The sequence below is a fragment of the Thamnophis sirtalis genome, unplaced genomic scaffold (genome assembly GCF_051295495.1).
Source record: "Thamnophis sirtalis isolate CommonGarterSnake01/CBP01778 unplaced genomic scaffold, rThaSir2_p1.2 scaffold_1, whole genome shotgun sequence".
In the NCBI taxonomy this organism is placed as follows: domain Eukaryota; kingdom Metazoa; phylum Chordata; class Lepidosauria; order Squamata; family Natricidae; genus Thamnophis; species Thamnophis sirtalis.
This window is the reverse complement of record NW_028261381.1, coordinates 176802282-176874370: the sequence shown is the minus strand read 5'-3', so window position 1 is coordinate 176874370 and position 72089 is coordinate 176802282. Positions and strand designations below refer to the sequence as shown.

The window sequence follows — 72089 nt, the reverse complement described above, 5'->3', positions numbered from 1 at the left end:
GAATCCCACCCAGTTAAAAGTTCATGATCTTATCCCCACACCCAAAATCCATCACATGGTCCAATCTTCTTCTTCCACCCTGGCGTCTACACCCAGCTCCTTCCGGTCAGGTGTAACAGTGCGGACACAAAATATGACCTTGGCTTCTAGAAAAGAATGACAATAAGACATTCCACAATCCTACTCCTTTCTATTCCCCCCCCCATCAACTATACTAAAGAAACAGCATAATGAAATAAGAGAAAGTGTGGCAGGCCAAAATTCTAAAAGGAATTTTTTTGCAGGCCTGACAATAGGCATATAGGTAAATCTGTAATTCCATTAAAATTGGAGTTGGAATGCCAAAGTACAAATCTTCAGTGATAAAGAAAATCTTTTGTATGTTCAAGAAGGAGTCAAATAATTGGTGTTGTCAGAGTTCCAAGTAATAGACCCATACCAAGCAAAGCTCCCAGGCATATGAATTCCTCAAAGAATAGCTTTATTGGATATATCATATTGGCACAAATCTGGTGAAAACCGACTCTGAAGGTTTTCGCAGTTCTTCACCGAATTAAAAATAAAAGTTTTCCTTCAACCCGAAACAATCAGTAATATGGTCCAATCAAAGTGCTGCCTGGTTGCCTGGTGACATCACTCCTCCTTCCTCTGGCCAGATGTGAGAATGTCCTTGGTTCCCAAGAGAAAGTATTTTATTTTGGCTGCAAAACCCCAGCTATCTTGAATCCCCCTCCCTATCCCTCAGCTCCAATGTGGCAACACTGAAGCTCCAAGATGGCTTTGGTCAGGTCAGCTTCAGGGTTGACAGATGTTACTTCTGATTGCTCAGATCTCCACTGAGGGAGCACCCTTGATGTCCATCTCAGAATGATAGAAGCCATGATGTCACATTTGTGGGTCTCAGTGAACGTCTCCCATTCCTGGAGGTCTCTTTTCTTTCAGATTCTTCCTTATTTGGAGAAGGTCCAGTTCAACAATAGTGCTGGAAGTGAAATCTCCTTCTCAGGAAATGGACTGGGATCTCCTCATTATGATCTCCTCAACTGGATTTTCTTTCCCAATCAGTCTTTCGTCCACGTGAAAGTTGGACAAATAGATCCCAGAGCTTCCCTAGGCCAGGATTTTACCTTTAACTCTGATGCAATCATCTGGGCCTCAAAGGTGAGCTGGAAGGAACTCTTGAAGATTCAGGGAAGGTTTCATTCTCTCCTGGGAACACCAAACATCCTTCTAACTGGAAAATGGGTCTATTGAATCAAAAAAGAGGGTAGCCATTTGGTGAAAAGGCTGATTTTCATATAACACATTGGAGGTCTGAGTTGTGGCAGGTCCACCAATGTTTGTGAAGAACTCCTGCTTGAAATCCAGGATACCATTGGAGCAGGCAACAATGGTTTCAAGGAACCGTTCCCATTTAGTCAGATCCTGATGGCTTTTTGTTATAAAAAAGCTCTAATCAATGAGGTAAGAATTCCCTTGGATGCTGAGGTCCCAGTTCCAATCTCCAGCTTCCCTTTGTGGGCCAGGAGTGCCCCTTGGTGATTTGAATGGTCCTGATGATTTCCCTTCAGAAGTTATAGGCACTTTATCACTGGAAGTTTTTAAGAAAAGATCAGACAGCCTTCCATTTGAAATGATGTAGGGTCTCCTGATTAAGCAGAGGGTTTGACTAGAAGACCTCCAAGGTCCCTTCCAGCTCTAGTCTGATTGATTGATTTGTCTAGTCTGGGTAGGTGTTCTTTTACCATTTTCTGGAAAATTTTGTCTTGCATTCCTATTCCCTATTTTACAGTTCTGGTTTTGACCTACTGGACTATTTTTTTCTTTTTTGTACAAGGATATATTGCAAAGAATGAATCAAGCAGTTCTGCTATTTGCTACTGTCACCTCCATGCCATCTTCTCCCATGCGAAGCATTTGTCTTTTCTCTTTTAGAAGGTGCCCTTTGCCAGGTGTGGCATGAAGAGGTGCCAGGCGGGAGAGAGGAGAAGAGTTCCAGAGGGCAAGGACGTTTGCTGCTACCAATGTGCCCCTTGTCCAGAAGGCACCATTTCTAATCAGACAGGTAGAGTAAACTTGAAATGTTGATAATCCAGGATTAAGGAAGCTATTCAGTAGATCAAAATCTTTATTGTTGTTATATTTGGTAAGATTGATATGCTTCAAAGTGTTCGTAGTTTTCAGAAGAACCTTTCAATTTATGGATCTAAGCTGTCTTTACCCCAGAGGCCACTGTTCCCAGCCCACCTTCCCCGTCCCTTAGAAATTACTGCAGTGTAGTTTTAGGGCACAATTTTCAGGCTCATTGCTAGCTTTTCGGAACCCATTGTCAAATCCAATTGGGAAAACAAGCTTTCCCTGAAGAACTGAGAGTTGTGCTTCAAGATATTTAAGTGTGCTACTTCTGTCAGCCCTATTAAACTCCCAGGAAATTGATTGACCTCTATAATAAAGAGGATAATTGTCCATCTATGTCTTCTAAGTCTTTATTTTTTAAATTTTTATTTATTTCATCAAATATGTATTAGATAACATATATACATATAAACATGATTTTGAATAACTGAAATGTATATGAATAAACATTAGGACAGGGATGGTGGGCACGTTGGTGTGCTTAGCATGCCCCTTACAGACCTCTTAGGAATGGGGTGAGGTCGATAGTAGACAGTTTAAAGTTAAAGTTATGGTGGTTTGAGGATGTAACAATGGAGTCAGGTAGAGCATTCCAGGCATTGACCACTCGGTTGCTGAAGTCGTATTTTCTGCAATCAAGTTTGGAGCGGTTGACCTTAAGTTTCTATGTATTGTGTGCTTGTCTATTGTTGTAGTTCAAGCTGAAATTGACAGTTAGAACATTGTAGTAAATAATTTTATGTACTACACTTAGGTCAGGCCGAAGGTGGCATAGTTCTAAGCCAAGGTGGCACAGTGGTTAAATGCAGCACTGCAGGCTACTGCTAGATCAGCAGTTCAGCGGTTCAAATCTCACCGGCTCAGGGTTGACTCAGCCTTCCATCCTTCTGAGGTGGGTAAAATGAGGACCCAGATTGTTGGGGGCAATATGCTGACTCTCTGTAAACCGCTTAGAGAGGGCTGAAAGCCCTATGAAGCGGTATATAAGTCTACTGCTATTGCTATTGCTAAAGTTGTCTAAGCCCAAAATTTCAAGCCTGATGGCATAAGGGATTCTATTGTGTGCAGAGGAGCAGAGGACTCTTCTCATGAAATATCTCTGGACTCACTCAATTGTATTAATGTCCGATATGCAGTGCAGGCTCCAGACAGATGAGCTTTATTCAAGAATTGTTCTAGGAAATGTTTTGTATGCTCTGGTTAGCAGTGCTATGTTACCAGAGAAGAAGCTACGCAAGATTAGGTTAACAACTCTTAGTGCCTTTTTGGCAATGTTGTTACAGTGAGCTCTGGCCCTTGGATCATTTGAGATGAGTACTCCAAGGTCCTTGACAGAGTGAGGGTCGCCTACGAGGTCGTATCCGGCCAGCTTATATTTTATGTTCTGATTTTTTTTTGCCAATGTGTAAGACAGAGCATTTGTTGTATGAGATTTGAAGTTGCCAATTGTTTGACCATTCTGACCCATAGTGAAAGGTCTTTCTGAAGAGTAGTTTTGTCGATGGTGTTGAATAGTTTTACATCATCAGCGAAGAGAATGCAGTTGCTTATAATATGATCGCAAAGGTCATTTGTGTAAAGAACAGTTGCTGGAACTGCTTGATAAAAAGATGGACCACCGGGACATGATAGCAATGTTCCAATATCTGAGGGGCTGCCACAAAGAAGAGGGAGTCAAGCTATTCTCCAAAGCACCTGAGGGTGGGACAAGAAGCAATGGATGGAAACTAATCAAGGAGAGAAGCAACTTAGAACTGAGGAGAAATTTCCTGACAGTTAGAACAATTTATCAGTGGAACAATTTGCCTCAGAAGTTATGAATGCTCCAACATTGAAAGATTTTAAAAAGAGATTGGACAACCATTTGTTTGGAATAGTATAGGGCTTCCTACCTAAGCAGGGGGTTGGACTAGAAGTCCTCCAAGGTCCCTTCCAACTCTCTTTATTCTAAGGAAGTCATATGCCCCGTAAAGTGCAGACCTAATTATCTATCACTATCTTTTTAGGTTAATCAAAGCAAAAAGTCAGAACACCTCTGAGAGAGGGATAATGCTCATGGCAAATGCCACTGTAATCATTATACAAATATTCTTGATTTCAGACGCAGCCCACTGTGACCCTTGCCCAGAAGACGAATATCCGAACAAGGACAATGACCACTGCATTGCAAAGAAGATCCACTTCCTTGCCTATCAAGACACCCTGGGATACACTTTAGTGTCTCTAGTACTTTTACTTTCTCTAATCACATCTGCAGTCCTGGCAATTTTCCTTAAGCATCGTGACACACCCATCGTCAAAGCCAACAACCGAGATCTTACCTACATTCTCCTGGTCTCTCTCCTTCTCTGCTTCCTCTGTTCCTTCCTCTTCATCGGTCAACCTGGAAAGCACATCTGTCTCTTCCGACAAACTGCCTTTGCCATTCTCTTTTCCCTTGCAGTTTCCTCTGTCTTGGCAAAAACTGTCATGGTGGTTCTGGCCTTCATGGCTACCAAACCAGGAAACAAAACAAGGAAATTTTTAGGAAAACCAGTGACCATCTCCATTGTCTTAGGCTGTCCCCTGGTTCAAATAGTTCTTTGTACCACCTGGTTGGTCACCTCTCCCCCATTTCCCAACTTTGACTTTCACTCATTGTTTGGAGAAATGATCTTGGAATGTAATGAAGGCTCAGCTTCCATGTTTTACACTGTTCTCGCCTACTTGGGTTTCTTGGCTCTCATCAGTTTCACTGTGGCCTTTCTGGCTAGGAAATTGCCTGATAGTTTTAATGAGGCCAAGTTCATTACTTTCAGCATGCTGGTCTTTTGCAGTGTTTGGATCTCCTTCCTCCCCACATATCTGAGCACCAAAGGGAAGTCCATGGTGGCTGTGGAGATCTTCTCCATCTTGGCCTCTGGGGCTGGTCTCTTGGCTTGCATCTTTTTCCCCAAATGCTACATTATCCTACTTAGACCCAATCTGAATTGTAGAGAGAATATAATGAGACACAAGAATCTCTAATTGGAAACTTTTATTTTGACTTTGGGGCATTATTTTACTTTGTCTGATTTCTTAAAAATGATGAATATTGAGTAATTGGAATTCAGATAATATGCTTGAACATAAAGTATCAGTTAATCATCAACAATCACCCATTGTTTTATTTTTCATTTAACCTTTTTGTCTCCAGTGAAACCCCAGAGATCAACTGAGAAGTACACCTTGATTGCAAAAATATGGATATTAGTGATAAGGGTTTTAAGATTAAAATTATAACTTTGAAAGGCCTGCAGATTTTGTATATTTGATATCAGGAGATTTGAAAGCTCTATCAATTGCCAGTTCTGAAAATCCCATTGACAGTTGTGAAGATGACATGGTCTCGTATCATCAATTTTGTTGCTGAATTGTTTTTCCTAAAGCCTCTAACCCTGGTTGTGGGCTTCAGGTGGGTTAGATGCAAGGGGGGAGTTGGTGAGGAGTTTTAAATGGTGGCCCCAGAAAAGTACCATCTGGATGTGAGAACGGTGGGAAAAGACATTCTTGGAACATTCCCTCCCCCAACTTTGGAAAAGGCAAAGTTACAGGAACTTCCTCCAGGAGTGGGGAGGGATTGGGGATTTTGCAGTCTCCTTCCTCCAGGAGTGGAGAGAGAATGGGAATCTTGCAGTATCCTTCCCCCAGGAGTGGGGAGGGAATGGGGATTTTGCAGTATCCTTCCCCCAGAAGTGGGGAGGAAATGGGGATTTTGCAGTCTCCTTCCTCCAGTAGTGGGGAGGGAATGGGGATTTTGCAGTCTCCTTCCCCCAGGAGTGGGGAGGGATTGGGGATTTTGCAGTATCCTTCCCCCAGAAGTGGGGAGGAAATAGGGATTTTGCACTATCCTTCCTCCAGGAGTGGGGAGGAAATGGGGATTTTGCAGTATCCTTCCTACAGGAGTGGAGAGAGAATGGGAATCTTGCAGTATCCTTCCCCCAGACGTGGGGAGGGAATGGGGATTTTGCACTATCCTTTCCTCAGAAGTGGGGAAGAAATGGGGATTTTGCTGTATTCTTCCCCAAGAAGTGGGGAAGAAATGGGGATTTTGCTGTATCCTTCCCCCAGGAGTGGGGACGGAATGGGGATTTTGCAGTATCCTTCCCCCAGAAGTGGGGAGGAAATTGGGATTTTGCAGTCTCCTTCCTCCAGGAGTGGGGAGGGAATGGGGATTTTGCAGTATCCTTCCTACAGACGTGGAGAGAGAATGGGAATCTTGCAGTATCCTTCCCCCAGATGTGCGGAGGGAATGGGGATTTTGCACTATCCTTTCCTCAGAAGTGGGGAAGAAATGGGGATTTTGCTGTATTCTTCCCCCAGGAGTGGGGAGGGAATGGGGATTTTGCAGTCTCCTTCCTCCAGGAGTGGGGAGGGAATGGGGATTTTGCAGTATCCTTCCTACAGGAGTGGAGAGAGAATGGGAATCTTGCAGTATCCTTCCCCCAGATGTGGGGAAGAAATGGGGATTTTGCTGTATGCTTCCCCAAGAAGTGGGGAAGAAATGGGGATTTTGCTGTATTCTTCCCCAAGAAGTGGAGAGGCAATGGGGTTTTTGCAGTATCCTTTCCCCAGGAGTGGGGAGGGAATGGGGATTTTGCAGTATCTTTCCTCTGCCATGTCCACAAAGCCATGTCCACAAAGCTACACCACACCCACAAAGCCACACCCAAAGAACCAGCAGTAAAATTTTTGAATCCCACCACTGGTCGGTTTCTCTATCGACGCAGAAGACCTTTGAACCAGTTGGGCTCAAAGGAAAGAATTCCTGGTTTTATGTGCTCCCCTCCTTTCTCTGAAGCTGTTCCCGGTCAGTGTGGGTTGGAGGGGAGAAACTGAGCCAAACCCCCTGCTTGTTTTTTTCCTTGCTTTTTTACAGTTTTATTGAGGTTTACTAGAATATAAACGACTGTGAAAATAAAAGATTTCAAAATGGGGGAATTGGAGAGAATGTAGGTGCTGCTGGTGGTGGTTTGGAGAGGGGAAGAAGTCCCAGTGAATAAGTGATTGGACATTCTGATCAGCACACACTTTGTGACTGCGTGGTGACTTTGTAAGCATTAACTGCCCTGTGTCCCCAGAATTCTGGTTTCCCCAGGAGGTTGCCAAGGGGTATTGTATTCAGGTGATAATTTTCTCTGCCGTGGAGGATGGGCCTCAGCAGGAAGTGCCAATGTTTTTTGCAGGAAAGCCAAATTCCAGGGACCAACCATTGAGAAATCCATGGCCATTTTTTATTTTATTTCATATGAATATCAGAACTAGAGTTTTGCCCAACCATGGCAGAATGGTTGGCACACTATAAAAAAGAGGTTGAGACTCTAGAAAGAGTCCAGAGAAGAGCAACGAGGATGATGAGGGGACTGGAAGCTCAAACTTACGAAGAACGGTTGCAGGAACTGGGCATGGCTAGGCTAGGGAAGAGAAGGACCGGGGGAGACATGATAGCAGTGTTCCAATACCATAGAGAGGAGGGGAATCAAGCTATTCACCAAAGCACCCGAAGGCCAGACAAGGAATAATGGATGGAAACTGATCAAGGAGAGATTCAACCTAGAAATTTTTCTGACTATGAGAACAATCCACCCATGGAACACGTCACCTTCCGAGCTTGTGGGAGCTTCATTACTGGAAGCTTTCAAGAAAACACTGGACTGCCCTCTGTCAGAAATGGTGTAGGGTCTCCTGTTTGGGCAGGGGGTTGGACTAGATGACCTGCAAGGTCCCTTCCAACTCTGTTAATCAGAATGGAAGCAGTGGGATAGATTCCTTGCTATGCCATAGTTTTGTGGCTTCTGGTGAAATTATTATGATTTGTTTGGGGCAAAATCCTTTCTTCTGTATTTACTCTGATTTTTGATTTTTCAATTTCCAGCTTCCTCATGATCACTATGACATTCAGGTCAGAGGTGGGTTCCTAACCAGTTTACTACCAGTTTGCTGAGAGGGCATTTTGTGCACATGCTGCTCACTTCTAGAATAGAATTCCATTCCATTCCATTCCATTCCAATGCTACATTATCCTACTTAGACCCAATCTGAATTGTAGAGAGAATATAATGAGACACAAGAATCTCTGATTGGAAACTATTATCTTGACTTTGGGACATTTTTTTATTTAGTTTAATTTCTTATAAATGATGAATATTATATAATTTAATTTGTCTGACCGTAAAGTATCAGTTAATCATCAACAATCACTCATTGTTTTATTTTTCATTTAACCTTCTTGTCCCCAGTGAGATTCCAGCGATCAACTCAGAAGTAAACCTTGATAGCAAAGATCTGGATATTAGTGATAAGGGCTTTAAGATTAAAATTATGACTTTGAAAGGCCTTCTGATTTTGTATTTCTATTATCATCAGATTTGAGAGCTCTATCAATTGTCAATTCTGAAAATCCCATTGTAAGTTGTGAAGATGACAGGGTCTCATATTGTCAATTTTGTTGCTGAATGCTTTTTCCTAAAGCTTCTAACCCTGGTTGTGGGCTGCAGGTGGATCAGATGCAAGGGAGGAATTTGTTGAGGAGTTTTAAAGGATGGCCCCAGATAAGTACCATGTGAATGTGAGAACAGTGGGAAAAGACATTCTTGGAGCATTCCCTCCCCCAACTTTGCAAAAGACAAAGTGCACGGAAACTTTTAGAGTCGGTTTTCACCACTTGTGCCAATATATTATGTACCCAATAAACCTATTCTTTGAGGAATCTATCTGCCCTGGAGTTCTGCTTTCAATGGATGCTTTTCTTGGAACTGAGTTTTGGACAGAAATTCCTTTCTAAAGGGAATAAAATCTTAAGACACACCCATCTTAATATATTCACATAAAACTACTTCAGCAGAAAAGAAGAATTGCACATTTCATAGAAGCTGAAGTGTAGGAATGAAAGAGTGAAGGTGAGATTAGAAGATTAAGGTGGAGGGAAAGAAAAGGGAAGAACCACTTGGAAAACTGAACTCAACATTAGCCATAAAAATATTTAGATGTTCCTGATTTCAGCAGGAGAAAATGAAGAGTTCAATAATATTTTATTTTATACAATACAATAGCAGAATTGGAAGGGAGCTTGGAGGTCTTCTAGTCCAATTCCTGCCTAAGCAGGAAACCCTATACCATTTCAGACAAATGGCTGTCCACGATCTTCTTAAAGACTTCCAGTGTTGGGGCATTCACAACTTCTGGAGGCAACTTCTATTCCACTGATTAATTGTCCTAACTGTCAGGAAATTTCTCCTCAGTTCTAAGTTGCTTAGCTCCTTGATTAGTTTCCACACATTGTTTCTTTTTCTACACTCAGGTGCCTTGGAGAATAGTTTGACTCTCTCTTCTTTGTAGCAATCCCTGAGATATTGGAAGACTGCTATCATGTCTCCCCTGGTCCTTCTTTTCATTAAACTAGACATACCCAGTTCCTGCAACCGTTCTTCATATGTTTTAGTCTCCAGTCCCCTAATCATCTTTGTTGCTCTTCTCTGCACTCTTTGTATGTTATTTTTTTCATAAACATGTATTCCAAAAGCCATTCCCCTTATAAATTATATAATGTAGTTCATATAATTAACGTATAATGATTATGGGGCCTGACATTTTATTTCAAGTAGACATTAAACAGGAGAAGAGAAAATACTGAATCCTCTTCCATCCCACGCAATGGGGGCCAAGGACTTCTCACTCCCAATTCAACACTGACTGGTACCTTGTAGAAAGGGAAAAATCAGCTCATTACAGAACTACCCACTCTTGTTCCATGGAACCAATATAAAACGATACTATGGTTGAACATCTGTAGAGATACTCCATCCTCCAAGTCATGGTTGTCCTAAAGGTGCTTTTTCTAAGGGGCAACTGGGCTTTCTTGTTTTTTTTCTTTTGAGGACATTTTTCTTCTCATCCGAGAAGCTTCTTCAGTTCTGACTGGATGGTGGGGAAGGGGAGGATTTATACTCCTTGCAGACAGCTGGTCATTTGCATCCTTTTAGAGGGTCATTGAGGTTACTTGGAGGTTTATCTGTGTCCTCAGGGTCCCTCCAAGTAGTGCTAATGACTCTTGCAGGCTGCAATTTTTCCTCTGGAAATCCATTCCTACTCACACACCTGGACCACCACTCAAACACCATCAGTATCAATTTCCAAAGGCGGCTTTACTCAGAACAACTTACAACATTTCTGGCTTTGCAGTCTGGGGTGGGTGGGAGAAGAGGAGATGGTGCAGCATGAGTTGCCAGCAAGCGTGCAAGCGCATGTGCAGGTTTATTTGCATTTGTGGCATGCACACACACCTGCTGCTTAGGAAATAGAGCCTGTGCTCGCCTGCTGCTCGCAAAAGTGGGGATGCACGCACACCCATGCACGCTTGCCAGCTGTTTGCACAGCCTGGTTGCAAGCCCCTCACAGCCCACAGGTTGGGGACCTCTGCTCTAACCCCGTCAAACATCCACATCTGCCTGTACTTGGGAAGGACTCAGTGGGTGGATAAAGGTGTCAAATCCAGTTTGCACATCTGGCTGACTGTGTGATGAACCATAATAATAGTAAGTAAGTAAGTAAGTAAGTAAGTAAGTAAGTAAGTAAGTAAGTAAGTAAGTAAGTAAAAGTAAGTAACTAAGTAAGTAAATTAATAAATACATAGAAATAATTAATTAATTCAACAAAAAACAAAGTTAGAGAGAATCAGTTTGGTCTAGTAGTTAAGGCACCAGGCTAGATGGTGAGTTCATCCGGCTTTGGCCATGGAAGCCAGCTGGGTGACTTTGGGCCAGTCACTCTCTCTCAACCCATCCAGAAATTAAAAATGGCATAAAGATAATATAACTTTTATTATTATGATTATATTATATTAATTGACTTTGTAAATTAGTTGTATTGTTTTAAAGGTGGTTTTATATTTGGTAAGCTGCCTCAATTGTCCATGGGCAAATAGGCGGTAATATAAATTAAACAAACAAACAAACAAGGTAAAGTTTCCCCTCACACATGTGTGCTAATCATTTTGGATTCTAGGGGGTGGTGCTCATCTCCATTTCAAAGCCAAAGAGCCAGTGCTGTCCAAAGATGTCTCCGTGATCATGTGGCTTGCATGACTAAACGCCGAAGGTGACGGAACGCTGTGACCTTCCCATCAAAGGTGGTTCCTATTTTTCTACTTGCCTTTTTTATGTGCTTTCGAACTGCTAGGTTGGCAGAAGCTGGGACAAGTAACGAGAGCTTACTCCATTACGTGGCACTAGGGATTTGAACCACTGAACCGCCAAACTTTCTGATTGACAAGCTCAGCATCTTAGCTACATGTGCAACTTCTTATTTATTATTGAATTTTGTGTGTGGAAATGGTGCCTTTTCATATTTTCCAACAGATCCTGCAGGAGGCCCTTGTGCATTTGGGCCTTTAGCATCATTTCATGCAATCCCAGTTGTCCAAAACTACATTCACCATAAGCTCAAGAGAGTAAACAGAAACTGGTATCAGTCTTGCAAAACAGACATTCCCATTGACTTGATGCTTTTCAAAATGGCCCATTGCTGTAAGGAATTTCCAGATTTGTGTTGTTTCAACCTTACTGTTGTGGCCTGCTGGAAACCAGCAAAGCTAGAGTTAGACAGTGAAGAGGTTGGAAAGGAACATGGGCTAGTCCTGGGGGCTGAGGAAAGCTCAGCTGAGGGCTCTGCATTGGAGGCAGAAATGGAGCTAGACAGCAGCGAGGCAGAGGAACAGCTGAAGCCTGTTCCTAATGTGTGCATGCACAGAGCTGCCAGAAGACAAGAACAACTAAGAAAGCAGGGTCAACTTGGGAGTAAAGCCACACCTTGGAGGTGATTGGCCCCTCCCATAGGAAGCAAAAGAGGAATGAATGGAGAGTGGGCTTTTGAAGAAAACAATTCATTCATTCGATCATGTCAGGAGTGGAAAGTTCTGTTTGTGACTATAAGAGACTCTGTGCCTTGCCCTGCATTTGGAAACTAGTTATCTGGCAGTTCTCCAAGTGTGATAAGGTATGTGTAGATAAACATTCCTCTGAAAGACTGTTTGCTAAGCCTTGCTGACTCCGAAGGAAAAGAATTCACAGTCGTATAAATAAAAGAAGTTTTGCCAGGACTAAGACTTTGCTTCTTGCTTTCGAAGGAAGCCTGGGTCAGAACACTTACTGACAATTCCTGGCAAGTAAAGCAGTGTGCATGATGTAAGGCAGAGTTCCACAACTTTCAGGAGAAAGAAGGAATTATTTTGTGGGAGGGGCAAATACAGGTTCACAAGCATGTGTGCATATGAGACCCCATGATTTTTGCTGTGGTGCTCGCATGAACGAGGCTGTGAGCACCCAATAACACTAGCGCAAGTGGGACCACTAGTGTGAGTGGGGTCACATCAGGGGTGGGTTCCTGCCAGTTCTAACCTCTTCTATAGAAGAGGTTCCATAAATCTACGGTGCCTTTTAGAACCGATTCCAGCTCCTTCCCCCCGCCCGTCTGCACATCATCAAGATGAAGAGCGAGATGAGGAATTCTGGGAGTTGAAGTCCACAAGTCTTAAAGCTGTCAAGTTTGAACACCCTTGGTTTTTTTTTTATTAAAGGGTTATGGGTGCAAGGGTCTTGTAACTTGACAGCTTTAAGACTTACATGCTTCAAATGCCAGAGTTTCTGAGCCAACATTTTGGTTGCTAAGCAAGAGTGTTGTTAAGTGAGTTTCACTACATTTTACAAGTTAGCCATGCTCACCCAGTCACATGGCTGGCAAGCCACTCCCACCCAGTCACATGACTAGCAAGCCACTCCCACAAAGCAGGCCACACCTACAGAAGAGGTTCTAAAAAAATTTGAAACCGACTACTGGGCCACATACACCCATGGCAAGAGTGAGTGGGGCCACAATCACGTAGAAGGCTTGTCGGCCCATGGTGATACTTGCATGAATGAAGCCGCCACCATCCAAGATAACATTGAAGATACTATTGAATGGTAATATTGAACTGCAAACTAGGGCACACAAAACTTTTGCTAGACCAATTCTTGAATACAGCTCATCTGTGTGGAACCCGCACTGTATATCAGACATTAATACAATCGAACGAGTCCAGAGATATTTCACAATTCCTCTGCTCCTCTGCTCACAACAGAATACCTTATGCCACCAGATTTGAAATCTTGGGCTTAGACAATTTAGAACTATGCCGCCATCGATCCGACCTAAGCATAGTGCATAAAATTATCTGCTACAATGTCCTACCTGTCAATGAATACTTCAGCTTCAACCACAACAGCATATGAGAACACAATAGATACAAACTCAAGGTAAACCACTTCAAACTTGATTGCAAAAAAATATGACTTCAGCAGCAGAGTGGTCAATGCCTGGAATGCTCTACCTGATACTGTGGTTTCTTTCCCAAATCCCCAAAACTTTAACCTTAGACTGTCTACTGTCAATCTCACCCCATTCTTAAGAGATCTTTAAGGGGTGGGCATAAGTGCACCAGTGTGCCTACTGTCCCTGTTCTAATATTCCCTTGTATTCATATTCATTTCATGTATTCATAATCATATCTATACTTATATCTATTATCTTATTCATGCTTGATGAAATAAATTAATGAATAAATAAGGAAGGAAGGAAGGGAGGGAGGGAGGGAGGGAGGGAGGGAGGGAGGAAGAAAGGAAAGAAAGAAAGATATGGCTTGTGCGAGTGTTGTTGCAACTACCTGTGGTGACACTGACATGAGTGGGGTGGTGCATGAATGCAGATACGTGTTGCAGTGGTAGGTTTCTTCCAGTTTGGACCAGTTTGGCAGAACCGGTAGTGATTTGGCAGGCTAGGTCAGTGGAACTGGCAATGACCCAGGCCTGACATGCCCTTGAACCAGTTCTCCGGGGGGGGGGGCACTATTGGCACCACCATCTTATTTTTTGCTTCTGCACAGGCACAGAACAATTTTTATTGCAATGTGCATGTGCACGCAGCGCGCATGAGCGAACTGACAGTAGTCCCTGCCGGAACCCATCCCTGACATGTGCTCCAGCTGGCCACTCATGCCATCCAGTGGCAATTAGTCCATGGCATGGTAATGGACAGTGGCCGACAGTTTGGGGGCCCCTGCTTTAAGGGATCAGGTAGAAGGAGCTAGTGAACAAGCTTCAGTCATCCATGAAATTGGCTTTGCTTGTGAGTACCTGGGACAGGCTGATTGCAAAATTTGGTTCTCGATTGCTTAGCTCTTCTGCTTGGCTTTAGGTCTTTTCAAGCATTGTTTCTGGAAGAGAAAGAGGCTATATCCTGTCCTATAAGACACATATTTTGTCCTCCAAGGTGGCGCAGTGGTTAAAAAGCAGCACTGCAGGCTACTGCTAGATCAGCAGGTCAGCGGTTCAAATCTCACCGGCTCAGGGTTGACTCAGCCTTCCATCCTTCCGAGGTGGGTAAAATGAGGACCCAGATTGTTGGGGGCAATATGCTGACTCTCTGTAAACCGCTTAGAGAGGCCTGATAGGCCTATGAAGCGGTATATAAGTCTACTGCTATTGCTCCAAGAGCTGAGAAAAAAAAAGTAATTCGAGGAATGAGACCCTGTTAGCAAGACAGAAGCATAGAAGGAAGGTTTGCATTTTTGGAACCCTCAACTCTTTGCTTCTCAGTACATATCAAAAATTGCTACTGCAAAACAACTGATTATATTTCTTTTTATTAAGGCAATAACTCTTGAGGATACTAAGAGTAGATGGGTGGGAAAGTAACCTGAGGATTGCTGTTTATGGATATTTGTGCTTACATCATTTATTGTATTTTTATATGTATGGTCATCATTTTACACTGTTTTCTAGGTTTGCCCTGTTGGAAAATGTTAGAAGTCAAAATACTTCCAACTCACATAGCTACATTTCTTCTGCTCGTAAGATGCTCCTTTGTATTCAGGTCTGGCCTCAGAATAATAATATAGCACTTGGGAATGAAGACGCAACCAAGCAGACCAGCACTGGAGGCCAGTATGGAGAAGACCTGCACAGCCACCATATATTTCCCTTTGGTGCTCAGGTAGGTGGGCACAAAAGTCACCCAGACACTGCAGAAGACCAGCATGCTGAAGGTGATCAGCTTAGCTTCGTTGAAGGCCCCTGGGAGATTTCTGGCCAGGAAAGCAACTGTGAAGCAGATGGCAGCCAGGAAGCCCATGTAGCTGAGGGTGATGCAGAACATGACAACAGCCCCTTCGTTGCATTGCAGGATGATCTCTCCAGGCTGGGAGTGGAGGTCAGAGTCAGGGAATGGGGGAGAAACTCCCAGCCAAAGGGAGCAGATGATAATTTGGACAGCAGAACAAGAAAGGATGATGGAGTTGGCCAAACTCTTCCCCAACCATCTCTTCATTTGGTTTCCTGGTTTTGTGGCCAGGAAAGCCAGCACCACTGTGATTGTTTTGGCCAAGAGAGAAGAAACAGCAACTGAGAAGACAATGCTGAAAACCATTTGTCTGAGAAGGCAGGTGGCTTTTCTTGGTTGACCAATGAAGAGAAAATTAGACAAGAAACATAGCAGGAGGGAGACCAGGAGGGTGTAGGAGAGGTCCCGGTTGTTGGCTTTGACAATGGGAGTTTCTTGGTATTTAATGAATACGAGTAAGACAAAGCCCGTGGTTAGGGAAAAGAGTAGAGCAAATGATACCAGGATGTTGCCCAGATATTCTTCATAAGACAAGAAGGTTATAAATTTGGGGATACATTGGATTCTGTCCTTATTTGGATATTTATCATCTGGACACTTGGTGCATTTTTCTGTATCTGAGGGGGAAAAAACAATATTTCTTTACATACTATCCTTTCATCTTAAAAAAAAATACATTCTTGGGACAAATGCATTTCTTACCATCTTCTCTACAGAAACATCATAAAAAGCAATAATGATTTTCTGTGTAATATGAGAATGTTCACAAGAACTACATTGTTAAAGGTAAATAATAAATAAGTTAATCTTTCCAGACAAACTTCCTGAGTCCTTCACATGGCACTTCTTCATATACTGGACTCAGAAGATGCTAACTTTTGGAATCTGGTTTGCTGACAGGGAAACCTAGTCTTGCAAGTAATCAAGAATGACTACTGGGAGCAGTGGTACAAATATATTTGTCACGAGGTGGACCCACAACTATCCACACCCCCTCAGTGTGGACCAGAAACACCTTCTTGGTGATCCTCAGGTGGAGAGCTGCATAGAATGCGTTGCAATCCCAAAGAAGTTTTCCCCAAAAGGCACCTGGACTTTTTGTGTGGCTTTTCCCCTCTTTGACAGCATTTTGCTAGATTGGCCAAAACGTTTCCAAATCGCTCACCTGAATGCTGGAGATGCAACTATAAACAGGGAACTTTCTTCCATATGTGGTGGATGTGCCCCAAAACTAGAAAGTATTGGCTTAAAATAAAGGAATGTTGGAAGAAATCACAAAACAAAAAATTAAACTGAAACTGGAAACATTCTTACTGGGCATATTAGGTGGAAATATGTGTAAAAATTTCAATATACATATAATATCACATATACTAGAATCATCTTTGCTCAAAATTGGAAGCAGAATAACATCCCTTCAGATGCAATGATTATAAGAAAGGTATTTGAGTGTGTAGAGATGGATAGGTTGCCCATGGAGCAGAAAGACAGAGAAGAATTGGAATATTAGCAATAGCAATAGCAGTAGACTTATATACCACTTCATAGGGCTTTCAGCCCTCTCTAAGCGGTTTACAGAGAGTCAGCATATTGCCCCCAACAATCTGGGTCCTCATTTTACCCACCTCGGAAGGATGGAAGGCTGAGTCAACCCTGAGCCGGTGAGATTTGAACCGCTGAACTGCTGATCTAGCAGTAGCCTGCAGTGCTGCATTTAACCACTGCGCCACCTCGGCTGTTTATATTATAAAGTGTGGAGTAGATGGTATAAATGGCAGAAGATACATAAAACTACTGTATATAAGAAGTATGTAATATCTACAATAACATGACAATACTGTATATATTTGTAAATATTAGTACAATCTAAATGATTATATGATTTATAATAGGTGAATTACAGAAATAGAACTTATGTAAATATGAATGATATGGGATACCAATATGGAAATGCTGTAATGAGCGGAAATTTCTGTTTTGTTTTTTAATGTGTAAATACGTTAAATAAATTATTATTTTTTAAAAAAATGTGTTGCAATCCCAAAGATGCTTTTTTCCAAAAGGCAACTGGACTTTTTTGTGTGCTTTTTGTCTTTGAAAGCATTTGTTCTGACCCAAGCAAGAAGTGGAGTGTTGGTTCCAGCAAAACCCCTTTTATTTACACGACTGTGAATTCCTTTTCTTCACAGTCTGCAAGGCTCCAAACAGCCTTTCAGAGGGTTGTTAATCAAATACGAACCTTACCTCATTTGGCCAGCTGCCAAATAACTAGTTCCAAAGGCAGGGTATGGCAAAACTTGGCACAGAATCTCTTATACTTACAAACAGACTTTTTCTCTCTTGACATGACTGAATGAACGTATTGTTTCCTTCAAAAGCCCACTTCCTGTTCACTCCTCTTTTGTTTCCTGTGGGAGGGGCCAATTACCTCCAAGGTGTGGCTTTACTCTTAAGCTGAACCTGTTTTTTTAACTGTTCTTGTCTTGTGGCAACTCTGCGCTTGCACACACTGGGAATAGGCTCCAGCTGTTCCTCTGCCTTGCTGCTGTCTAGTTCCCTCTCTGCTTCTGATGCAGAGCCCTCGTCTGAGCTGGCCCCTGTTCCTCCCCAACCTCCTCACTGTCGGACTCTGCTGCCAGCTCAGCAGGCCGGTGGTGGGCCATCATTTAGCTTCCCAGATGTCTGCAGAGATTATCAATCACCCAGGCCATGGTTGTCTAACCGTCAAACTGATCAAGGAGAGAAGCAACCTAGAACTAAGAAGAAGAAAATTCTTGATGGAACAATTAATCAGTGGAACAACTTGCCTTCAGAAGTTGTGAAGGCTCCAAGTTGGAAGTTTTTAAGAAGAGATTAGACAACCATTTATCTGAAATGGAATAGGGTTTTCCTGCCTGAACATAGGGTTGGACTAGAAGACCTCCACAGTCACTTCCAACTCTGTTATTCTGGTCTGCCCAAAGGTGTTTTTCAAAAGGCCACTAGACTTTTTTGTTTTTTTTTCCCCTTGAAGGCATTTCTCTTAGAACCGAAGAAGCTTCTTGCATGAAACATTTTCAAAGAAAAATAACAGGAAAAACCAATTGCTTTTTTGGGGGGAAATCACCTTTTGCGACAACCATGACCTGGATGATTGAGAACCTCCATAGACAAGGCATTGCAATAATACTTCCAGGAGATGGACCTAAGACAATTTCTCAAGTTTCAAAGAATTCAGATCTTTCCTAGAAAGGTTAAAAACTACAAGGACACCTCCCAATTGAAAAGCAGAAGTGAGATTTTCTCTGAGAGTATCAAAGCTTGTGCAATATGTCAAATCCTCCTATTTGTTCCCAGCCCTTCCTTCAAGGTCTTTCTGCTTGTCACCCATTAGATAAGAAATGGTGCAGTTTGAAAACAAAAGTGAAAATGGTTGGTCTTTGATCTTTTAACTTGGACTCCCATGAATATGTTCTGCATGAACCCATTTCCACAAGTCCTGCTTTTTTCTTTGATGTCACCCACCTTCCTGAGTGGAGATGGTCCCCTCTGGACAGCGAATGCAGTCGTAGCAGCAAACTGGCTCTCCTTCTCGAGCCCTCTTGACAAATCCAGGTTGGCAATTTTCCACACATTTGGACTGAGGCAGAGACTAAGCAGAAAAGAAGGATGCCAAAATAAAACCTGAGAGTTAACCATCCATGGAGAATGGAGATAGACATAAACCTTAGTGAAGAGCCAAGGTGGCGCAGTGGTTAAATGCAGCACTGCAGGCTACTGCTAGATCAGCAGTTCAGCGGTTCAAATCTCACCGGCTCAGGGTTGACTCAGCCTTCCATCCTTCCGAGGTGGGTAAAATGAGGACCCAGATTGTTGGGGGCAATATGCTGACTCTCTGTAAACCGCTTAGAGAGGGCTGAAAGCCCTATGAAGCGGTATATAAGTCTACTGCTAAGTCTACTGCTATTGAAGTAGTTAGATAAATATGAAATATTAGCAACAGCACTTAGACTGATATACCACTTTCCAGTAGTTTCCAGCCCTCTCTAAGTGGTTTACAGAGTCAGCCTCTTGCCCCCCAACAATCTTGGTACTCATTTTCCCCATCTTGGAAGGACAGAAAGGCTGAGTCAACCATGAGCCAATGAGAATCGAACTGCCATATTGCAGGCATCCAGCAGTCAGCAGAAGTAGCCTGCAGTACTGCATTCTAACCACTGTGGAACTGTGGCTCATATATTACCTGATGTCCCATTCACTTGGATCTCATCTATCAAAGAATGGTGGTCAGTGGGCTCCAGGGTAAGAGCCTGTTCTGCTGTGGCCCACACCCTCTGGAATATTCTGCCATTTGGAAGTGAAGTAGGTCCCCACAATCCTGGCCTTCTGGAAGAACCTTAAAACCTGGCTTTGCTGGCTAACCTGGGAACACTGTAGAAGAACACTATTCTTGTTGTGGCTAACAGGGTAGAGAGAAGATCCTCACTCCTATGTTGCCTGTCTTGTTGGTTTTTAGCTACTGAGTTATGATCTTAGTATTGATCATACTGTGTTAACTTTTTAAACTTTCTATCATTTTGTAAGCTGCAACAGTGAGATAGATGGCAAATAAATGTAGTAGATGATGGATGGATGGATGGATGGAGGCAGAGAGACACAGAGAGAAGAGAGACAGAAAAACATCTATATCTATATCTATATCTATATCTATATCTATATCTATATCTATATCTATATCTATATCTATATCTATATCTATATCTATATCTATATCTATATCTATATCTATATCTATATCTATATCTATATCTATATCTATATCTATATCATCTATATCTATATCTATATCTATATCTATATCTATATCTATATCTATATCTATATCTATATCTATATCTATATCTATATCTATATCTATATCTATATCTATATCTATATCTATATCTATATCTATATCATCTATATCTAATCTATATCTATATCTATATCTATAATATTGTATTGTATTGTGTTGTGTTGTGTTGTGTTGTGTTGTGTTGTGTTGTGTTGTGTTGTGTTATATTATATTATATTATTGTATTGTATTGTATTGTATTGTATTGTATTGTATTGTATTGTATTGTATTGTATTGTATTGTATTGTATTGTATTGTATTGTATTGTATTGTATTGTATTGTATTGTATTGTATTATATTATATTATATTATATTATATTATATTATATTATATTATATTATATTATATTATATTATATTATATTATATTATATTATATTATATTATATTATATTATATTATATTATATTATATTATATTATATTATATTATATTATATTATATTATATTATATATGATAGACAGACAGACAGACAGATGATAGGAATGTGGAAAAAATAAACATCTTTATTGCTTAGGCCATCACATCTCTTTCCTTATTAATTCTAAGGAGGAACAAAGGAGAAAGTTAGATCCAAAACTAAATAGAGATTTCCTGATAGTGAGAATAATTAATCAGTGGAATGACTTGCCTCCAGAAGTTGTGAATGCTCCAACACTGGAAGTTTTTAAGAAGAGATTGAACAGACATTTGTCCAGAATGCTATAAGCCTAAGCAGGGGTTGGACTTGAAGACCTCCAAGGTACCTTCCAACTCTGTTATTCTCTTCTCTTCTCTTTTATTTTATCCTACCCATGACATGATTTCCAAGGATGATGATCTATTCATTAAATTCTATAACAACATTTATTCTAAAGGATTTATTAATATTTATTTTACTAGGATTCAAAAAAATAAGTAGAATAAAACAGTGATGAAGAAAGAAACTTTGCTCAGGAGGATACTAAATTGCAGAGGAACACAAAAAGGCCATGATCTATGTCATCAAATTTAGTCATACAACATCCCATGTTGGACATGGCTGAATCAGCTGAAAACACTATTCCATGTTAGAGCATCTGAAGGACACCTTGGTCAATAGTACTGAAGCTTCCCAAGCCATCTAACAAAATTATCAATTATTCCCCACATTCAATTTTCATCGAAAATCATCCATCTTGCTGACTAGGCTTAGCCCACTTAAATGGGTTCTAGGGCTTTGGAAATCAGAGAAAAGTCCCCAATATTTTCCCCACCTTGTTGAGCATCTTTAGCCTTGACAGAGCATCTTGGTTGATTATTGCTCTCTGTCTTTCCAAGTTTCCAAGTTTCAGTTTGATGGGATCTTCCTCGGAGAGAATCAACAAGCATCCAAAGTCCAGATCAGCTATTATGTCTCCATTTTGGTCCAAGTAGAGTTTAAAGTGGGAAATATTCCAAAATTCATTCTTCTCAAAAAAGGGGTGGAACTGAAATGAGTTCAATCCCAGATTTTAAAAGTAGAACACTTGGTTTCTCATCCCATATGATCTTTTAACATTTGCATTTTTCTACAACAGTGGTTGCAAATATGCTTGGTTTGGGGAACAAGTGTTACCAGTATCTTCAAAAGTGAAAAAAAAAGTTTAAGCAACATTTGTCAACCATATCATCCTCATTTAATGACCCCATAATCCCTTGAGGGGTAGAATTGGGGCAACTGAAAGGAGCTGAGTGTTTATTGGCCAGATACCTTTCCTGTTGCCAATGCAGAGTTTTGTTCAGCAAGTATATTCTCATCATGCCCAGAGAGAAAGAAATATCTGCCTCTACCTAGGATCAAACTCACAGCCTCCTGATTGTGTGGCGAGAGCTCCACAGTGATCTAGGGCACTGTACCACTCAAACATCTGTCAACTATATGTTGAGAAAATATAGATTGAGAAAATAAATAATTGACAAAGTTTGTCAATTATATGGTATATTCTTCAGCAGGTCACAAATAAATTAACAAACAAAGAGATTATGTATACACTCCCTGAAAACAACAGGGTGATTACAAGAAATCAGGGATTTGTCAAGAAGAAAGTTGGCCCAAAGGTGTTTTTTCAAGAGCAACGGGACTTTCTGGGGTTTTTTTTGGAAGATGTTTCGATTCTCATCCAAGAAACTTTTAAAATGATGATTTAATAGCTGACTAATTGCTGTAAGGCTGTAAACCGAGATGATGAAATGAGAATGAGTCAGCAGGGTTACTGCCACTTTAAGAAGCTATGTATATAAGGGAGGCCATGTGAGGGTGTTTCTCTCCTCCTGTTCTATCTCACAGTTATCTCTGTGTATCTCTCTGTGTGCGCTTCCATATTATAGTTGAAGATTGATTGATTGCCTGGTTTTGCCTTGTCTGTGTCTGTGTGTCTCTGTCTCTGTCTCTCTCCCCCCCCCCCTTTCTCTCTGTATACACCTTGTAGATAAACCACTGTTTAAAAGGCAAAACTCTGTGTACTGAATTTTGCTCCTGGGTTGTCTTAAAATAGTAATTACACTGTGCACTCTCTGATAGCTCTGAAGAAGCTGAAGAAGCTTCTTGGATGAGAAGTGAAATGTCTTTTAAAAAATCAGAAAGTCCAGTTGCCTCTTGAAAAACATCTTTGGGACAACCATGACTTGGATGGCTGAGAATCTCCATAGACATTTGCCAATTTAACCTTTCTCTCCTAGTCAACAAAGGAAACCAATCCTCGTGACTTAATTCTACTTTATTGTAAAGCTACGTCAAAGAATCTTGAAAGTCTGAAAGTACGCATCTCCCATCTGTCTTCCTGAAAAGTTAGGGGGGGGGGTTGAATTTCATTCTTTGCCTGTTATTCAGCTGTTGGCTGCCATTTCTTACCTGATCGTTCCCATGAAGCCTGTCTTCCCCATCATACCCCAAGATCATTCCGTCATGTCATTAGGTAAAGGTAAAGGTTCCCCTCATACATATGTGCTAGTTGTTCCTGGGGCGGTGCTCATCTCCATTTCAAAGCTGAAGAGCCAGCACTGTCCAAAGATGTCTCTGTGGCCATGTGACCAGCATGACTAAATGCCCAAGGCACACAGAATGCTGTTACCTTCCCATCAAAGGTGGTCCCTGCTCAGTGGTTAGGGTGCAGTACTGCAGGCCACTTCAGCTGACTGTTGTCTGCAGTTCAGCAGTTCAAATCTCACCGGCTCAAGGTTGACTCAGCCTTCCATCCTTTCAAGGTGGGTGAAATGAGGACCCAGACTGTAGGGGCAATATGCTGACTCTGTAAACTGCTTAGAGAGGGCTGAAAGCCCTATGAAGCAGTATATATAAGTCTAACTGCTATTTTTATATGCTTTTGAACTGCTAGGTTGGCAGAAGCTGGCACAAGTATTGGGAGCTCACTCTTATGCGGTGCTTGGGATTCGAATCATCAAACTGCTGACCTTTCTGATCAACAAGCTCAGCATTTTAGCCACTGAGCCACCATGTCCTTTGACATGTTATTACACTTCTTTAATGAAATAGGAGATGGTGGTAATAAAATTTGATTTTAGCAAAGTACCAACAAATTACTTCCTGATGTTATAATTCAATAGCTGATTATGTAAGATTTGGATTGTGAAAAATTAAGAGTAAAATTGTGCCAAATAATTTTCAATGTTCATCATAAACTGTAGTTATGAAAAGCAATGAGGCATTTGTTATCAATTCATATATTTTCAGTAGTAAAGACATGCAGAGCTTCTAGGAGGTGAGGGACCCAGAAGGAAAAGGAAAGGCTAATGACTCATCATACCTTCTACAGATACAGCTACAATGGCATGCAGCTTCATACTGCCCAGTCTACAGTTGAAGAGACCATTTCCAAAACAATTTATCTGAATATGATTGAAGAATGAGGGACCAGCAATGGGAATGTTAACTGGGAATGTTTTGGCACGCAAACCTCAGTTCTGGCTTTGCTATAATGAATCCACTTGGCCTTTAGTAAAATAAACCTTTTGCACCAAATGGAATCAAGGGTCATTCTTGCTTAAGAGACCAAGTTAGGGCAGGACCACCACCATGTTTTTGTCATACAAGATTTATCCCAACTCAGAGACAAAACTATTTTGGTCTATTTTAAAATAATAGCAAGCTTCCAGAAAAATATCTAAGATTTCCTGAAAGAGAGAGGTGCATAAGTTAAATCCAGTAGAAAAATTTCTGATTTTCAGAAACTATGAAGAGAAAAAATATATTTCATATAAGAATAAATGGATGCCAGCTACAATGTAGGCCTTTTGTTAAATTTTTGTTTCTACTTTTTCTATGCTATTATATATCGCTATTGAACACAAATTATAATAAATTAATAGTGGTGGTAATGTTTTAAAGATTTGATGATAATTATTTAATTAGGTCATAATACTAACTCATATGAAGCATGATGGGTATCAAACATCATTAGAGTATTTATGAAAATAACCTCAAAATAGTAATTGATTGCAATCCAAAAGTGAGTCGGCAGTGTAACTTTCATGGGAAAAAGGCAAATGAATCCATTATAATCTTAGGAAGTGAATGTTCTGATTTGGAAAGACCCCAACTCAACTACCAGATCCCCTTGCAGACACCAAGCTAAAAAAGACATGGCCAAAAATTGATATCAAAATTGATCTACCATGATATAGACTTTTTGGATTACCAACCCCCAGTTGACTAGACTGGCCAAAAGTTTTGGACTTTTGTAGCATAATGAAGTTGAAATGGTTCCCCTCCTTCTCCATTGGTCTTCTTCTCAAAGAGAACTGAGATGAATAGATACTTGGCAGGGCCCCATACCTGCCATGGTTGCAGCCTTGGAGCTTCCAAATTCTCTCCGCCCTCCTTCCTTCTCCTCCTGTATCTGGAGAAATATGCAGCATTCAAGACATGCACCAGAGTCTTAACGATACTGTAAACATGTTTGTTATTTGAGATCCGTAAACTGTTCCTTCCCTGTTGGGCCTCCATTGATGCTTTCTGGGTGCATCTTCTCCGACCATTGGCAGACGAGTCACGGTTTGAAAAGGAACAGTGAAAATACTGGTCTTCATACTGGACATCTACAAACAAATATGGTTCAAACGCGTCATCTTTTGGGCTTTGTTTCCCCTGAAGATGAAAGGACCAAATACTATGGACATATTTGAGAAGTCCCTGTTTTTTCAATGAATATGCTCCCAAATTTGTGGTGATCCAGACTTTCCCTTCAATGGGTCCTGGCAAACCTTCAAGTGTTAAATGGAAAGGAAGTATTCTGCCTGAAATGGAAACGTATTCTAAGAAGTGGACAAAGACATTGACTTGTCTCCACTTAGAGATGGCCTCTCTGAGGAGTGCCGGCTGTCTAGTCATTGAGATTCGTTGCGATATAACAACACAGATTCCATTCCTGACAAGCATACGAGGCACAATCCTCATGAAACTCTCTCCCTTTTCTGTGTCTGAAGCGAAGAGACCAATCAAGGTCCACCTGAAATGGAGAAGGAGGTGGACAATTGCTGGGTTCTGAAACCCTTCTTTGGGGAGCATCCAGTGGAAAAAAGGGAATTGACTTTTATCACTCAGAGCCTCTGAAGGAGTTAGATAACTGATCTGAAAAGACAATGAAGAATGCTTATATTTAGGTTTGGACCAAATCCGAAAGATTTTTATACCAATAATTATACATCCCAATTTTAGACAAAGAACAAGTCATATAATTTCCCAATTCAGGCCTGAGGGTGGAAGAGACCCACAAGATTATTAGATTGTGTGCTTAATTGAGTGATGATATATGTCTTAAGCTTCAAATCTCAACTCCATATAGGATCTTAGGGGCCATCTTGGCATTATGTACTTTAATAAATGAGGCTAAAGAAGTTGGATCTCTATGATTTTTTTAAAGTTTAAGTAGTAGGTTCACTCATGTCCTTGCTCTGAGATCCTTTGATGTAGAGTGAGCAAAGATCCAATCTCCAAGAAAACTACCTCTAGATAAGGAAAGATTTACGTGCTCTATTGGCTTATCACTGAATAGCCACATATGGACATGATGTCATTTTAAAAAATCATAACTGTTGACTTTGATTTATTAATAATCAAATAATGACTGTGGGAGTTGGAGCTAAGTCTTCTTAATAGCACATGGAACTCAACTTGAGTGAGTCCTTGGTGCTCTCTGAGCTTGCTTGTTTTCTTGCAGATGTTTCATGACCCAACTAGGTAGCATCATCAGTGCTAGTCGTCATCATTATCACTAGCATTGATGATGGTACCTAGTTTGGGTCATGAAACATCTGCAAGAAAACAAGCAAGTTCAGAGAGCACCAAGGACCCCACAGTCCTCTCCTCCTCTCTTCCTCCCCCTCCTCTTCTTCTCTACAAACTCCATTCCCTTCCAGCATTGATGATGGTACCTAGTTTGTTTAATAAAACATCTGCAAGAAAACAAGCAAGCTCACAGACCACCAAGGACCCTTCATTTTAACCCTGAGCTACAAATATTCTCCTTTATTACAACTCAACTTGCAAGTATAATAATAAGAATATCATCCTCAGAATATAAAAAATGATAATATATGTATTTAGTGCCTCAGGCATGTGTACATGAGGGTCCTTTATTAGTCCTGGAATATCATTCATGTCTAGACTGAATAATAATGGTGAACGTATGCCCCCTTCATGAGTTTTGATCCTATTTGCTACCAATAATTTTCTAATGGTGAGAACAATCTACCAATGAACAGAAGTTGCCTTTGGAAGTTGTGGAAGTTTTCAAGAAGAAACCGGACTGCCATCTGTCAGAAAGGGTGTAGGGTCTGCTTAAGTGTGTGTGGGGGGGGGTGGTGAACTAGATGACATAAGCTCCTTTCCAACTCTGTTAATCTGTAGATGTAAGTGTCCAGCAGATGAAGATCTTGACATGAGAGGAAAGAGCTGCTTTAATGATTGCCTCCTTCTCAATATGGATCCTAGTTACCAGCCATGGCACCTACTGTACAATGGCTATGGTGAAAAGCAACTCCCGAATTCCATAGAGAAGATATAAGTGGATATATTGATCACTGACCACCTCTATGCTCACTTTACCAGAAGCAGAAACACACACATACACAAACCTGTGGGACTTTGTAGATGCCTACTAAAGTTGACATCTGGATGGAGATGTCCCTTCTAGCTGCGTCAAGAAGTATCAAAAGACTGTCCTCCTTTCCACAGCTGTAGTTGGGAACATTAGCTTCTCCAGTAGAGAGTATGTCCAGCAAAGCATCCGAAGTGGCAAGTGTGCTCAGCGAGTTGTCATGGATGTTGTAGCCAAGGGTGAGATTGTGCAGGAGCTGTGGATTCTTGTTAGCCACGTGAATGGCAGAAATGAATCGGACAATTCTAAACTTATCAGAAGTTAACCCACCAGAAGGTGCCCACCTGTAGAAAAATATCCATATTATCAATACCACCATCGAAAGCAATGGCCAAATATTGTTACTCTTTGTCACCACAACCTTATGGAGTCTTAAGCCAATACTGATCCAAAAGCAGAGGCAACAATTAAACCATTCAATGAGCATTTATAGATAGATACAGATACAGATTAACAGAGTTGGAGAGGACACTACACCATTTCCAACAGTGGGCAGTTCAGTCTCTCCTTGAAAGCTTCCAGGGATAGGCTCAACATAGGAAATTGCAACCTTTTCAATAGTTACTTTAAACAAAAGTCGGATTTCAATAGATGTACTCAGGACTGGATGGGGAGGAAGAAATAATCTGGAGTTCTTTTAGCTGTTTCTCCATCTTTGGATTTGAGTCTCCTCCAGGAAATTGGGTGGGTCCTGCAATACAGGAGTAAGTGAAATATGGAGGAAAAAAAGGGAATATTACAACTGCAAATGGAAGGAGGGCAACTCCATCATCCTTAATGACTTACGAGTGAAACTGACTAGAAGGAATCATGTTGAAAGGCAACGTTATATTTGAGCTTAATGTTGCCGTGATGACTATGCTAATGAGATGGTCTCCTGGCCTGTAATAGCTTGGTGGGTTTTTTCCATCCCGGTACTCCAAATTCATCAGGCACTTCCTCCTAAGCTTTCCAGAGACTGGCTGGAAGACAGGCAGCATAAGAAGCACCAGGAGCAGAATCAGGAGGTCCATAATTCCTTGGGATGAATCAACCCCTTTCTAAACAAGGACACCAGGAAGAGGTAGAAGAATTCCAGGCCAAGATGGAAAGGATAGTGGTTCTCCTGATTCAGACAGAGACAAGCCGAGCTTCATCTGGAAAGGAAAGTACATTCAAGAGAAGAGCTCCTACCTGTCCCAAAACCTGTGTCATACAGAGCATCACCTGAGGCATTTATCCTTTTCTGATGCAAGATCCCTTCCATGCTGCTTCAGGCTGATGTTTACATCAAGGCAGTCGCTGGAGAAGTGACAGAAGAGGTCAACAAAGAACAAGATGGCGATAATTACACTCTGAAGCAACTTCTCCTCTGAGAACCCTGGAGTTTTTCCAGAGCTCCATATCAGGAGGGATGGCTAGAGAAAAGCATGCAAGTGCAAAATCACAGGTAGACTCCTGGGAACATTATTCTGTAGTGGTTGTGGTCCTTCCTATCCAGGCATGCCCAGAAAATGATGCTGGATGAAGGAAATTGATTTCTGCTGTCCTTCAACTCGGCATCCTGTCTCCAGAGGTCACTGGGGAGGTGACCATAGCTATAGGTTGACTCAGCCTTCCGTCCTTCCAAGGTTGGTAAATTGAGGACCCAGATTGTTGGGGACAATATGCTGACTCTGTAAACTGCTTAGAGAGGGCTGTAAAGCACCGTGAAGTGATTTATAAGTCTAAGTGCTATTGCTAAGGAGGTAGATCCTGGTTGAGTTGTAGGAATGTCAGCTAAGCAATAAAAGAGGTGAACGAACTGTGATGGTGCAGTGGTTAGAATGCAGCATTGTAGGCTAACTCTGCCCACAGCCAGGAGTTCAATTGTCACTGGCTCAAGGTTGACTCAGTTTTCCATCCTTCCAAGGTGGGTAAAATGAGGAGCCAGATTGTTGCAGGCCCAAAACGCCGTCTCCATGGTCATGGGACTGGTATGACTAAATGCCAAAGGGGCATGAAATGCTGTTACCTTCCCACCAAAGATGGTCCCTATTTTTCTACTTGCATTTTTATGTGCTTTCAAACTGCTAGGTTGACAGAAGCTATGACAAGTAATGGGAGCTCACTCCGTTATGCTGTGCTAGGGATTCAAACCGCCAAACAACCGACATTTCTGATCGACAAGCTCAGCGTCTTAGCCACTGATCCATTGCATCCCTTTGCTAGTAGTATTAGATCTCCATATATTAATCTTAAATGGGAGCTCATTTTAAAATTACTTATACCTGAAATTTCATTTCTCCACTCTTCTAGAAATGCCAATTTTTCAATGAGATCTAACAGACTGGAAAGTGACTATTTGAGGAGTGCATTGTTGGGCAAATAGGTGCAGCCAGCCCAGCACCGAGCCTGGACTCACCACTCTCCTCCTCCTCCTCCTCCTCCCCGCTCGGTGCTGAGCTTTAAAGGGGTCTCCCCTCCCCAGCCAGCCAGCCCACCCAGCCAATTCCTCCCACCACCACCACTGTGTCCAACAGACCAGGTGTCTTGCATTTATGGCAGACATAAATGCGAGACACCTGGCCTGTTGAAACACAGCGGCGAGAACGTCCCTGCTGCTTCCGTGCTCCGCCGCCTCACCCCCCTGCCTCCTCCGACCCCACCGCTGTGAAGAAAGAAAAAAAAACACACACAAACCTCACAATAAAAAATTATTTTTTTTTATTAAATTACAAATTAAATTACAATAAATTTGAACCCCCCCCCCTCCATCTGATCCACCTTTTCCAGCTGTGGAAACTCTCTCAACTCTCCTCTTGTCCGCCCAACATAAGCGTGCTCAACGTAAGGTCATAAGGCATGATTCGCTGCTCCCCGATCAGGAGGCGGAAGAATCAGTGCCTCTTTTGCATATGAAAGTTTTCGCTTGTTAACTCCTCCTTAACTTTTAAAAGGCAAACAATTCCTTAGGCAAAAGAGGCCCCGAGTTCTCTGGCCTCCTCCCATAGTTAACACTGAGAGCAGACACCAAGCCACTGTGACTTTGAATCTGGTAGCAACTACCCTGGCTTTAATTATTTAAAAAAAATTATTTAAAATTCTTTCTTTCCCTCAGGAGACTGGTGAGGCCACGCCTCCCCTGCCTCTAGTGACTGCACGTCCCTGGAGGCAAAGTATTGCTCAATGTTCCAAGTTATTAAGAGAGCCATGTTAGTACATCTGGAAAAACCCGAATCTGAAAGTTTCCAGGTTTTCCCCACCTAAATGAAAGTTCAAGTTCTTGCCCCCATACCCACAAGACCATCACATGGTCCAATCTCTCTCTGCCACACTGGCAGCTTCCACCCATCCAATTCCGGTCAGGTGCAGAGACACAAAGACAAAGGATGACCTTGGCTTTCTAGAAAGACTTTTGTTATGGCTACATATCATCTAGCTCTGTACAATCCCCCCTTCCATTTTCCCACCATAGAAAATGCATAGCAGAATAATAGAAAGTGTGGCAGGCCAAAGACCCAAAAGAAAAGATGGCTGCAGGCCTGACATCAATCTCTGAACAGTCCAACATTTTCTGAATGATGCTTTCATCTGATGAGGTGTTCTAATTTTTTCAATATTGTGCAAATACAATTCTATCCGCTGTCAATACATGTAGCAATAAGTATATAGTCCCTTTATTATAGCTTTCTGGTATTATATATAACAGAAATATTTCTCGTTTTAAATCTATATGCTGCTGAGTCATCTTTTCCAACCACGTATGTATTTTTGTCCAGTATTTTCTTGCCTTTGTATATGTCCACCACGTATGATGATAAGTACCTGGCATTTGGGTACATTTCCAACATTTAGCGGACATGTTTTTAAACATTTTTCCTAGTCTTGCCAGTGGCAGATGCCACCTATAGAACATTTTATAAAGGTTTTCCTTATAAGCAGTAGTCATTGTCAGTTTACAGTTTCTGTCCCAAAGTTTTTGCCATTTATCTAGTTCTATAGCATAGCCAAAGTCTTTTGCCCATACTATTCTAGGAGAGGGGGTGGATGCTAACTTTCTCTGATGGGTTGGAAACCCGCCATCCTGGGCCCAATGTTTGGGAAGCCAGGCTCTGCTTGTCACAAGCCAGGACAAAGGGTGAGTGATGGAGGAGTAACAACATCTCCTTCAACAAACTTGGCCTGGCTGGTAGCACCTCGTAAAGGCCCCTTTCCAGTGTTACAAGAGAAGACAGTCAATGATTTTGAAGGGGGAAGAGGGCTCTACGCCCCAACGGCAGATCAAGAGGCTCAGCCATCTTCTAGGAGAAGGGAAACCCTGATTACAAACCTCCAATGCCTGGTGGCTATAACCGCTACTGGAAAAGGCTTCGGGAGTCAACCTCCAGGCAAAATCCAGAGCCGGAGTCCCGGAAGCAGTTCATGACTGTGCACAACTATGTTCTGGTGACTCCTGCGACACAGCTGGAACCAATCGTATCAGCTTTGCTGTTCCATTGGACTAGTTCAGTGACATGGAGAGCGGGGGATCTGCTACTTGGGTAACAGTGGATCCTCCATATTAATCTATCCAGGCCTCGTGCTCTGGAGAGGACACTCCAGCTTTGACCTCTTTCCAGAGCATGATACCATAGTCTTTTTAGACTGAAGGATGCCAATAATGAAGGAAACAATGGGTTGGGATGGGGATAGTCCCCACCAGTGTTATATATCATCAGTAGTGCTGATTTTCATTTGTCCTATTAGTAAGATTCGAAACCATTCACTCATTAAAGCAGAACCATCATAAAAGCAAAAACATGTGTTAATAGATGGGTAAGCAAAGCAATTCTAAAAAAACACTTTGTCCTTTATTTCCATAAGGAGAGGGCATTTAAATCATACTAGGGTGAACCAACTACTCTCCTTTCTGTAACTATATGAATAAAAAGTCAGTGTTCAAGGAATGAAATAAGGACTGGAAGGAGAGGGGAAGATCCCCTGGACTTTTGCCTCTTTCTTTCTTAGGTTCTTTCGGGATTTCTTCTCCCGGTCCTTCAATTTGAGTCTCTCCCACATGACAAGACAAAAGAAGGAGCCTTAGAAATAACAATGACCCAAGATGTCCTGTAGGAATAAGTGGAAGAAGAATGGAATGGAGTAGGATAGGATAGGATAGGATAAGATAGGATAGGATAGGATAGGATAGGATGGGATGGGATGGGATGGGATAGGATAGGATAGGATAGGATAGGATAGGATAGGATAGGATAGGATAGGATAGGATAGGATAGGATACCAGTAGAATGAATATAGAAGAGTAGAGTACAGTAAAATAGAATAGAATATAGAATGGAACAATAGAATAGAATATAGAATAGGGAATGGAATGGAATAGGATAGAATAGAATAGAATAGATGCTGGAAGGGACCATGGAGGTCTTCTCGTCCAACTCCCAGATCAAGCAGGAGACCCTATACTATTTCAGACAAATAACTATCCAGTCCCTTCTTAAAAACCATCAGTGATGAAGCACCCACAACCTCTGGTGGCAAGGTGTTCCACTGGTTAATTGTCCTCACTGTTTGGAGGTTTAATTCCAGGTTGCTTCTTTCTTTGATGAGTTTCCATCCATTGTTTCTTGATTTGCCTTCTTTGGTGCTTCGGATAATAATTTGACCCTCTCTTCTTTGTGGCATCCCCTCAAATACTGGAATCCTTATATCATGCTCCCCCTTCTTTTCTCTAAACTAACCAAACCCAAATCCTGTAGCAGTTCTTCATATGTTTTAATCTCCAGGCCCTTAATCATCACAGTTGCTCTTCTCTTAACTTTTTCCAAAGTCTCAAAAACCTTTTTGCAGTATGGTGACCAACATTGGTTGCAATATTCCAGGTGTGGCATTACTATGGTTTTATAAAGTGGCACTAATACTTCATGTAATCTTGATTCTAAAGGCTACTGTTAGAATTATAAGGTACGGGATACAAATCCACCGCACTGAATGACTTACCGAGGCAGAGGAGAACTATAACGAGCACCATTGAACTGTAACAGCTGAGACGAAGTTATTGATGCAGTGACAAATGCACTAATAATGTGGTCACCTGACCTGCAATAACTCTCTGGATATTCTCTGTCCTGCCGTCTTAAAGTCGGGGGGCATTTGGGTCTGAGCCGCCCTGAGTTTCTGGGTCAGAACAAGCAGCAGCATCAGATGGCGAAGCAGAAGGTCCATTTTGCTTTAAGATGAATCAGCCACTTCTCTCTTTCTAAACCACAGGTGGTTAGTAGAATTCAAAGTGCTCTCACAAAATGGAAACACCAGGGGCTTCCCCAATTCAGACAAAGACAAGCCGAGTTTCCCTTGGAAAGGAATAGAAACACATGGTCGGCAGCATAACCATAGCCTGCCTATCCTCAATACTCTCCAGGCTGGAGGCATTTATCCTTTTCTGAGATCCCTTCCCTGTTGATTCAGACTGATGTTTACATCCAAGGCAGTCGTTGGAGGAGTAGCAGAGGAGGAGTCAAAGACCCGGACGGTGATAATTAAAGTGAGGAGCAATGATACAGAATAACAGAGTTGGAAGGTGGACCTCGTAGGTCATCTAGTCCACTCCACCCACCCCCATCCAAGCAGGAGACCCTACACCATTTAGCAGATTAACAACAGTTGGTAGGGACCTTGTAGGTCATCTAGTCCAACCCTCCAGCCCACGTAGGAGACCCTACACCATTTCTGACAGTTGGAAGTCCAGTCTCTTCTTGAAAGCTTCCAGGGATGAAGCTCCCACAACTTCTGAAGGCAACTTCTGTTCCAGGGGTTGATTGCTTTCCCTCTCAGGAAATCCCTCCTTATTTCCAGGTTGAATCTCTCCTTGTTCAGTTCCCATCGATTATTCCTTGACTGGCCTTGAATGGTTTGTAAGAAGGAACTGCAGAGTCACATGTGCTATCAGCAACAATAATGCAACCACTTACATCCCACTTCTTCCAGGTGTTCATATTGAGGCCCAGTGTCAGGGTTCCAATAGATGCCCTAATTAATTCATGAGCTCATTAACTTCAGCCAAGTTACAAAAGAAATCCAGTTATTTATTAGGAACAACATGTCACCACATTCTACGCACCACTTTCGCGGGTTGTAGAAAACACGCCTCTCTGGCTGTCTCTAGTAGCCTGGGATACAAGCCTTGAGAAAGGTGTGCGTGGAATGTGCTTTTGGTCGTGGTTGCCAAGCTGCTCTGTCAGTTCTCCCCCTCTCCTGCCTATGACAACTCGAGAGCAGGCCAGGAATGCTATACGAGTCAACACCCAGGGCCTTACATTGAAAGAAAGCTTGCTGTTAAAGATATGTTCATTATTTCAAGAGGGACATTTTCCAATTTTATTCCTTTTTATTAGATATTGTACTATTGTCATGTTTTGAAAGGTTGGTTCCCTATTAGCATTTCTGTTGTGTATATTTGTTTTCCATAGCCTTCCAACACTGTAGAATTTTCTGCTTCTATTCCTCTTTTTAATGGTAGATTTGTAATTCCCAATTTCCTACCCAATTCTGCTGTGTGGCCTCATCCATGTGGTGGGAATTTGTGGTCAGGATTAGAAGGTAATATCACTATGTGCACTTATTTTAACAATCCCTTGTGACATGTCATATCTCAGAGCTTCTAGTTAAACATGATGTTTTATGATGATTATGTCTCCTTAGAGGACAAAGAAATGCACTGACATTTCTACCTTTCAGAAGGAGAAAATGGTGTAAGAAAGGAAGGGGAAATGATGCTTGCAAACATATTCAAAAGTAATATTATAATGAATCTTGGGTTATTCCCTGCCCTTCTCTTATTTACAGAGAACAGTGGACTTAATTAGAACAAACATTGGCATCTAGGGATTCAGAGGCTGCTGGAGGAACGTTCTGAGAAAAACTACAATGGGCCTCTGGGAGACACAAGAACACATTTTTTTTTTATTTCTCAATTTGTATATTATCTACTCCTATTAAACTAAAAACTAATTTTCCTGACTATCTTTTTGTTTCATTTAACCTCTCAGAGGTCAAATTCCCCATAGCTGTGGCCCTTTTTAAATAATGCAAGTCAACAACTTCATTAGTTTTGCAAGATTGCTTTTGTTGGCTCTCATCAGCTAGCCATACCCTTGCTGGGATTTGAGCTTGGGCTGCTAATTTATTAGGCAGTTGTATTAACCTCTAAGCAACAAGTTCTCCTCTCTTTATCAGCTGAACCAGGGGAGAGATTAAATGTTCTTTTTCTTCTTCTCTCAAAGCACCTGGTCTACCCAAATCATCTCTCCCCTGGTTCAGCTGATAAAGGTAGGAGAACTTAGAGGTTAATACAACTGCCTAATATGTTAGCAGCCCAAGTTCAAATCCCAGCAATGGGTATGGCTAGCTGATGAGAGCTAAGCAGCTTGAAATAGATCTATACTAGTCTTCCTTCATTTCTTTATCAGCAAAAATGTAACACAAAGTAGTTTGTTGTGAAAGAGACTGACTGGAAGGCATAAGAATTATGGTGCACCAATTATGGAAATAGTAAGCCCATAAATATTTCTGATATTTTGCAGTTTCCAACACTGAGATTTTTAAAGAAGAGATTGGATAACCACTTGTCTGAAATTGTACCGTGTGTCAGGGTTCCAAGTAATGTACCCGTAGAAAGTGGAAGTCCGAGGCAGGAAAATTCCTCACAGAACAGTTTTATTGGATATATCATATTGCCATGACTGGTGAAAGCTGACTCTAAAAGTTCCCAGGGCTTTCACCTATTTAAAAGTACAGGTTTCCTCTTTCCCCCAAGTCACCAGTCACATTGTCCAGTCCAGGTGCTGGCTGGTCATTTGGTTACTTGGCTCCTCTTCTGGCCAGCCACCTGTGAGAATGTCCTTGGTTCCCACAGGAAAGCTACAAAACCCCATCTAACTATTTTCCCCCTCCCTCCATTGTGTGGCAACTCTGAAGCCTCCAAGATGGCTTCTGCCATGCTCATTAGAGCCAAGGTGGTTCAGTGGTTAGAGTGCAGTTATGTAGGCTATTTCAGCTGACTGCTAGCTGCAGTTTGGCAGTTCAAAACTCACTGGCTCAATGTTGACTCAGCCTTCCATTCTTCCGGGATGGGTAAAATGAGGGCTCAGATTGTTGGGGGCAAGAGGTGGACTCTGTAAACCACTTAGAGAGAGTTGTGAAAGCACTATGAAGTGGGATATAAATCTAAGTGCTATTGCTGTTCATTTCAGGGTTGACACAGGTTCCTGCAGGAGCAAGAGCCTGGACCGTGAAGGTTCCTTCATATTCTGTTTTTCTATTTTTCTGTTACTCCAACATGGTGATCATAGCTACTATCAACTGGGGAGCCCTCAGTGAGGTACTGACTTCAGTCCATTTGCTTGGACTTGTGATAAATGCAGTTTTGGACAACTGGAACTGCATGAAATATACCTAAATTCCCCATGGCTCAATAGCTTCCTGAGCCATGTGCTGGAAAGTATGAAAAGGCACAATTTCCATACAATAAATACTATCTGTACCACAGGAGAGTTTGAACATAGCCAATCTTGATGTGCTAGATTATCGGCTGGAGGAGAAGGGGCACCTCTAGGGGAATAAATAGATATTGCAATGCGGAGTCAATTTGAAGGAGAAAGATCTTCATTCAGACCCTTAGTTCTATATCTGCTTCTTCCCAAAGGAAGGCAGACAGTTTGGCCAGTTTCTTGTAATATGGATGATCAGCAATAAAGTATCTAATTGACTGTCAAAGGTGCTTTTTCAAGGGGCAAATGGACTTTTCTTTGAAGACATTTCACTTCTCATCCAAGAAGCTTCTTCAGCTATGGTTCTAGGATATATGGCCGTCTTCTAGTTGCCAATGATTTTTTTTTTAAATTTGGGGCAGACTCCTAGAATTGGGAATATTCAATATCAATGAGTGAAGATGGAGGTGGGGTGGTGATGCCTCTTTTCCAAGACCTGAAAGGCTAACACAGAGAAGGCCAAGACTTGTTCTCTGTTGTTCTAGAAAGTAGGAGATGGAGTTACTGAATTACGTTCTAGAAGCAGCTCTGACTGCAGTTGCAAAACTGTTCCTAGATGTCTCTGCAGCCCAAGAATGGAACCACTTCCCCAGACAGGTGGTGATCTAAAACTTCCAGAGATGCATTTGCTCCGTCAGCAAGAGCTGACAGTCCAGTGAGACCCTCATAGTGCACAGCAGTCCCAAGAATGGTAGTGCAATGTCATGCAGGACCAAAGATGGAAGGTCCCCAGTACTGAGAAGACAAATCATTCACAGCTACTTTGTTTTGTTAGGGTTGAAACCGAGACCATTCCTCTCCTGTCACTGGTCTTCGGGCACTGGGAGAAATCCTGTTTGTTTGGCAGCATTGCTTGGTCAAACAATGGTAGAATAATTAAACATCAGAATATGGATGATGCTTGACCTTGAGCTGAGAAGGCCTCACTGTGACACCCTGAGAAACAGATGTTGACCTAATTTCTCCTTTCCAACCAATGGGAACCAGCTTCAGTGAAATATCAACCAGTACCATGCAGTCATTCTTGTTAGGAATATAATTCTAACGGTTGGGTTGGCAATATATAAGTCATATAGCAATGCTGTACCTGTTTCTTTAAATCATAGTGTAAAATGTGATTGGTTGCTGCTTCCCTCAATTGGCCATAAGAGGGAGCCAGAATGATTGTTAGCTCTCTGTTCCTTAGATGCTGGGCTGATCTGATCTGAGTGCCGTGAGCTATTGTATATTACTGCTAGCAAACTTTGAGTACTGAACTGATTATATGATACTGGACTATGTTATTTGGATTATCCCTTAACTGAAAGATGTTGATGACTGACTGTCTTATCCATGTATGACTTTGACTGTTTGATGGACTCTGATACCTCTATTTCCACGAAAGTAAAAGCCTATTTAAACTGCAGTGTCTCTGCATTCTGGTTTGTGTGTTCTCCAACACAACTCTCACAACGCTTCACTGAACATACTCGCTCTTCCAACAGGGAGCTTACCTAACAATTCCTATTAGCTCAGCTTGTTCAGAGGTAGCAGTATCCTTTCCTCATCATTTGAAAATTCTGAAGACATACTTCCCAAGACAGCGAAGACACTGTTCTGATCTCAGATAGTTGTTGTACAACCTTCCTGTAGAGCAGGTGTGTCAATCTGCAGCTCGTATGCGTCATGTGTTGGCCACACCCTCCCTCAGTTTAGCAAAAGGGGAAAAAGTCACGATATGTCACGTGAGGATAACATGACTCCATGGGTTTGACACCACTGCTATAGAGTTTAAATTAGCCTAATACAGTGATGGTGAACCTTTTCGGCACCAAAAAGGGAACATGTGCGCATACACACTCATCAGGGTCACAACCCAGAAGTGGAGTGGCCCAGAGGGCATGCGCGCACCAGGAAATGAACTTCCAATTTCGGCACACACTGGCCTCTTACATTGCCATATAAATTTTGCTAAACCTTATTGTTAGCCAGAGAATTTGATTTTGCTATTTTGTGGGACAATTTGCACACATCTTTGCTTGCAATTTGCACACATCTCCTATGTTTCTGTTTCTCACACGAGAGGCCATCTGATGGAAATGGAGATATTATCACCAAGATACCACTTGTGCTCTACCCAGGATTAAATGACCACATGTCACAGGACTCTGTATTTTGCAGCTCCTTACTGACTTTGATGACTGTCATACCTTGAATGACATTGCTGGGAACTTGTCCTCATTAAAGAAATGTAATTGCGATGTTGCGTATGGATGGAATGATTCCTGTGGAGACCTTCTGTGCACACAGATCTCATAGAACAGCATCTCATAGAACAGCGTAGTTTATCAGGGAAGTCCAAGAGATGAAATGTCACAAGAGATGATTAACACACTGCATACAAGGATGACATTCTTTGCTCATTCCTTTCAGGGAACTTCTGCCCAACCTTGATGAGGAAATACTGCAGATGTGGATGTGAGAGGGAATTAAACTCTGCTATTTCAAAAACAATTGAATAGTGGTAGGGAAGTTCTATAAAGCCCCAAACATCTAAGGAAACAACTACATATGTATAAAAACAATGATATTGAACTCAATCCTTTAAAACACTATCTTAATAATAAACGAAATAAAGTAAGGAATAAAATAAAATAAAAATCCTTCTTGAAATAATAAATGCATTTTTCCAGTTTTTTTTATTAAAATGTTTTATTAAAAATAAAATACATTTATATTTTTGTGCCTATAATAGTCTTCCTGCTGTCAACTTATATAAGATCATTTTTTTTCTCCAAGCCTTTTTCCATTCAACCCAAAGGAAAAGTTTGTGGTTTCATTTTTATTTTCATTTGAAGAATATTTTGTATTATAATATGAATCTTACTCCAAAATTTCTTTGCTTTATCACATGTCCACCATAAAGGGGTAAAAAGTTCCATCTTTCTTTTACATTTCCAACATTCATTTGAAATACCTTTATACATTCTGGATAACTTATCCGGAGTTAAATGCCAGTGATACATCATCTTATAAAAATTTTCTTTTATAATTTAGTGTCAATTTTAAATTTTTCATCCACATAGTTTCCCATTGTTCAAGCATCACATTATGTCAAAAATCTTTGCCCACTGAATCATGCAATGTTTATTTATCATATCATAAATAACCAATTCATTTTTAGCAAAATCAAACCCACAATTCTTTTTATTTGACTTTCAGTTGTTGATATGTAAACCAATGGTAATAATTCGTTTACATAAAACCAACATAATTCAAGCTCTTCCCTCAACTTTAATGTAGGTTCACCAGAGTTGAAAGATAATATTTTCCCATACATCCAGTAGTCTGGCTTTGCCATCATTTCTTTTCTTTAAAAAGTTCTTAGGGGAAAAATCCAAAGAGGCAACTTCATATAGAACTTATTCCAAACTCTTATATTAGCACGTCTAGCAAAGTGATTATTAAAATCAACATTAACTTTAACTTTATCATACCATAAATAACAGTGTCATCCAAACCTTAATTTGTAGCCCCCTAATTCAAGTAGCTTCTTATTCTGGAGCTTCACCTACTCTTTTAACAAGGCCAAACAACATGCCTCAAAATATAATTTAAAGTCTGGTAAACCAACCCCCACCCACCACCTTTCCTTAGCATCTTGCAGTAATTTGTATCTAATTTTGGATTTTTTTCTCTTGACATATTAACTTAAAAATATATGAAATAATAAACATGTCTTTAATAACGAGTTTTCCTTCCATACAGGGCACTGGACCTCACTAAGGACACTTTGGAAACATGATAAACAAAATACTGACCACAGGAATATTGTGACCAGTTGCAAAACTTCATAAGGAATTATTTTTTTATGGAAAAATTCCTCCTTCACTAAATCATTTTTAGACATCTTACCACATTCTAAACATGCCCCAAAGACAAATATAAATGAGAAAATGCCTCACATTTGTTAGAAATTTTTGTTTCTTACTATGTTTTCTCTACAATTCAGATCAGGCCTCAGTAGAATAATATAGCATTTGGGGAAAAAGATGCAAGCCAAGAGACCAGCCCCAGAGGCCAAAATGGAGAATATCTCCACAGCCACCATAGACTTCCCCTTGGCACTCAAATAGGTGGGGAGGAAGGAGATCCAAACACTGCAAAAGACCAGCATGCTAAAAGTAATGAACTTGGCTTCATTAAAACTATCAGGCAATTTCCTAGCTAGAAATGCCACTGAGAAACTGACAAGGGCCAAAAGTCCTAGGTAAGAGAGGACACCATAAAACATTACAGCTGAGCCCTGCTTACATTCCAAGATGGTCTCTCCAAATAAGGAGTGGAAGTCCAAGTTGGGAAATGGAGGAGAAGTTCCCAGCCAGGTGGCACAAAAAAGGGCTTGGACCAGAGGACAGGCTATGACAATGGTGTTGGTCAGTGGTTTTCCCAAGAGTTTCCTTGTCTTGTTCCCTGGCTTGGTGGCCATGAAAGCCAGAATCACCATGACAGTCTTTGCTAACACAGAGGAAACTGCAAGGGAAAAGAGAATGGCAAAGGCAGATTGTTGGAAGAGACAGGTGATCTTCCCTGGTTGCCCAATGAAGAGGAAGGAACAGAGGAAGCAGAGCAGAAGGGAGACCAGGAGGATGTAGGTGAGATCTCGATTGTTGGCCTTGACAATTGGTGTGTCATGGTGTTTATAGAAAATTGCCAGGACTGCAGAAGTGATCACTGAGAGAAAAAGAGCAAGAAAAACTAAGGTGTATCCCAGGGTGTCTTGATAGGAGAGGAAGTGGATCTTCTTGGCAATGCATTGGTCCTTGTCCTTGTTGGGAAATTGGTCTTCTGGGCAGGGTTCACAGTGAGCTGCATCTGAAATCAAAAGTCTTTGTCTAAGGATTTCTTGAGCAACTACCAAGCACATTATCCCTCCTGCATAAATGATATGAGGGTTTCCTTTCTGCTATTGACCTACCTACAAAGAGAGTAATTAAATAATCTCTATAATATAACAACAGTAGTACTAACACTTATAATATTATTAATGATTTATGTCACCATATATTTACATTCTCTACTGTACCACTGTTGTCATATTATAGGACAAGGTAAAAGCAATAGGAAGACAATGCAGAATGGAGAACTATAAAGGCTAAACGTGAAAGCCGATACAGAAGGCTGTATAATTACTTTATATTGTTATATATGTTTTGTGTTTTGTTGTTTCTTGTTGTGTTTTTCTTTCTGTTTTTAAAGATTAAAACATTCAATAAAAACTATTTTTAAAAAGAGAGAAATAATCTCATGTGCTATTTATTTTCTCCCATTTTATCATGGAACCCACAGAAGACAGACAGATCTGTTATCCTGGAATGATGCTGGTTTTTTGTGTGTGTACACCATCCATTAACCTGATAGCCTTAACCTCTCTGCTTTGTATGTCAAATCTGTTCATTTCTCCCTCTTGTTCCATCCAAGAAACATAAATAAGTGGGTCTCCTCTTTCTCTGGCAGGTCTATTTCCTCAGAGGTTAGTAGAGATGCCAGAAGAAGCACTCTCTAAATGAGCAAATAAAAGCTGGGACCACATGCCCCACTTTCTCAGGAAAAGAATGGAAGTTGTTTTCCCAATTGGAGGTGAAAGTAGAAGCAGAAAATGGATGTTGGGGATTGAAAAGTGGCCTCTGTGGCCAGGGCAGCTTGGATCTTTAATCTGAAAGGTTCTATTGAAAAGAATAACTGCATGTCAATCTTATCAAAAATGACACAACAACAAAAATATATTGATTTAATGAATGTCTTCCTTGATACCTGAAGATTTAGATTTGAAGTATGGTCTACCTGTCTTATTAGAAATGGTCCCTTCTGGACAAGTGTCACAGTTGTAACAGCAAACCTGCTTGCCCTCTGGAACTGTTCTCCTCTCTCCTGCGTGGCACCTCTTCCTTCCACACCTGGCAATGGGGATTGTCTGAAATATAAGTATTTGAAATTACTTAAGGAATGAACCTGCTGCATTCATTCTTTTCTCCATTCCTACTTCTATATTCCAATTATCTTCTAAAGAGATACATTGCCACAATCTATCAGAAATATGGAAGACCTCCTGAGGGATTCAGGCCACTGGCATTCCTGAGACATCAATAGATGCTGGCGATTGGAACTGGGGTTTCATCCTGCAGAGGAAGGCTTGTGACTGAACCACAGCATTTCTAAAAGAAACAACCATGAGGCTAAAACTGAGCAGAAATAGTCCATGGAAATCACTGTTGCTTGCTGCAATTGCATCCTGTGTTCGAAGAAAAAGTCGTTCCTAAGCCTTTGTGCAATGACAAAAACCAGTCCTCAAAGGTGTTACATGAAAAGCAGATTTTTCACCAAATGACTGCCATGATTTCTGACTCAATGGATTATTTTTCTAATTAGAAAGATGTTTTGCATCTCAGGAAGAAAATGAATCTTTCCCTGTAGTTACATTTCCTTGCAGCTCACCTTTGTGGCCCAGGTGATTCCATCAGAGTTAATGGTGAAATCCTGTCCTGGAGGAGCCTCAGAATTTACTTGCCCAACCTTCATGGGGACAAAAGATCGATTGGGGAGGAAAACCCAGTTGAGAAGATCAAAACGACCAGATCCCAGTCCATCTTCTGAGAAGGAGACTTCATCTCCAGCACTGTTGTTGAACTGCACATTCCTCAAATAGGGAAGAATCTGGAAGAAAGGAGACCTTCAGAGATTGGAGTATTTGGGCTAGAGCTACAAATGAGACATCATGGCTTCTATCATCACATAATGTCCCTCTTGAGAAAAAGAATTAATATTTTGAGAAGCTACTTCCATCTCTTGGTGGAGATCTGAGGAATGACGTGTAACACCAAATATTTAACTCTGAAACTGAACATTTCCCCTTTATCACCGGGCATGGTTTCCAACTTGTATTTCACCCAAACTCAAGAATTTTAGTTCCACGATCTAAATTTATTTTTAGGATTTTCCTCTTGTGATACTTGGCTACATGTACTTTCCAATAGTTGTTTTGGCCAAAGTTCTTGTTAAGTGATAAATGAATGTTTGAAATGAATAAATGATTTCCATCAGAACCATGGAAAATTCAGGAGGGGACTTTCATTTGAAGTCTTAGTGAAAACTAAGAGCCGAGGTGGCGCAGTGGGTAGAGTGCAGTACTGCAGGCCATTTCAGCTTACTGCTAGTTCGGCAGTTCGGCGGTTCAAATCTCACCGGCTCAGGGTTGACTCAGCCTTCCATCCTTCCGAGGTGGGTAAAATGAGGACCCAGACTGTGGGGGCGATATGCTGACTCTGTAAACTGCTTAGAGAGGGCTGAAAGCCCTATGAAGCGGTATATAAGTCTAATTGCTATAAAACAGCTGTAAAATAGCAGATCTCCACCAGGTTCCATGAAACGCAGCCAGAAACTGCTTGCTGGGAAATTCTACAGGGTTAATCCTCCCTGGAGGGGAGGTGAAGAAAGGAGAGGCGCTTCATTGATCATGAGGAAACTGCAATTTCCTCGCTGATCTGAAGAACACCCTGCTGAATGGCAGCAGGGGCAATGGTCATTTTTGATCAGTCACAAGATGGGATGTCTGAAACACTAAGATCTTGTGCTGGAGTGGTATGTGGACAGAGCTGTGAAACTGGGTGAGAAAATTTCCAACAATTGATTTAGAGAGGCAATAGCACTTAGACTTACATCCCACTTTACGATACTTTACAGCCCTCTCTAAGCAGTTTTACAGAGTCAGCATATTGCCCCCAACAATTTGAGTCCTCATTTTACCCACCTCGGAAGGATGGAAGGCTGAGTCAACCTTGAGACTGGTGAGATTTGAACTGCCGTATTGCAGGCAGCTGGCAGTCAGTAGAAGTAGCCTGCAGTACTGCACTCTAACCACTGCACCACCATGGCTCATATAAGTTTTAACCTAAGTTAAAGGTTGCTCCCCCAAAATGATCTCCAAATCTTTAAAAAGTGGTGATTGGATTTATGGTGAAAGGTTAAAGACTAAAAACTAAAGAGGAAGATTAAAGATTCAGAAGTAAAAGAAAAAACCTAAAGGATGATTTAAAACATAGAAAACCTGGAAACAATGTTGTGAAAAGTGACTATTGGTTTTCTTTTTTTAATTTAATATTTTTTTATTTTTTTAATGCAAATAATAGAAACAAACATATACACTATATTGCTAAAAGTATTCGTTCACCCATCCACATAATCAGAAGCAGTTGTGAGCGAATACATTTCGCAATATAGTGGTCATCTAAATGCAAAAAGTAAAAAGAACAAAAACCTAATATTACAATGTACCCCCACCTCCCGGAGAGCCTGTTTTTCCCCCTTATATTTATTTGCCTATAACAACCGAAAGATATACAATATATTCCAATTGTGCTCTTATCCCCCCCAAAACAACATAAATTCTTGAGTAGGTTTATTCCCTTTGACTTCCACCAACACTGATTTTATAAAATCCCCCCATATTTCATTATAATTGTTTGCTTCCAGCCTCCCTTTTTTAAAATTCAATTTTTATTGTTAATTTGTTTTTCTAAATGCTATTTCTAACTCCCCTGATTGGATGACAATCAGCTGTTTCTCATTTTTATATTCTGTGGACCACTGAAATTAGGAGCAGGGGAGCCATCTACTGGTGGAAGAAGATTACTGCAAAATGTATAATTTAAAAGAAAGTGGGGAGAGAAGTAAATAACATCTGGAGAACTGCTTGACCTTGACTTTATCTTAGTAGGTGTGGATGATGGGAATTATTCACTGAGCTTTTTGAAGATTCAGGAAGCAAAATAAATTGAACACTAAAACTATGTTGGAATTGTACATAGAAAAGAGGATTTGAAAGACTTGAAGGAACAAAAGAAGAAAAAATAAATAAGACTTTAAAATCTGGACAATTGGGAAGGTGTAAATTGGAAACTAGAAAAACTGAGAAGCACAAACTAATAGAAAATTTGGGGACTTGGAGGAATAACTTTGGGATTGACCAAATCTTATTAACAAGTGATTTTTTTTTCCTGGAGTTTTCAGTTATTGGGATATTGGGACATTGGAGGTATATTAACTTATTTCAAAATGATCCAGCAGGAGACAATAAAGTTCTATGAAGAAATGCTAGAAATAGTGACAAAGAATTATAAGAAGTTGTTGGGAATATTTACAGAAGTGGTCAAAATTGTGAAAAACCTTTTGGGAAAAGTGTATTTTTGAGGTTTGATGGCTGATAATGCCACTTTTGGAGGGAGTTTCAAGAGAATCATATTCCACTGCTGGAATGGCCTGGGAATAGGCCAGACCTTAACCCAATTGAAAATCTATGGTTCCAACTAAAGAAACTTGTTAGTCAGAAGCGACCCAGCAAAAAAACTCAGTCAATAGAAGCAATCATTCAATATTGGTTTCACATGATAACATCTGCAGAGCAGCTTGTTCACTCTATGGGAAGATGTTGTAAGGCCGCAATTCATGCTAAAGGTTACCCAACTAAGTATTTACTGACATGGTGATAATTTTTGTATACCTCATTTTTTCTACGTATTTCACTTTTCTTCTTTATACTCTAACTGCTATTCTAATAGCAAATCCTTCATAAAAGTTATTGCATTACATTCTTGATTAAATTATCTTTCCATTGATGTGTAATTTTATGGTACTACTCCAAACAAAAGTGATGTTATTAGCTAGTTTTAGAAAATGCACTTTTCCCAAAAGATTTCCACAATTTTGGCCACTACTGTAAAGATAAAGATGTGAAAGTAGAAGGCTCTCAACAAATGGTGGGAAAAGACGAATATAATATACAGAAGACAGCTGAGGAATGAGAAGGACTGGTGGAAGGGACAAAGAAAAATAAAATACAAAAAGATAAAAACAGATAGAAATACTGAAAAGACAGCAGTAATAGATAATAGAAATCAAATAGACAATACCCAAAGAGCTCATAAATAAATAAATAAATAGCAATAGCAATAGCAATAGCAGTAGACTTATATACCGCTTCATAGGCCTTTCAGGCCTCTCTAAGCGGTTTACAGAGAGTCAGCATATTGCCCCCAACAATCTGGGTCCTCATTTTACCCACCTCGGAAGGATGGAAGGCTGAGTCAACCCTGAGCCGGTGAGATTTGAACCGCTGACCTGCTGATCTAGCAGTAGCCTGCAGTGCTGCTTTTAACCACTGCGCCACCTTGGCTCTTATCAGGTAAACTTATCAGGTATTTTCAGGTATTTATTTCAGGTATTTATTGGGATTTATATGCCGCCCTTTTCCCTGAGGGGACTCAGGGCGGCTTACAACGACAAGGGAGGGGAGGTGCAAGGTCAAAACAAAACAATATGTGAACAACAGAGAAGTAATAAAAACCCAACTTTCATTCAACAGTCAAACACTCGGGCGGGTAATTAGGAACCTATCCCCAGGCCTGCTGGGAGAGCCAGATCTTGAGGGCTGCGCGGAAGGTCTGGATAGTGGTGAGGGTGCGGATCTCCATGGGGAGCTCGTTCCATAGGGTCGGAGCAGCAACAGAAAAGGCTCTCCTCCGCGTGGTCGCCAGTCGGTATTGACTGGCAGATGGAATTCGGAGGAGGCCCAGTCTGTGAGATCTAATTGGTCGATTTAGGGAGGTAATCGGCAGAAGGCGGTCTCTCAAGTACCCAGATCCACTACCATGGAGTGCTTTAAAGATGGTCATCAGTATCCTGAAGCGCACCCGGAGACCAACAGGCAGCCAGTGCAGCTCGCGGAGGACAGGTGTAACGTGGGCGAACCGAGGTGCGCCCACTATCACTCGCGCGGCTGCATTTTGGACTAGCTGTAGTCGCCGGATGCACTTCAGGGGCAACCCCATGTAGAGCCCATTGCAGTATTCCAGTCTAGAGATCACAAGGGCTCGAGTGACTGTTGTGAGGGCCCCCCGATCTAGGTAGGGCCGCAACTGGCGGACCAGGCGAACCTGGGCAAATGCCCCCCTGGTCACAGCTGACAGCTGGTGATCAAAAGTCAGCTGTGGATCCAGGAGGACTCCTAAGTTGTGGACCCTATCTGAGGGGTGTAGAATTTGACCCCCCAGCCTAAGCGTTGGTATATTAGCCAAATTATTGGGGGGGAAACACAACAGCCACTCGGTCTTATCCGGGTTGAGCACCAGTTTGTTAGCACTCATCCAGTCCTTAACGGCCTCCAGACCCCGGTTCATCACGTCCACCGCTTCATTGAGTTGGCACGGGGCGGACAGATACAATTGTGTATCGTCCGCATATTGATGGTATTTTATCCCGTGCCTCCGAATGATCTCGCCCAGCGGTTTCATGTATATGTTAAATAGTAGGGGGGATAGGACCGAACCCTGAGGTACTCCACATGTTAGGGGCCTCAGGGACGATCTCTGCCCCCCCACTAACACCGACTGCGACCTGTCCGAGAGGTAGGAGGAGAACCACCGCAAAACAGTGCCTCCCACTCCCACCTCCCGCAGTCGTCGCAGAAGGATACCATGGTCGATGGTATCGAAAGCCGCTGAGAGGTCAAGGAGAACCAGGATGGACGCATAGCCTCCATCTCTGGCCCTCCAGAGATCATCGGTCAATGCGACCAAAGCGGTTTCTGTGCTGTAACCGGGTCTGAAGCCGGACTGGAAGGGGTCAAGATAGCTAGCTTCCTCCAAGGCCCGTCGAAGCTGAAAGGCCACCACCTTCTCAACAACCTTCCCAATAAAGGGAAGGTTGGAGACAGGACGAAAGTTGTTTAAGATGGCTGGATCTAACGATGGTTTCTTTAGGAGGGGTCTCACCACCGCCGTTTTGAGTACGGCGGGGAAGTGCCCCTCCCGAAGGGAGGCGGTGACAACCGCCTGGATCCAGCCATGTGTCACCTCCCTGCTGTTAGCCACCAGCCAGGAGGGACACGGGTCCAGAATACAAGTGGAGGCACTTACAGCTCGGATGGCCTTGTCCACATCCCCAGAGGCAACTTCCTGGAACTCAACCCAGAACTGATGTGGCAAATGATCCTCCTGTGTCTCAGCTGGATCTACTGCGGTGGAGTCCAAGTCCGATCGAAACCGAGCTACTTTGTCCGCCAAGAATTGAGCATAATCCTCAGCCCTGCCCTGCAAGGGGTCTCCCGCATCCCTCCTATTAAGGAGGGAGCGGGTTATCCTGAACAGGGCGGCTGGGCGTGACTCGGCGGACGCAACCAAGGAAGAAATATATGATCTTTTTGCAGTTCTTAATGCTCGGACATAGTCCTTGGTGCAGGTAGTTAAGAGTGCTCGGCTTGCCTCGGACCTATCGGACCTCCACTGGTGCTCTAGGCATCTCCTCCGGCGTTTCTTCTCCCGGAGTTCCTCGGTAAACCAGGGAGCTCTCCGGGATCCACTGACCCGGAGGGGCCGTAGTGGCGCAATCCGGTCGAGAGACTCCGACGCCGCCGAGTGCCAGGCGGCAGCCAGAGTCTCCGCCGAACTGTGGGCGAGGGTATCAGGAATAACCCCAAGCTCCGTCTGGAACCTCAGAGGGTCCATAAGTCGCCTGGGGCGGAACCACCTGGTCGGTTCCTCCTCCCTACGGTGGGGGTTTGGCCTCCGGAAGTCAAGCCTCAGTAGGTAATGGTCTGACCACGACAGGGGTATGATCTCATTACCCCTCAGACCAAGATCACACATCCACTGCTCCGAGAGAAATACGAGGTCGAGCATGTGACCCGCTGCATGGGTTGGGCCCCGAATTACTTGGGTCAAGCCCATGGCTGTCATGGAAGCCATGAACTCCTGCGCCCCATCAGAGCGTTCACCGAGCGATGGCAAGTTGAAATCCCCCAGAACTATAAGCCTGGGGAACTCAACTGCCAGCTCGGCTACTGACTCGAGGAGCGAGGGGAGGGATGCTGCAACGCAGTTGGGAGGCAGGTACGTTAGCAGCAAACCCACTTGACCCTTGAGGTCCAACTTTATCAGCAGAGACTCACACCCGAAAAGCTCCGGAGCAGGGACCCTACGAGGTAACAAAGACTCCCGGATTACAATAGCCACACCGCCACCCCTTCCCTGGGCTCTCGGCTGATGAAGCACCTGAAATCCCTCTGGGCACATCTCTACAAGGGGGACTCCTCCTTCTGTGCCCAGCCAGGTTTCAGTAATACATGCCAGGTCTGCCCTCTCGTCAACAATTAAGTCCCGGACGAGGGGAGCTTTGTGGACAACAGACCTGGCATTTAGCGACAACAGCCTGAGACCAGGGTCCTGACTACTCGCGCCATCTGGTCTTGGAGTGGGACTCCTAGGGCCGGAAGGAGGGATCTCTGTGATGTAGCGAACCCTCCTTCCCCGGTAATGGCCAGCCCTAAGGTCCCCGCCATATCTGCCTCTCCCTGTCACGACCGCTATGCTCCGACCCACTCCCATGTCCATGGTCCCCCCAACCACCCCGGTTCCTCCCGCCTTCCCCAGCAGGTCCTCCGAGTCAAACATACTCATTTATCTACTCTAGCAATTCCCACGTAAAAATTTAAAACATATAAAATACAAGGGTAACAATTAGTAAAAGTGGGCCATTCATTCAATTCCAGCCAGCCCCCATACACTCAGCATTCAATTTAAAATTGTGCAGTTATAGTATATAATACTAGTAATGATAATATGGGAACAGTGGAGGAAGCGATGGTCTGCTCCTCTCCCTTCTTATGATCTGGGGAAATGTCCTAAGCCACCAAGTCAAAAGTACATAGTGTATCAGGTGGCTATAGGCAAGCGAGATTAAATATAAGACTTATCTATCTATCTATCTATCTATCTATCTATCTATCTATCTATCTATCTATCTATCTATCTATCATAACAGACTAGAGATGGGGTAAAAGGAAGATCTTTCAAAAATAATGAAAGGGTCATGGATGGATATTCAAAAGATGCAGCAGATGGAGAAAAAGGGTTAAGACAGAGAGAATAATGAGTTTGTGTAAAAATGCTAGAAAGACATTGGTTTCCAAGACAGAAACATAAAAAAAATTCCCTTAAAAAATCAATAAATGATGAAATCCTAAAAAGGCTGAGAGATTATGGATAGATTATGCAATACAGTAACAATAGAAGTAAGTGGAAAGTTTAAACTGGAAAAATAGTAGTCTATCTATAGACATATAATGGAATATATTATAAATATATTCATATTAAGATTAGAAGACTGAAGACTAGGATTAGGTATATTTAAAGGTATTATGATCAATCAACAGGATATATATTATATATATATATATGATGGTTTTAAAGAAAAAAAATCTTATCAGAAACAGGCTTGACAATCAAAGATAAATCAATTAAAGTAGCAAAAGGGCGCCGAGATTACCTGAGAGATCCAATAGACAATAAGGTGCAGAGAGATGTCCATAAAAACTTTACCAAGGAAATAAATAGAAAATTAACTCCACAAATGGCAAAAGAAATAAGACTACATCCCTTCTGGAAGGACACGTTAATATATGAAAATCGATAATAAAAGTTAATAATAATAATAGCTAATTTTTATGATTAGTAAGTAGGAATTTAGTAATTCTTTAGATTGCTTGCTTAAATAAATAGTTGATAATGGTAACAAGGTATATTTCTATGTTGGCTGGAGGTGAGGAAGCTGGATATAAGTAATAAATGATTTATTACAAACATTAATGATAATAATAATAATAATAACAACAACAACAACAACAACAACAACAACAACAACAACTCCGCCGTTGCCGGTCCAACTCCGCCGTTGCCGATCCCAAGCCCGGATGAGAAAGAAGGAGGGTTGGGGTCAGGTTGGCATCTGGTCCCATAAAAAAAACCCCGCCAACCCATACAATATGGTGAAAAAAACAAATAAGAATTCCATACCGCATCGGTCATCGCGCGGGTTAACAAGGGCCGCGGCGGATGTTGGGGTTCCCTGGACATCCGTCGACAAGTGGGCTACAAGTGGACCAGCCAACAAAACGACAAAAATATAGTGCAGATGAAAACCGTGCCATAATGGCCTGCTACTACAACTCAGAGCCAGAAAAAAGAGGCTATTTAAAGTGAATGTATGAATTATGGAAACAACAATATCCAGATTCAAATGTTAGTGAACAATGACTAGCAGATCAAAGGCGATTTATTATACGGAATAAAGTGTTTAGTGAAGTTGAACATGAGGAAATTCAGGCAAATTGCAAAACCCAAAAAACAATATCACAAGCGGAAATAACTGATATTCAAGACACAATTAAAGACATTATAGTAGAACTCCCAGAAGAAGCTCTCGGGGAGGAAATAACATCACCACCACTAGAACCAGTTATCACTGAACCAACTGATGAACTAACTCAAAAACAAAAAGAATTGAAGGATAAGATCATGGAGCATTTTCTGCTTAATGAGGAAAGGCAACGTTTACCATCACTAAAAACTGTGCCTAAGAAAATTTTGGCCCCTATCATGAAAATGGTTAATGCAGTGTTTTCAACAATTGAACCGGGATCCATCTTGGAAACAAACCAGTTAATGTACAGTGCAGCTGTAATAGTCACTAATGAACTAGGCATTAAAATTAAAGTACCTAGTCACAAAACAGAAAAAGCATCAAAGCCAAAGTGGAAAATCCGTTTAGAACAAAAAATAAAAAAATTAAGGGCAGATGCTAGTAACTTAAAGAACATGCATGAGCAAGGGCTTAAAAACAACAAAATCATAGATCGGCTAATCAGAAGATATAGATTGAATACAAGAAACATCAATGAAGCTGTAGAGATTGTAAAACAGCAGATAACAGCAACAGCTAGAAAAATTGAAAGATATGAGGCACGAATCATCCAATATAAACAAAATCAGCAATTTCGATCAGACCAACGGCATTTTTATCAAAGTCTTAATGTGAATGGTGACACCAAAAGTGAAAAACCAGAAAAACAGGCCACAGTTGAATTCTGGAAAGAATTGTGGGAAAATGAAAAGGACTACAACAAGGAAGCAAAGTGGATACATGACTTTGAGAAAAGCATTGGCAACAAACAAATGCAAGTATTAGAAATAACAACTGAGATGGTCAAAAATCGAGTAAAAAAGGTAAAGAATTGGACATCACCTGGAAAGGACCAATTACATGGTTTCTGGCTCAAATATCTGACCAGTTTACATGCAATATTGGCCAGGCAACTGAATGAAATTTTACAAAAGGGCCAAATTGATGAATGGTTGACAACTGGAAAAACATACTTGATTCAGAAAGATGCAACTAAAGGAACAACACCTGAAAACTACAGACCAATAACATGCTTGCCAACAACCTTCAAATTACTCACAGGCATTATTGCAGATAACATGATGGATTATTTGGAAACAAACAACATCTTGCCAGTAGAGCAAAAAGGCAACAAAACAAGGAGCAGGGGCACAAAAGATCAGCTTCTAATTGATAAAATGATATTAGAAAATTGTAAGAACAGAAAAACGAACTTGAATATGGTCTGGATTGATTACAAAAAGGCATTTGACTCACTGCCACATAGTTGGATCATAAAATGCTTAGAAACAACTGGCATTAGCAAAAATATTACATCCTTTACTGAAAAGGCGATGAAACAATAGAGAACTGAGTTGGCGGTAGGGAATGAGATCTACGGAATGGTTAATATCAAGCGAGGAATTTTCCAGGTTGATTCACTTTCACCTCTTCTCTTCATCATCGCAATGATCCCACTATCAGTAATCTTAAAAAAAATGAAATTAGGCTACCAAACAGCCAAAGAAGCTGAAAAAATGTCTCATTTACTATATATGGATGATTTGAAACTCTATGGAAAGTCAGAAATAGAAATCCAATCATTGACAAACACAGTCCGAGTATTCAGCACCGATATTTCAATGCAGTTTGGCATGGAAAAATGTGCCACTGTATCCATAAAAAGGGGCAAAATCACTGCATGTGAGGGAATTGAAATGCCCAATGGCCAATTAATTAAATGCAAAGAAAATGAAGCCTACAAATACTTAGGCATTATGCAGTTGGATAACATCAAGCATGGAGAAGTAAAAACTATTGTCAGGCGAGAGTACACCAACAGAGTTAGGAAAATTTTGAAATCTAAATTGAATGGTGGAAATACAATCAAGGCCATAAATACCTGGGCAATACCAGTTATAAGATACGCAGCTGGTATAGTTAACTGGACACAAGCTGATTTGGACCTTTTGGACCAAAAAACCAGGAAACTAATGACAATGCACTACAGTTTACATCCACGTGGTGATACTGATAGACTATATCTGCCCCGAAAATCAGGTGGCAGAGGATTATTACAAGTGAAGCAAACAGTTGAAGAAGAAAAACATGCACTGGCTGATTATTTAAAAAAAAGTCAAGAACATCTATTAATCAAAGTAAAGAACAAAAATCTACTGAAGGCCCAACAGACGAAACAAGAATACAGAAAAGATGTGATAAAATCAAGAATGGAGAGTTGGCAGAACAAAGCACTGCATGGCCAATTTCTGTGGGGGGGGGGGAAGATAACGTGGACAGTGAACAAACTTGGTTATGGTTAACAACAGGTACATTAAAGAAAGAAACAGAGTCAATAATCCTGGCTGCGCAAGAACAAGCTATCCGCACAAATGCCATTAAGGCCAAAATCGAAAAATCCTCTGATGATGCCAAATGCAGACTTTACAAAGAAGCTGATGAAACTGTTGATCACATACTCAGCTGCTGTAAAAAAATTGTGCAGACTGATTATAAATGGCGGCACAATTCAGTAGCACAAATGATCCATTGGAATTTGTGCAAAAATTATAATATTAAAACAGCAACAAACTGGTGGGAACATCAGCCTGAAAAAGTCACCGAAAATCAGATGGTCAAGATCTTGTGGGATTTCCATATACAAACCGACAAAATACTGGCGCATAATACACCAGACATCACACTGGTTGAGAAAAATAAGGTCACAATCATAGACATCGCAATACCAGGTGATAGCAGGGTCGCCGAGAAGGAACATGAAAAAAATCGCAAGATACCAGGACTTAAAAATCGAAATTCAACGACTATGGCACAAACCAGCAGTGATAATTCCAGTGATAATTGGCACACTGGGTGCTATTCCAAAAGCACTGGAATTACATTTAAAACAGTTAAAAATTGACAAAATCACCATCAGTCAAATGCAAAAAGCCGCACTGCTTGGATCTGCACGCATATTACGAAAATACGTTATGACATCCTAGGCCCCTGGGTGGGGCCCGACTAGTAACCAATGCCAAATCCGGTGAAACAACTGGCCGCTGTGATACAATTGTATAATAATAATAATATGATAAGAGGTTTAGAAATTTAAATAATTAATTCTTATTTTGAATATGTTATAAAGGTATAATGTTACTGGATATATGAAAGTAGATAACAAAAAAAAATTAACTAAGTTTTATAATTAGTAAGTAGTAACTTAGTAACTTATAGATGGTTATGTTAAATAAATAATTTATAAGGGCAATAAGGTATACATATATGTTGGTTTGATGAGAAGAAAATAGATATAACAGTAAAGGATTTTTGTTAACCGATATTAATTATAACAACTAACAATGGAATGATAAGGATAAGGGATACAGTTAATGATACATATATGTACCACTATAACAAAAGAAAAATGGACACAAATTGTAAACAGTGATTTGAGGGGAGAAAAGGGCTTAGATTTTTTGTCAACTAATTATTGTTTAGAATATGTTATAAAGGTTTAAGGCTATTGGATGACTCTGTAATAATTAATGAAATGCCATTAGGTGGTTGTGTTTTTTAATTATGGATTATTCTAGGCAAAAGGATATTAAAACAATTTCAGTTAAATGAGAACTATGATATGTTGAAAGTAAGACTCATTAAGAACTTTGACATTTGATTTGAATGTAAGTAATGACTGTGGAAGAGATGCACAAAAGCTAATTGTAACCAATTGACACACTTTCTACAAGATGTAATGTAAGATGATTATTTTTTGTGTGTGTTGTTTGTTTAGTAAAAATAAAAAAAATGTTTAAAAAAACTGAAAAAAAATAATATGGGGAGCTTCAGATTTAAGAGTCTATGGACTGAGTCAAAAGCCACAGAAATTACCTGCCATGGCTGGACATTTAATATCCTCTTTCCAAGCCTCATGATATTCGGTCGAACTCTGGATCCATACACTGCATGTAAAGCGTGTGCCAGAGCATAAACAGCATTGTAGATATTGTAACTTAGTCCTGTCATCCTCCTTTCAAAAGTGTAATTGGGCAGATTCTGCAGATTCTCCTTTCCTGTACATTGTTTTTCCCCATTTGAAAGGATCTTGCCTGGATTATGGATCTTGCAGCCAAAGACATTTTCCCACCATTGAAGGAGAAAGTGATCTCCTTTGGGATTCAAGGGATCTAAAGACAGGAGGAAATGGGGGAATTCAGAGACATCCCCGGAGTGGCCTCTAAAATGCAAGACCCCATTATAAAACTTTATAATTTTCAATGTGTCTTCGGAATCACCCAAGCCAAGTTTCCAATGGGAAGTGAAGATACAAACTTTCTTAAATGATACTTTTCTGATTTTTTCAAAAAAATAAAATGCCCCTATTACAGTGCTAACAATAATTGTGTCTGCAAACAGAATAAACACTTCTGTTTTAAACAAAATAGGGAAATTGCGAGAAAACTTCTTCTGAGCGATAGACAAGTTATCTGATTTCAGCAGTAGAGTGAAGGCCGGGCAGATCTCCTTCTCCTGGAGCATCGGCGTCAGAGTTGACACAAAACGTTCTCCTCTGTCATCTTCAGGGGCCAAAAGCCCAACCCAGTTCCACTGGAAATGCAGGAGCAACTGGACTAAACCCACATATTGAGGAGATTCCTTGGGATTGATCCGGAAGAAGGAAGGATAAACTTTTCTCTCTCCCTGAGAAAACTCAAAGCCAACACCAAGCTGGTGAAAAAGAGATTCTTTTTTCAAAGACAAAGTAAAAGTTTTATGCAGACTTTAGTAGTAACCATTGTGTGGTTGATGGCCCTTGCAGTCAGGTTGATACTCTTTGACTGGCAAATTTTCTCTTCTTCCCTCCTTAGCCATTTTTATTGTTTGTCAGAAGACAAGAGAAGAAATCAATAGCCTGATACAAAGAATAAATGGCACTAAAATGATGGCTACCCTTTAATAAAGAATAAACTAAGAGTCAGAAGCTTCTTATATGCCCCTCCCCCAAAAACTTATTTTAGTTTCATCTTTGGCTTTTCTGGGTGCTTTTGATCTTTGTCTATTCCATACTGTATCCAAGAGAGCTCTCTTACCTGTGGGATCTTAAAGATGCTGAAGATGGAGGCCATCAGCCTTGAGGACTTGGCACTGAGATCACCAATGACGGACAGAAGAGTGTCCTTACTGTCACATTTGTAACCTGGAACCTTTTGACCTTGTGAGGAGAGCATGGAGAGGCTGTTTAAGTAAATAATGTTCTCCTTCTGGAAATGGCCATAGATGTGGAAGCCAAGGGTGATGTTGGGGAGCAGAAGAAAATCCTTATTGACCTGGGAGACAGCAAACATCAATGCAAGGAACTGTTGGTAGTTACAGGTGGAGTATCTGTAGTGAGAAAAACATTGGGGAACATTACAGGAAAGCTTGTGCATGGCTGTAGAATTTGCTTCACTGTTTGGGGGGGATTTTTGGGGGAAGAAAGTCCCAAATTTCATTGGGTTTGTCTTTTTTTCAAAGGATTTCCCTTGGCTTAATGGGTGATTTTGCGAGAAAGGAGACAAGTCTCTCCATAGATATCGTGGATTGTTTTATAGTCTGTATTCTCCCTGCCATATTCACTTTGCTGCAGTGACTGCAATCCTTTCCAACTGCTCCCCTTTCACTGTAATTACTTAAGGTCTCTCTTGGAGCAGCTTCTACAGGTGGAGTAAAGATTGCTGAGCACAGGACTACAGTGGGAGTCACCTCATAGATGCACTGAAGGACATTATACATGAGCAATGTGGATTCCAACACTGAGGGGGATTTCTGTAACTCCTGAACACTTGAAGAGTGTGGAGATTTTATTTGAATGTTCTACCAAAAGATATTGGTCAGATTAATATTATAATTTGACTTCTTCACTAAGCCAGTACAGCTTCCCTCTTCATTTTTGCTATTTATCATCTTCCTGTTGAAGTGATTGAGAATTCCAGCCTATTTTAACAGCTTGCTAATTTGTTGAGAAAAGCACAAAATATGCACTACACCAAGACAGGACAAATACTAGAAGAAGTATTTCTGAAAGGAATCCCATAATTTAAAGCCAAATAAACAATTATCTGCATGTTTCCCATCCAGATGAAACTTACGCATAATATACAGGAAGATGTAATGTTTTAAAGTCAAAGTTAGGAGAGTTGTTAACGGTTCCCAAGGGCAAATTCCCACCAATAATGAGATCACCAGGCCTGTAGTATCTTCCATCTAAACGGAGATAATCCCTGAACACACAAATTGTTTGCAGCCTCTTCGCTGTAGTTGGAGCCAGGATCCAGAAGAGCATCAGCATCAGAAGCAGCATGACTCCTGTCTTATCACCTTCCCTCCTAGAACAGAAATCAAGGTTTATGCAGAAAGTGATTTGAAGGTTGCTCCTGAAATCTCACTGGAACTTTAGCAAGTCAGACACCACCTGTGCCAACTGGATGGCACCAGGAGAAATTTACATCAAGAATGCTTACTCTTACTTGTGTTTGTGCCATGACCATAGAGGAAACAGAGGCATGTGAGTCTCTTCAAACCCAGGAGTTATCTCTTTGCAATACAGGCTAAGATAACACGTTCTGTCCCGCCCCGATCTGGTGAACTCAGACATATTTTTGAAGCAGGTTTATCATGGAAGGTCGTTGTGTGTAGAAATCCACAGGGGATATATGAAGAATTACTGTTCTTCTGATAATTGCAAGGAAAGGCCATTGTCCCATCCTCTTGGCAACAGCTTCTCTTCATACAGCAGAATGGAAAACATATTTGTATCTCTTTGTGTAATTCACAGAGCAGACGGAGTCCTGGGGTAGTTGACCTACATGAAAGTGACTCCTGTACACAAGATGGATTTTGGCTTATGCCCTCGTTTGCTCAGATAATTTGAGTGCTACTTGGGAAGATTGGCCCAAGGCAGAAATGTAATTTGAGGAAGTATCTCAGAATATTAACTGCAATTTTTTGGCAAGACTTGAAAATTTCTGTTGCTGTAGCCTAAGGGTAGGAATTGTCATCCAGGTGTCTCTTTTGGTCTTTTGTGATGCTGCTCCCCAAATTGCCAAGTCTGAAACTCTTTTCTTGAAAATTCATTCACATGACCAGTTTGGATCACTGCCACTGTACCCCTTTCCTGCTGCACAGCAACCTCCATGTCTGAGCCTCTGGGGGGCATTTCATGGTTGACTGTGGGGTTCCCCAGACTTCTGATCTTGAGAGATGTCCATTTGCCTTCCCCAGGGCAAGACTTAGAGACATTTCAACATGGCCACCATCATTCTTGGCTCAACTCAAAACAGACCACTTCCAACGTGATCCGAGGAGAAGCTCTCCTTGTCCCCTTTGTCCTGGCCAGATCATGGCCCGATGACTTTGAGATTCTTTTATGCTGCCCCTCTCTGCAGGGAGGCTGGATCTATTTGACCAGTCCGCTCTTAGTGAGTGATGGGTTTCCAAAGGGAAATGGGGATTATACCCAGGCTCTTCTGCATGGTCTTTCTGAGACCTTGGTCACTACCTGCAATAGGAAAGCTACGAGGCCTTGGATGGGATCCCTCACATGCAACCTCTCTTGGTCCATGGTTCTGAACATGCCCCATGATTCCACTGAAGTGGACCAAGAGACATCCAGAGCTCTGATGAAGGAACATGAGGGGAGAATCTGACTGAACATGAGCTAGAGCAGGGGCGTCAAACTCCATTTCAGTGAGGGCCGGATCAGATTTGTGGTTGGCCTCAGAGGTACAAGTGTGTGTGTGTGTGACTGTTTGGTTGTGGATATCTGGGCGGGCATAGCCAGAGTGGGCATGGCCAGAGTGAGTGTGGCATGTTCAATGTCCCTCATGTCAGGGGTTGGGACCAGGGTGGGCGCCAGGCTTTGATCCACTGGAGGAGCCTCACTGACCCTCTCAGGCCACTTGGGCAGTTCTTGGAGGGCAGCATGGGCTGCCTGGGGCCCTGGGCAGAAGGCACCCCAAACTTGAGTTCCAAAGGCACTGGGACTCTATTGCCCAGCCCCACTTCCCTGAGGGGATGCCCGGGTCTTCTTGCCTCCTGATCCTGGCTGCTGTTGCTGCTGTTACTGCTGCTGCTGCTGCTGCTGGAGAGGGCTGCTGCTGGTGGTGTCACTGCTGCAAAGGAGGCAGGAAGCAAAGTGGGGGTGGCCTGACTGCAGGGCCCCTGATACATGGGTGGAGGGGGGCATGTGGGTAAGAGCCAAGGTGGCGCAGTGGTTAAATGCAGCACTGCAGGCTACTGCTAGATCAGCAGGTCAGCGGTTCAAATCTCACCGGCTCAGGGTTGACTCAGCCTTCCATCCTTCCGAGGTGGGTAAAATGAGGACCCAGATTGTTGGGGGCAATATGCTGACTCTCTGTAAACCGCTTAGAGAGGCCTGAAAGGCCTATGAAGCGGTATATAAGTCTACTGCTATTGCTATTGCTATTGCTAAGCTGTGGGGCTGGGCTCGGGCAGGGCAGAGTGGGGAGGGGAGTCCCAGCTGCTTCTTGCAATGGACCCTTCCCAGTGGTGGAATCTAAATAATTTTCCTACTGGTTCTGTGGGCATGCCTTGGGGGTATCATGTGACTGGGTAGGGATGGCTATGTCGTCATTGAACTAGGGGGTCAAAAGACAGAAACTCACCTTAACAATGTCCTGCTGGAGCAGGGGTTTGGACTAGATGACCTTTAGGTTCCTTTCAGCCATGGATTGCTCTTTCAAGGTATCTTCTGAAGCTGCATCTAATGCCAGATTTGTGGCCCTTCCTCCCTCTCCTTTTTCCCTCCCTCCCTCTTCCTTCCTTCCTTCCTCCCTTTTTTCTCCCATCACTCTTTTCTTTCTTTCTTTCTTTCTCTTTCTTTCTCTTTTTTCTCCCATCACTCTTTCTTTCCTTCTTCTTTCTTTCTCTCTCTTTTTTTCCAATCACTCTTTCCTTCCTTCCTTCCTTCCTTCCTTCCTTCCTTCCTTCCTTCCTTCCTTCCTTCCTTCCTTCCTTCCTTCCTTCCTTATTTCTCCCTTCCCTCCCTTTCTGGCCTAGCAGGCCTTAGAGAAGGCTCCTGGGGGGAAAACGGATCCCAAATGCTAAAAAAAAAAAAAAAAGTTCCTACCATCACACAGCACAGCTGATCATTGGAACTTTTTTTTCTCCTGTGCGCTGTGAGGGGAATCCAAGCATGGGTTAACTTTGTCCATCAGCCTAGAGACTGAGTAATGTAATGGTTGATCACACCTCCTCTGACTGGGCTACTTCAGTTTTTTTAACTCAGTCCAGCCTAAAGAGACACAAATTAATTTGCTGTAGGTTAATAGGCAAAATTAACTCATTATTCAACTTGGATTCCTCATTATTTTTATGGATGTGGAGTTTGGAAATACAAGGTGAAGATCTCCTTTTGGCAGATGGCTTACAGCTCGTTACAATTTCTTTGATTGAGTGAGTTCCTTAAGGCTTTTGCAGCTGAAGGAGCTATCGGCAAATGAGGATTACACCCCGCTAGCTGGCTTGTTACCGGGGTGTGATTAGGTTCGCTGCTCTTCCCGTTTGTTTGTGGCCGCAGTGGGGAGTCGGTTCACCACTCCCACACTGGCAGAGACGGGCACGATCTGTTCTACGCAGCGCGATCGCTCCCATATATCTTACTGTTTGCCATTGCCGTGCCATTCCCAGCGGGGGTTTCAGATGGCTGTTATTGGAGCGATAGCTTGCTAAAGCTTTTCCTTGCAGCGCTGGCCATCTTGGGGCCAATTTTAAAATTCGTGCCATTTGCCTTGCTGCCGGCAGCCATCTTGGGAGCCGTTTGGGCTTTCGCACCCAGCAGCAACTGGAAGGGGTACGGTTTGCAATTTGCAATAATTAACCCAGTTACAGTTCGACTCAGTCTACCCAGAATTCTAGGGAAAAATTACCCAGTATTTCATTGTAGCTTGTTGAAACCAGTAATGGGGTCTAGTATAAGACCATCTACCCAAGCTCCCCCTCCTCCGGTAGTGTAGAAGGGGAAACACATTATGAGGTGAAAAAAATCTTAAGACTCGAGGCTATATAGAGGTCGCTTACAGTGTTTAGTGAATTGGAAGGGGTAGCCTTTGTCCGAAGCCACTTGGGTGAAAAGTTGGGACCTAAAGGCGGATAGGTTAATAAAACAATTCCATGAGAAGTTTTCCAATAAGCCAAACGGTCCCCCTGGTGTGTGTGTGTGGGGGGGGAGAGGTGGTTAATTTTTTTATTGCTAACTTTGATGTTGTTCTCTTTTCAGGAAACATTTTTCTTCTGAGGAGAAGTCGCCTGTCAGGCCTGTAGTTATGTTCCTTTTAGGATCTTTGGCCTGCCACACTTTCTATTACTTCACTATGCTGTTTCATTAGTGTAGTCGTTGGGAGGGGGAAATAGAAAGGACTAGAATCGTGGAATGTGTTGTTGTCATTCTGTTCTAGAATCCCAAGGTCACCTTTTGTCTCCGTACCTCTACACCTGACTGGAACCAGCTGGGTGGAGATGCCAGCGTGGCCAGAGAAGATTGGACCATGTGATGGATTTATGGGTGTGGGGATAAGATCATGAACTTTCAACTAGGTGGAATCCCAGGAAGTGTTCAGAATTGGGATTTCCACAGATGGTTGCCAACATGTCTGTTTTATTAAACTGGAACTTTAAGGATACCTTTGCCTTGGACTCTGATTTAATTCTGCATGATATTTGGAACACTGACAGGTATTAGTACCTGACGATCTAGATTGTATCTCTCTATTAATGCAATTTAGGATTGCATTGGTTTTTTTGGCTTCTGCCACACATGGCTGGCTCATATTTAGCTGGTTGTCCAGTAAGATTCCAAGATCCCTCTCACATACTACCATTAAGACAGGTTTCACTCAGTTTATATGTATACTTTTGGTTTTTCTTCCCTAAGTGTAAGACTTTATTTTTCTCTACATTGAATTTTATTTTGTTAGATAGGGGCCAGTGTTCAAGTCTGTCAAGATCCATCTGGGTCTTGACCCTATCTTCTAGGATGTTGGCTATTCCTACCAGCTTAGTGTCATTTGAAAAATTGTTAAGTTCCCCTTCTATTCCCTCATCAAAGTCATTTATGAAGATGTTGAACAGTACGAGGCCTAAGATGGAACACTGCTCACTTCCCTCCATGTAGATATAGTACCATTAAGCACTATTCATGGAGTATGGTTTGTCAGCCAGTTGCAAATCTATTTGATGGTGATGCTATCTATCCCATTTTTCTAGCTTACCAAGAAGTAGGTTGTAGTCTACTTTGTCTTGCTGAAGTCTAAGCATATTATGTCGACTGTATTTCGCTGGTTTCTATTTTAGTCTAATTTAATCTAATTTAGATCTCAGGAACTGTATATGTCTAGTCTAACAGAGATGGACCAGGGGTGACATGATAACAGTCTTCCAATATTTGAGGGACTGTCACAGAGAAAAGGGGGACAACCTATTCTGCAAAGCACCTGAAAGCAGAACAAGAAGGAAAGGTGGAATTTTATCAATAAGTGATTCAACTAGAATTAAGGAAAAGTTTCTTGACAATGAGAACAATTAATCAGTGGAGGCAGTTGCATCCATAAGTTGTGAGTGCTCCAACACTGGAATCTTTTAAGAAGGGACTGCTCTTTAGAAGGCCAGATCCTGAAGATGAAACTCAAATACTTTGGCCACCTAATGAGAAGGAAGGACTTGCTGGAGAAGAGCCTAATGCTGAGAACGATTGAGGGCAAAAGAAGAAGGGGATGACAGAGAATGAGGTGACTGGATGGAGTCACTGAAGCAGTAGCATGAGCTTAAATGAACTCCAGAGGATGGTAGGGGACAGGAAGGCCTAGATGAATGTTGTCCATGGGGTCGCAATGGATCAGACATAATTTAATAAATTTTAATAAAGACATGACTTCACAACTAACAACAATAGAAATTTCTCTTTATTATTGGGTATCATGGTTACTTCAACTTCAGTTTTATTAAAATAAAATATATAAAGAAATGTTAGTGACACATTCCATCCCGGTTAGACATTGTTTTGGAAAAATATGAAACCCTTATTCATAGTTGGGTAGGGAAAGCCCAGGAACTTTAGTCTGGCTTTTCACCAGTTCATGCCAAGATGGTGTATCTAAATATGTTTGATCTTTGAGGAAAGGAAATGACTTGGAGTTCGATTTGTGAGAGATGCATTACTTGGAAACTGACAGAGGCTTCTTGGATGAGAAGCAAAACGTCTTCAAAAAAAGAAAACAAGAAAGTCCAGTTGCCTCCTGAAAAAGCACCTTTGGGACAACCAGGACCTGGATGACTAAGAATCTCCATAGAGTTTAAATTAGGCTTATATCTTGAGTCCCCCACTCAATATTTGTAAGGGGTATAAGAGAACTGAGCTTCTATACCATCCCTATCCATGTAAGAATAAATAAAACATTTCTTCTACAAACACCTGCATTATTGGTCACTTTTGCAAGACTACCACCCATCACCATGCTTAGCCCTATCTTAAAAAAAAAAAAACCTGGCACAAGCCAGACTCCATCTTGGATGCAGGTGTTGGGGGCTTTGGGGTAGGCCAAATCCCACCTGGACCCTGACCCTTAATTCCACCTGTTCTTTGATGAAGAACAAGACACAAACATGTTTTTCCCCTTCTGGTGCAGGAAGGAAATTGCTAAGTGGATAAGATGTTACTCTTCCTTTCAATTATCGGAAGTACAGTAATTCTTAATGTATCCCACATAGATTTTTACCCACAGAAGTCTTCCAAGATAAAACTTGCTTAAAAGAAATAATGTCTGAACTCTCCCAAGGGAAGCTGGACATGTCACCTTAGGCTATTTTGCAAACAAGTCATTTCTTTAGATCCATGAAACTGAACTGGGCTCAGTTTTGTCTTCAGTGACAACTCAGAATAGGTAAGAGAAAGCTAACTTGCTATTAATTTGCCTCAAGTCCACCCATGTGGCACAGTCTGCTTCTTCTCTGCTAAAACCTTGGTGGGATTTTGTGGGAACCACTTGCTCCCACTTGCTTCAGCATCTCAAAAAAAATTGATTTGTGATCTAGGAAGGAAGGTGAGAATTATGAATGGTCTGCCTCTCCTGCTGCTTCTCCTTTGGCTCCTGCCTTCAACAACTCATAAGATAATGCAAACTGTATGTGTAGCAAGGAACCCTCTGCGAATTGTAAAGGACTACTACAAGTCTGGGGATCTCATTATTGGGGGGAATTTGCTCCTGGAAAAGTTTGCTCTCTTTGGAGTGATAGAGTTTGATTGTGAGCCATCAAAGACAAAAATTACAAGAAGGTAAGTTTCACTTGGAAGGGAATGGATTAGAAAAAATACTGCTTTGTTTGGGATTCAGGAAACTCCTTTCATAAATTAATATTCTAATTATCCTTTCAGGTTCAGAAGCCTTGGTGCTTTCCTGGATAAAGAAGCATTCTTCTAAAATAGTGTAGAATGTACCAGTTTCATCAGGAAAATGATAAACAGAATAAGTGAGGAAGGGTTTACATGTCAGAAACTGCACTGGGTTAGTGAAAAAGGTCATTTCCATTATTTATTAGGTGAAAAAAAGTCATGTTGGAAAACTAAAAAAAAAAGGCAAATCTAGTTACAATGGACAGCTAATCTATCTTGTGGCCTTCAGTGCAGTATTGTGAACTGAGTGGTTCCAGAGCTGAAACACCTTTCAAAGGGTTAATCAAATGGCCAAATCTATTAAAGATATTTCTCATGTGGAGAAGTCATGGCTGTTTAGGGTTGTAAAGGTGTAAACCTCTCATCCCCTCTTTACATGGACCATCCACATGATCTTCTTAATCATATCAGGATCACAACAAATATATTCAACACCTCAAAGACTGGGAGACACACATACAAATGCAATAAAGGAAAGACAACTTCCCTTAGCACACAAAAGCTTCTCTCTAATATTTCCCAATGTTTTCTCTTTATAGCGTTGAATTCAAGAATTATCCGCTAATTCTGGCAGTGGTACATGCAGTAACAAAAATCAACAAGGATTTGGTTCTGCTTCCCAACATCACCCTCGGCTTCCATATTTATGACAATAAAGAGACCATTAGGAGGATTTCCTGGAACAGCCTCTCTCTTCTGTCTACACGAGGTCAAATGGTTCCAGGTTACAAATGTGACAAGCAGGATGCATTGCTGTCTGTTGTTGGAGATGTAAACTCCCAATACTCAAGGCAGATGGCCTCCATCTTCAGCATCTTCAAGGTTCCACAGGTAAAGGGTTTGTGTAGGGTACCAGTATAGAGCAAACAGAAAACAAGACACAAAAGTCACAGATGAAGCCAAAGTTACTTGAGGAAAATCCGGACTCCGAGATTTGAGGAATTACAAGTTGCCACAGTTGAATTCATGTTGTATACTTTGTGTGTCAGGATAAATTTCTTTATAACCACATTGCAATAGATAATAAAGTATTTCTGAAATACTTTCCTGGAAAGCATTGTTATGTTTTGTTTTTTTAAATTTCTTTTTGTCTGTATTCCCCTTCCTTGGTTGAGTTGTGAGCCGCCCTGAGTCCCCTTCGGGGGAAAAGGGCAGCATATAAATGAAATAAACTGAAATAAACTGAACTGAACTGGATGAGTTTTTTCCTAATGCAATGTAAATGTAACCATGCTTCAGTCTGGTTTATTGTGTGAATCACGTTGATGGTTTATTACCTTGGCTTCTCATATATCAGAGCCAGACAAACTATGTCAGTTATACTCTTCACAAGGTTTATCCTTGTCTTAGGAAAGACCCAAATCTGCTCTTGTGAATTTTCCTTCCTTACGGACTGGGTTTCTTGACATTTTAAGAGAGCAAAGGACCACAACTGTATTGCAGGAAGGAAAGCACAAGGGGTGGGTGGAAGAGACTGAATGGGAAAATTGAACAAACCAGATGTGATTCAAGCACAGTTTGATGGAAGGAGCAAGGGGACTCTGTAGCCATCCCAGTTGAGGGTGTAGGAGAGACTTACAGAGCCCCAAGTTTTCCAATGTCAGACCTGCCCCAGGTAGCTCCCTTAGGAAAGAAAGACCCTCAACTCCATTTAGTTGAAATGATAGGTTCTCCTACTGAAGGTTACTGGCTGCCATAAGTCTGGCTAGAACTATGTTTCTGGCATGAAAAAATACAAAATGTTTTCCCACATTGCTGCCCTCCCTCCATGACCAGTTTGTCTTCAGCCAATGAAGATTTCCCTAGGTGTTTTGAGAGCACTGAGTTGTTTGGAGTAATCCAAATTCTTCTTCATGGTGCATAGCTTTGAGGGCTGGCACAAACTGGTTCAAGCCACCATTCCCCCTTCCCCATTTCTCATGAATTACTCACACAGGTTTATTGCTCATTTGTTTCCCCATGCCCACCACTCTACCCCACAGCCATTGATGGCAGAATGCCCATGAGGTGCCAGGCTGAAGATGACAGACTTGGCATACAAAGATGCAGACTATCTACATCCATCTGGTCACAGGGAATTCAGCTCAGTTAAAGGGAAGTGATAGATAGAAAGAAAAATATATTTATTAGTGCTTAAGCAAAGTACACTTGTAGAATAAACCAATCTTGTTTATACATAGCAGAGAAAAAGCATTCAGCTGCATGATCTCCACACACCTGTTGAAATCTGAATTTGTAATTGTAACTGGAAGCCTCTCACTCCATCCAAAGTGAATCAATTGAACTGGCAGGGCAAAAAGCTACTGATACTGACCCTTAACATCAGTATAAAATATTGTCCTCAAAATTATGACAAGGTTCTCCTTTTCTGCAGTTCGGTTTTCACTTCCTCAAGTTCACTCAAGGAGACAAAACTGCTTTTCCTTCCTTTTTCCGGATCAGCCCCAATGAATTTGCACAGTATGTGGGTTTAGTTCGGCTGCTCCTATATTTCCAGTGGAACTGGGTTGGGCTGGTGGCCCCTGAAAATGACAATGGAGAACTTTTCATCTCTACTTTGGTGCCAATGCTGAAGGAGAAGGAGATCTGCCTGGCCTTCACTCACCTGTTGGAATCTATAGCTCCCGCTTTATCAGCATTGAAATGTATTTCTTTAATCCCAACTTGGAATAAAGCTGAGGTGATTATTGTATTTGGAGAATCCAAATGTATTAAAACGATATATATCTCTCTTTATCATTTGGAAACCAAGAGTAATTTTGCAGTTAGAGTTGTCTGGATCCTGACTTCCCATTGGGAAATAAGCGCATCTCACACAATGTTGAAATATCTAAAGCCTTTCCATGGTACTTTCCATTTCAGGGATCAAAGCCCTGATATCCCAGAATTCAGGCATTTCCTTCTGTCTTTAGACCCCTTGAACCCCCAAGGAGATGTCTTTCTCCCTCTATGGTGGGAAAGGATTTTTGGCTGCAAGATCCACAGACCAGGATTGATCCTTAAAAAGGGGGGGAAACACTGTACAGGAAAGGAGAATTTTCAGAATGTGCCATCTTAAATGTTTGAAACGAGCATGACAGGTGAAAGTTTCAATATCTACAATGCCATTCATGTTGTGGCACACGCATTACATACAATGCATGGATCAGGAGCACAACCAGCCATGATGAGGCTTGGAAAAAGGATCAGAAACGCTCAGTCATGGCAGGTAATTTCTCTGAATTTTATCCAGTCCACAGATTTTCCCATAGAATTTCCCATAGACATTTCTTCCTTAATTTATGTCCATGTCACCCAGTTAATTATATCTGAAAAATAAACTAAATTATAAAATAGCAAACAGCAAACAAGCAGCAATTATCAAAATGTGATAAAATAACTATAATAGTTTGATTAAAAAGACAATGCATAACTAAACCAGTTTTCAATAAGATAAGAAACCTTCTTCCTACAAAGTCCTGAGAGATCTTGAATGGTTATCTGATTTTCATGGGATGAAACCCTATTCCAGGTAGGAGATGTCAACCCAGAGCAAGAGATGTCAGATCTGGTTGCCTTCATGCAAGATGTTTCAACAGACCAGTGAAATCCTGGCTAGATCTGTAGAACCACCAAAGTTTCTTCTTGCATGCTGCCTGCACCCAACCTGTAATAAGATGCTAGGCTCAATTTATTTTGACTTGCTTTGTTTTTAATGGCTGAGCATCCTGTGTGAACAAGGTCCATTTGTTTAGCTGCTTTCTTTGTATTGCTCAGATTCCTGTGTGAATGGAGCCCCTGTGAAACTCAGCACTCACCGAAGGGCTCCAATGCAAAGTGATGAAAAGATCTCCTTCTTTTTCTTTTGAGATTATTAGCAATAGAACTAGCTGCTAGGCCTGAAGTCATCTTTCTTCTGGATCTTTGGCCTGCCACACTTTCTATCATTCTACTATGCATTTTCTATTGTGGGAAAAAGTAAGGAGTGAGATGCTACATAGCTATAACAAAATTCTTTCTAGAAAGCCAAGGTCATTTTTTGTCTTTGCCCCTCTACACCTGACCAGAACTGAATGGGTGGAACTGCCAACATGGCAGTGGAAGAGTAGATTATGTGATGTGGGTGTGGGGGCAAGATCTTGAACTTTCAACCAGGTGGAGAAAATCGGGAAGCCTTCAGATTCAGGTTTTCCCAGACGTGCCAACATGGCTCTCTTGATAAACTGGAACTTTGAGGAATCCTTTGCCTCGTACTCTGATTTAATTTTGAATGCTATTTGGAAACCTGACATTAACCTGAATCTTCATTAAATACTTCACCAGCTACACCGACCTTTAGCATTTAGACTTATATAAAGCTTCACAGAGAGTTACAGCCCTCTTTAAAGTACTTTACAGTGATCTCTCAGTGGTTTACATAGTCAATATATTGTCCCCAACAATCTGGGTCTTTTTTTTACTGGCCTTGGAAGGATGGAAGCCTGAGTCAACCTTGAGCCAGTGAGAATTGAACTGTCAAACTGCTGGCAATTGGTATTCAGGAGAAGTAGCCTGCAATACTGCATTCTAACTACTGTGCCACCACGTTTCATTAACCAGGGTTCTCTTTTCAATAAATCAGAGTAGAGCTGGAAGGCACCTTCCTTGGATAAGGGTTAGGGTCTTCTAGTCCAAACCCCTGGTGAAACATACCATTTCCGATAGGTGGCAGTCCAGTCTCTTCTTAGAAACCTCCAGTAATGAAGCACTCTCAACTTCTAAAAGCAAGCTTTCCATTGGTTAATCATCCTCACTGTTAGGGAGATCCATCTCTAATTCTCCAATATGAGATTCACATGATTTCATGATGCTTCTGATCACTCAGTTATCCATCAAGCTAACATGTAACGCTTCAAAGATTTGTAATTATCTCCTAAAATGATGGTCAGCTGAGAATGATAGAATTCATGATGTCTCATTTTTAATTATTCCACTTTTCAATGGTCTCTTTTCTTTCAGCTTCTTGCCTATTTGAAGAACATCAGGTTCAATAACAGTGATGGAAATGAAGTCTCTTTCTTAGAAAATGGACCAATGTCTGCTCGTTATGATCTTCTCAACTGGATTTTCCTCCCCAATCAATCTTTTGTCTACATGAAAGTTGGGCAAATGGATCCCAGGCTTTCCCAAGGCCAGGATTTCACCATCAACTCCAATGCAATCATCTGGGCCAAAAAGGTGGGTTGGAAGGAAATGTCCTGAATTCAAAAAAAGGCTCATGTTCTTCTGGACATGCATAAAGCTTTCTTCCCAAGGTCACTCATGATGGTTTACTTCTTGGGAAATAGCCCCATGTAGACAAGAGTTTCCTCCCAAATGGCATGGCTGGCATGGCTTCATCAGGAACACAAGTATAGCAAAGGAGCAGATAATTGCAAGGACTTAGACTGCAGGGTGATGATGGTGGCTGCAGTTGGGTCTTTGCACCATAATTTTGGCCAGGATGACTGTGAGCTTTGCACTTTGAGGCAATATGGGAGCAGAAGGGACTTCATGCTGTGCTATGATGCTGGGACATCTAAAGCTTTCTGGTACATTGTGGCTCAAGGGTTAGTGTCTCAATTAGGTTCAATAAGTGGGGACTACCTTTAGCAATAGCAATACCACTAAGATTTATATACCGCTTTATAGTACTTTACAGCCATCTCTAAATGGTCCACAGAGTCAGTATATTGCCCCCAACAATCTGGGTCCTCATTTAACCAAACTTGGAAGGATGGAGGGATGAATCAACCTTGAGCTGGAGAGAAACCACTGCACCACCAAGGCTCTTCTTTAACTTCTTTACATGAGATAGGTGCCAGTCGCAAACATCAATTGTTTAGCTGGTAATGCCACTGGTCTCAATTCCCCAGGAACTCTTCTGGTTGATGTTTCAGGATGGTGAATCAGTTCTCCTAAAGACCTTTTGAAGATGGAGATCTTAATGTGTAAATTAAATGATGCATGACCATTGAATAGACCATCTCAAACTGTTCTCTTTTCTCTCTTAGAAGGTTCCCTTTGCCAGGTGTGGCAAGAAGAGGTGCCAGGCAGGTGAGAAGAGAACCGTTCCAGAGGGTGAACAGGTTTGCTGCTACAAATGTGACCCTTGTCCAGAAGGCACCATTTCTAATCAGACAGGTAGAGCAACTTTCAAATGGAGATCTTCCAGGATCAAGGAAGCCATTCAATATATTAAAATATTAAGAGAGTTGGGTGATTTGTGGTTGGTTTGACATGCTTCACAATACAGATGCAAATTGTTGTGAAACCTCCCCCCACAAGTCTAATTTCCTATCTCTGAGGAACTAGGATTGGCAAGATTGCTCTCCTCACCAAATTTACCACATGGTGCATTCAAGACAAAAAAAATCAGATTTCCTGCTGTTCTATTCCATTCCTCTTACCTCACATCAGTGGGAAAACTAACTATAATCAATTCCCTGAATGTATGGTAGAATGTGTTGGGTGTTCAAATTTTGTATTATTCTTAGTGCACTACTTCTATCAAGGTTATCAGAGTCCCTTAAAAATTATATACCGGTACCTGTCAGAGAAATAAATCAATTTTTCGTAATCTCTTAGGCTATCTCTAC

At 41.5% G+C, this 72089-nt stretch overlaps 1 protein-coding gene across 1 annotated transcript; it reads right to left on the bottom strand.

The window, feature by feature from the left end:
• Positions 1 to 15012: 15012 nt before the first annotated feature.
• Positions 15013 to 60273, bottom strand: LOC148049892 (vomeronasal type-2 receptor 26-like). Its single transcript, XM_087705133.1, has 9 exons — positions 60152 to 60273; positions 58178 to 58414; positions 57140 to 57431; positions 56504 to 56657; positions 55941 to 56236; positions 28504 to 28694; positions 27275 to 27581; positions 23947 to 24028; positions 15013 to 15827 (listed from the first exon to the last, which is right to left on the bottom strand). The coding sequence occupies exons 1-9, from the start codon at positions 60271 to 60273 to the stop codon at positions 15013 to 15015; spliced, it is 2496 nt and encodes an 831-aa protein (XP_087561259.1).
• Positions 60274 to 72089: the final 11816 nt, after the last annotated feature.

Excerpts from the sequence above, each read along its gene's own strand:
- LOC148049892 (XM_087705133.1), bottom strand. The coding sequence starts at position 60,273 with ATGCCCCCCTCCACCCATGTATCAGGGGCCCTGCAGTCAGGCCACCCC. Across the intron at positions 56,658-57,139 it reads GCATCTTTAAGATCCCACAG|TGGAACTGGGTTGGGCTTTT; the intron begins GTAAGAGAGCTC and ends CTGCATTTCCAG. Across the intron at positions 28,695-55,940 it reads TAAATGTCCAGCCATGGCAG|CCATCCCTCCTGATATGGAG; the intron begins GTAATTTCTGTG and ends GCTTTTCTCTAG.